General features: G+C 33.2%; 3 protein-coding genes and 1 pseudogene across 5 annotated transcripts; 3 read left to right on the forward strand and 1 right to left on the reverse strand.

Annotated features, from left to right (window-relative positions):
- Positions 1–6,618: 6,618 nt before the first annotated feature.
- Positions 6,619–11,478, forward strand: LOC141705927 (uncharacterized). Its single transcript, XM_074508790.1, has 8 exons — positions 6,619–6,736; positions 7,718–8,222; positions 8,819–8,951; positions 9,051–9,362; positions 9,455–9,574; positions 9,862–9,949; positions 10,047–10,354; positions 11,139–11,478. The coding sequence occupies exons 3-8, from the start codon at positions 8,865–8,867 to the stop codon at positions 11,274–11,276; spliced, it is 1,053 nt and encodes a 350-aa protein (XP_074364891.1). The 5' UTR covers positions 6,619–6,736; positions 7,718–8,222; positions 8,819–8,864; the 3' UTR covers positions 11,277–11,478.
- An 11,010-nt stretch (positions 11,479–22,488) lies between these two features.
- Positions 22,489–28,668, forward strand: LOC141707387 (uncharacterized). Of its 3 annotated transcripts, none has more exons than XM_074510521.1 (8): positions 22,489–22,627; positions 23,612–24,141; positions 24,745–24,877; positions 24,977–25,288; positions 25,381–25,513; positions 27,175–27,262; positions 27,360–27,666; positions 28,360–28,668. In XM_074510521.1, exons 3-5 carry the CDS (start codon positions 24,791–24,793, stop codon positions 25,504–25,506), a joined length of 525 nt encoding a protein of 174 aa, XP_074366622.1. In that variant the 5' UTR covers positions 22,489–22,627; positions 23,612–24,141; positions 24,745–24,790; the 3' UTR covers positions 25,507–25,513; positions 27,175–27,262; positions 27,360–27,666; positions 28,360–28,668. The 3 variants fall into 3 exon arrangements, with proteins under 3 accessions (XP_074366622.1, XP_074366623.1, XP_074366624.1); XM_074510522.1 differs by having other exon boundaries at positions 24,745–24,860; XM_074510523.1 differs by lacking the exons at positions 25,381–25,513; positions 27,175–27,262; positions 27,360–27,666; positions 28,360–28,668 and having other exon boundaries at positions 24,977–25,113.
- Positions 28,669–31,529: 2,861 nt separating this feature from the next.
- LOC141689305 (uncharacterized) lies at positions 31,530–33,853 on the reverse strand. The gene is made up of 3 exons (XM_074493562.1): positions 33,250–33,853; positions 32,635–33,111; positions 31,530–31,834 (listed from the first exon to the last, which is right to left on the reverse strand). Exons 1-3 carry the CDS (start codon positions 33,851–33,853, stop codon positions 31,530–31,532), a joined length of 1,386 nt encoding a protein of 461 aa, XP_074349663.1.
- Positions 33,854–62,358: 28,505 nt separating this feature from the next.
- On the forward strand, positions 62,359–64,246 carry LOC141705928 (serine hydroxymethyltransferase 1, mitochondrial-like; annotated as a pseudogene).
- Positions 64,247–72,089: the final 7,843 nt, after the last annotated feature.

Raw genomic sequence — 72,089 nt, forward strand, 5'->3', positions numbered from 1 at the left:
ATGGACACAAATTTAACAACTTAGCTTGTTGAAGGAACAATTTAAATCAACCATGTATTTACATAAAAGCAATGTAGCTTGCTGAAGGAACAATTTAAATCAACAATGTATTTACATAAAAGCAATGGATCTGCATTACGTTTCTTCCCTGATTATGTAAAGACTATATATTCAATATCATCTACAGATACTCTCCTGCCTCATTTTAATAACACATAAATTAAACCAAATAAGCTACAACTACTAAGCAGATATTGCATGATATACTAATAATAAACTCATAAACACACATTCATTCATTGACCAAAGCCAAATCACAATAGGCAAGCATAACGTAGTAAATATATAAGAAATACATTCAAACCATATAATACAAAAACAATTTAACCAACTATCAAGACCCAGTAGGTGAGATCAGAATCTCAAGACCCAACTATCATAAAGATCCAAACTCACTACAACAAATCAGGGCTTTTACGACGGTCAACTTACGACGGTTTTTTTTGCGCGCCTAACTTACGACGGTAAAATCATGTCGTCGTAATTATTTACGACGGAAACCATATTCTGTCTTAAGTTAATTATTTTATTATTAAAACTATTACCAAAGGAATAAAAAACTAAAACCAGCCGCGTAGAAGAACGACGTCGTATTTAATTTACGACGATATTTTTTATTTCCGTCGTAAGTTCAATATCTTATCATTAAATTTTATTACAAAAAGAAAAATAAAAGCTACTGTGAACGATGACGTCATTTAATTATAACTTACGACGACCTTTCCGTCGTAAATTGTCATTTAATTAAAACTTACAACGGAATTTACGTCGTAAATTATCCAACTAACCGCAATAAATGGCACCTACAAACATTTGTTAGCCGTTCAAAAGTATAATATTTTAAGCAAACTTACGACGGAAAATTGATTCCGTCGTAAAGTAATCTGTGCAGTGTCCAAAATGCTACTGTCTCTTTTGGAATTTCATTCTTTTCACTTTTTTTCCTAACAAAAACATATCTTCATATTATTCAAAATACATGATGACATAACAACAACGATTTTAACGATCTTCAATGTAAGTATTCAATTTTAATCTCCTATTTAATTGTTTATATGCATTTAAATATATAATTTATTATTATATTTAGTTGCATGTTCAACATATATATATGTGTGTGTGTATGTATGTGTGATTATATATTATTGACTTAGCATTTTTTTCATTTATAGGTGTCTTACGATTCTAGTTGGATCACTAAACGAATTATTCCCGGTGGTTATGGTTTTACGGAAGAATTTAACAAAGGGGTCAAAGATTTTTTGGCATTTGCAAAACAAAATAGTAAGGAACCGGATAATCCGGAACTTTTGATTTGATGTCCGTTAAATACATGTAACAATCAGCTCTTTCAACTCATTCCCGATGTTGAGTTTCACTTATATGCCGTCGGTTTTCTTGAGACTTATACGATATGGCATTATCATGAAAAAGAAGGTGGCTCAAGGCATAAAGAAATGAATGATCGTGAAGATGTATTTGATAAATATGAGATGTTAAGGGATGTCTTTAGAAGAGAAGAATTTGGAGGTGTCAATAGTATGCACGAGGAGCCAAACGAGCAAGCATCTAAATTCTTTTACAATTTGAGTAATGTCGGAGAACCAATATATCTGGGCAATACCAAGTACACGCAATTGAAGTTTATAACAAGATTACTACATTGGAAGAATCATAATAAATGTAGTCATAAGGCCTTTGATGAGCTACTCCTCTTACTTGGAGATGTGTTTCCGGAAGGGCATAAACTTCTTTTTAACTATTATGGAGTTAAGAAGATGGTCAAGAAGATAAGCTTGGGTTACAAAAAAATGCATGAATGTGAGAATGATTGCATGTTGTTCTATGGTGATGATAAAGATTTGGAAAATTGTATGTACTGTGAGTTAAGCCTATACAAAGATGCAACTAATGGCGGGAGTGATACCATTCCGAGGAAGATCTTAAGATATTTTAAGATCACTCCTCGTCTACAGCGTTTGTACATGTCTACTCACACAACCCACCATATGAAGTATCACAACAACAAAATTGTGGCTGAAGGGGTTCTTAGTCACCCTGCAGATGGAGAAGAATGGAAAGAATTTGATAAGAACTATACAGATTTTGCAGCGGATATTCGTAATGTAAGGCTTGGTCTTGCAACTGATGGATTCCCGCCATACAGTAATACTACTTCTTCTGTATACTCAGTTTGGCATTGTTGTACTACTTGTGTACAACCTTCCACATACTATGTCCATAAAGGATCCATACATGTTCATGACATTACTATTACCTGGGCCGAATGATCCTGGGAGGAATCTGAATATCTATATTTGGCCTTTGATTGATGAGCTGATTAGTTTATGGCAGCTTGGTGTGTAGACATATGATGCTTCTACAAAGACCAATTTTATGATGCGGGCAGCCTTGTTATGGACTATCAGTGACTTTCCCGGGTTGGGTATGGTTAGCGGATGGTCAACCCACGGAAAGATGGTTTGCCATGTTTGTATGGGTGAAGTTAAAGCTAAGTAACTACCGCACAGTAGGAAATCCAGTTTTTATGGGTTACATATGGGGTTCCTAGATAAACACCAAAAAAATCAATGAAAAGGTCGAGTTATCCGTAACATGTGTGCTGGTATCACATTCCCACCGGCAGGGAAACCACATAGCAAAGAAAGGGCAAATGGATTTGATGATTCACACAATTGGACATATATCACTAGCTTCTTTAATCTACCATATTTGGATTCATTGCGCCTACGTCATTGTATCGATGTTATGCACACGAAGAAAAATGTATTTGACAACATATTTCATATTATTTTATGTGGTGCCAAAACAAAGGATACCACAAGATCAAGAGAAGATTTGAAGGCAATGGGCATCATGCAAGAGTTATGGATGAATGGTAGACACAGGCCTAGAGCTAGATATGAACTCACCCGAGATCAGCTGAAATTGTTATGTAAATGGGTGCATCGATTAAAACTCCCAGATGGTTGCTCATCAAACTTGAAGAGATGTTGTAAGATAGCTCAATTGAAATTTCAAGGCATGAAGTCACATGATTGTCACATATTTATGCAAAAGTTGTTGTCTTTTCCATTTTGTGAACTTCTTCCAGATGACATACACAAAGTACTTTGTGATCTTTCAAATTTTTTCAAGGACTTGTGCTCAACTACACTACTTGCATCAAATATTAGGCAGTTGGAAAAAAACATAGCTGGAATAATTTGTACTTTGGAGACTAAATTCTTTCAAGCTTTGTTTGATCCAATGGAGCATCTTCCCATTCATCTACCCAAAGAGTGCAGACTTGGCGGCCCTGTCCCATCACGGTGGATGTATAATATTGAAAGACTACAACACAAAATGAAACAAAAAGTAGGGAATAAAGCACGAGTTGAAGGTTCCATTGCAGAAAAATATGTACATGAAGAGTTCACACATTTCTGTTCCATGTACTTTGAGTATGGAGTTGAGACAGTGCACAACTTGTTAGGTCGTAATGTAGTTGATGATCGCTCACGAGATCCACATAAACTCGAGGCATTTAAATATCCGGTAGAGCTCCTCGGAGCATATACTGGTTACCATTTGGATGTGGATTCCCTACACGTTGCAGCACATTATATTCTCACTAACATGCGTGAAGTAGCATTCTATATCACGTAAGCAATCAAATATTTTCATTCATAATTCAGACTTTGAAATATTATTCACTAACATATGATGATTACTTTTTTCAGTATGTTCGAAGAAGATGTTCGCAGTCGTAATACATATATATTGAGTGATACTGAGATGGATACAATGTTAAAGGCACATTTCGGGACATGGTTGCAAAATAAGGTATTTTATTAAATGCACAAATTGTATAAATTAAAAAAATATATTTATATACTTGTGTTGGATGTGACTATTCCATTTCAGGTACAAAACAACTACGAAAAATTTCAATACCTATTGCAAGGCCCAACTTCCTATGTGCTTTCTTACAAAAGATGCAAGGTCAACGGATACTCATTCAACCTAGGAAAATCAAGCTCTCGTATACTTGTGAAGGGTAGTTGTTATGGTGATACTGGAAGCGATTACTACGGGACTTTGCAAAAGGTTCTCAAACTAACATATGGTGGCGGAAATCAAGTGATTTTATTTAGATGTCATTGGTATGATCATGTTAGGGGTGTAAAAAAACACAAAAATGGAGTGCTCTTAATTGATCTTAATTCAAAACTAAAAGGAAATGATGTTTAAATTTTAGCAAGTCAAGCCACACAAGTGTACTATGCTCCTACTGTGAAGAATCCCGATAGCAATATTCACACAATCATCACATGTACACCTCAATTATTGAGTGAAAGAACATGGGATGTTGATATGGAATCCCTACAAGAAGAAGTCTCAAATACCATTACATTAGATTTTTCCTCAAGGTCGTTATTTGTTGATTTTTCACAATATAAAATGGAAGAAGAGCAAGAAGAAGAACAAGAGCGACCAAATCAAGTGGAAAGTGAAGAGGAAGAAAATGTAAGGGAAGGTGAAAAAGAAGAAGAAGAAGAAGATGGTTATGATAGTATTGATGTTGAGAGTGAAAATGAGTAAAAATATATTTTTATCATTTTAGGCTAATTTATATTCTTGTATGAATGAAAATATGTATTATGATATATTTGTGCAAGGAAATTGGATGATTTTATAATTCTAGCCATATTCTTATTTTAAATGACTATCCGGTTTAACATTATTTTGAATTCACTTTTCTCACAATTTCACTTAAAGTGAATTTTTCATTTAATTGCATTTTTTCAACTTTTTTCTTAATCTTATTTTTTTCTCCAATTTGAAGGTTTGGAAATCTTAAAAATATGTAATGTGATATGTTTGTGCAAAGAAATTTGAAAATTTTATCAATCTAGGAATATTTCTAATTTTTAATAATTTAAAATGAATTTTCGGCTCACTAACACTATTCTCAAAATAACTTTCCTTACTATTCAATTTTTTTATTTAATTTGACAGTTTGGAAACCTTACAAATGTATAATATGATGTTTTGGGGGAAAAAGATCGGACGATTTATTGATCTAGGCAAATTTTTTAATTTTAAATAAAATAATTTGAATTTTCTGTTAACTTGCATATTTCCAACTTTTTTCATAATACTAATTTTTTCAACATTTTAAAGGTTTGAAAATTTTATAAATATGTAATGTGATATGTTTATACAAAGAAACTTAATGATTTTATCATTCTAGGTGTATTTATAATTTTTTAGAATTAAGATGAATTTTCTGGTAATTCATGAAAATTTTCATATAAGATTTGCGATTGCTTTTGTTTTTCTAAGATTCTTATATTATTTTATCATAATATGGTTTTACAATTTGTGCTTTTGTATGAAATGAAGTTTTAATGATTTTGATAATGTATTGCAGCAGAGGGAAAAAGCTGCAGTCTGCAATTTCTATATTTTGGGTAATTTACGACGGAATTTAAAGTTCGTCGCTATTCTGGGTATATTACGACGGTCAAATCGTCGTAAATAATTTGGAATACTAACTTACGACGACCTTTCCGTCGTAAAAATCTTAATATTACGACGAAATTGTAATTTCGTCGTAAATTGTTCTTTGCAAATTCTTTTTTTCCCCATTTTAACCAACTCCATTATAGATATTATTTTCTTTTATCTTTATATACAAAAAATATATAACTCTTGTACATCGAAATTAATCCTACATCGAAATTTGTTACAAGTAATATTTGGTGAATTCTTGTACATCATTATTTGTTTAGTCTATGAAGCATATAAGATCTATGAGATAATTATGTGAATTCATTTATTATTATAATATCAACTAACAAATCATTTGTTAAGTACTATATGTTCGTCTATAACAATAGAACTATGTTGGTGATCAAAAATGAAAAGCCATTACATCTATTATTAAACAAATGATGACATTGCAATCAAGATTCCTTTAAGCATTCAAGATTCATGTTATTATTATATTTATTTGTAGCAACAAACATCTCATAACGAAATTTCAATTATTATATGTATTCATTTGTTAAATCGTGATATATACAGAATTCAAAAAATAAACAATATTACAACTTAATTGTACAAAGTTAACATTTTATATTAATTTTAAAATCCGATATGTTAGTGAATCCTATAAAAATGTTAAGGAATATTATATAAAATATGATAAAATTACTTTTGGTTAAAATATATTTCAATTATGTTATTTTAAATAATTTATAAAAGATAATTATGTAGGTATATCTATAGAAAAGTTAGAATAGTTTTTAAAAATCGTTTGTCCCTTCTTGTTTGGCTTACTACAGCTCTCACAAACAACCCGTGTTCGAATCCGGGGTTCTTTTTTTTCTAAATTACTATCATACGACGGAATCTGTCGTAAGGATTAGCGGTCAAAATTTGGGAAAAAATTGAATTCACCGCCTAATGTCATTAAACGACATCGTTACATCCTGAAAACCTAAAAAATACCCCTATTTCCCCTTTTTACTTTTTATTACACTCTTTCATCTCATCTCACTTGCTGCTGCGATCTAAAACCTCTAAACTCAATCTTCTAGTTTCTTTCTGTTACAACCTGATTGCAAAGAACAATGATTTCTGTTACACTCGTCTTACTCGTTACAAGGTAAAATCAATCTTCCTTTTTGTTCAGGGAAATGGTTGTTATTTTACACATGCATGTATGCGTCGTCATATTATTAACTACTTACTTACACCGGGTTATACTAAATATGCTTTAAAATCACCTTTTAATCCATATATATGTTGATGGGTATGTATATCTCTCACTGGGTATCAGTATTAATTATTGGGTATCTTATATTTATCGGGTAATTGATTATTGCACTTCTTTTAACTAGATATGCATGCCATAAACTGATTTTCTATTTTTAATTATTTCTGGTTTTTCCTTATTCTGTATAAGGTTGTGGTTTGGTGGTGATTTAAGGTTGTTCCAGTCAGCTGAATTTTATCTGAAAGAAGTTTGAGATAATGAGCATTATTAGGGTTGGGCATCGTTCGTGTTTGTAAAGGACTTAGTTTTATGTTGCCTGAAATTTACTGAGATATGAAATATTTCTTTTATATTTTCATCTAATTAAATCTTAATAAATGAGACATTATAGGTGATATGTGGATTGATCGGGTCCTTTAATTTGTGTCGTGAATCAAGTTAGGTTAAAACCATGTCTAATAAGTGATCATGTCACCCCTTGTTTGAGGGCTGGTTGGATGTTGGCAGGTCTGTAAATTGTTGATAAGAGTTAGTAATGTTCTGTTGGAGAAGTGGTTGTGGTAGAGCAAGTAGAATGAGGATAAATTTGCGAGGGCACTCAGAATAAACCGTATGTCTTACATTAACGTGTATGTTTAAACCATAATCAAGATCGAACTCGGAATCTAGGACATACTCGAATGTAAATATTTTTAGTAACTAATTACTAGAAGTCTTCACATATCATGATCCAATTGAGGCATGCTTTATACTTAATGTTAATACGGTGTAGTTTTAGATTAGATGATTATTTACCAAATCAGACATCTCTTGCTATATATGTTAGACAACAATAACCTAATGAGTTCTTTTTTTTGGACTTCCTTACAGCGTTGTAGGGATGAGGGCCGGGAGGAGGGCTTCGGGTGGCAGAGGTGGCAAGGAATCTGGTGGTGGTCGTGGAAGCGGTGGTGAGGGAAGTGGCAGGGGTTCTGGTGGTGGTCGTGGAAGCGGTGGTCAGGGAAGTGGTGGTGGTGAGGGTAGTGGCAGTGGAGGTGGTCAGAAGGAGAATGATGGAAATTGTGGTCAGGAGGATAACAATGTTCCTGGTGAACGGGAGGAAAATAATAACAGTGGTGACAGGCCACACACCGATGGTAGCGGTTGTAGGGGGCAAAGTAGCGGTACATGTGGTGGCGGAGAGGGTAGTGGTACCGGTGCTAGAGATAGATGAAGATGAAAATTCAGAGTATCTTTATTGGGATGATAAAGGGAGGCAGATTCTTCCACTTGGGGTGGATTGTGACCCTCGTAAACATAGGACACCTGGTTATTCTCCCGGTGGATTGGGTACATACCCTAGTGCTGCGAAGATTGTTCGAATTGCCGGTAACTTGTAAGTCATCAATCTTTATACATAAATTTTTATTTTTTAAAATTAAAAGGCATTAAAACATCTTGCAATGTTAGTTGTTTAAAAGGCATTTTAAAAATCTTTATATATTATACATTGAGGTATGTATATTACTATCACTGGCATTAATAGCGGTTGCAGATTATTGGTAAATTAAACCCTAGATAAATCAATAATCTCATTTTTAGAAAAGTTTCTCTTATGTCTTATTTAAGATTGCTCTATTGATGTTTTTGTATTTGTTTAGTTCTTTGATAGACCATATAAGTTTATTAGTTGAATGTTAATGTTGATGTATAATTAGGGTTAGTTACACTCTTGATCTTCTGGGCGTGTATTTTGTAAGATATGAGAAATGAGCTCACTTGTGTGCTACATTTTTTGCAAGGTTTTGTTCATCCACGGAATCTTTTACTAATATAGAACTGTAACTTTGCTTAGCTATAACGTATCTGCGATAGCTTGTTAGATATGTCCATTTTGAAGTGTATTTTGAAAGTATCAAGATTAAGATTATAAACTATATTATGTAAAATCATCTTTTAAACTTTATACTGCTCTTTATTCTTTCATTTCAGGACTTATTGTCCAAAGGCGTTGTGAAATTTATTGGCGATTATTCGCATGTTTTGGCCAGATGGTTGTATTGACTTCAAAGAAATTGATAGAAAATCTCCCGGATTCTGGAATAAATGTATAAATGAGTTCTTGGTATGTCATCCATCTTTGTTACATGTATAAAAATTAAATTATACTTAACTTATAGTCTTTCTTATTTGCCTTACAAATTTCAATATATCTCATTTGCAGCGCTACTACACATGGGACTCTAGATTTGCCACTGAAGATGAGGCAAGGGCTTCAATACTGGTGCATATGCGTGATAACATGCGTCGTACACTTGCCGATAATAGGGAAAGGGCTGATGATAAGATTGCGGAAGTCGGAGGGACTTATGCAGATCATAGGCCCCAATATATGAAGCCTGGTGTTTGGTCCAGATTAGCTGAGTATTGGGTAAGCGAAGAATTCAAGAAAAAGTCCGCTGCCGGTAAGAAGGCTCGAGCAGCTGTAAAAGTGCCTCACACTTCGGGTGCCCGTTCCTTTGACCGTCATCGCCGGGTATGTCACTGTATCATATTTCCTGACTTGCAAAATTTCATTTATCATGAAACTGAAAATTTTGATTTTATTGGTTTAAAAATTATGAACAGGATTATGTGGAGTCACACCATGGGAACCTAGATCATATTCTTGTGTATAAGGATTGCCACACTTTGAAAGACAAGGAGAGGAAGGGTGATTGGATTACCGAGGATACCAAAGATATCATTGTATGTTTTTTAATAAAAAATCTTTAAGTTAATTGAAAACAGCCCCCTTATCATCATTTACAATTTGACCATTTCCCCTAGCAATTCTGCAAATATAATAGGGACCAAAAAAAATAGTTCAGTAGCGTTCCCTTTGTGAAAACTAACTCAACCGATATCATTAGGTCTTGCATTATAATATACACAATTTAAGTAATTGTTTATAAGGAGTTTTTAGCTAGACATGAAACTAGCCTGAGTACTGATTCAATCTACCAAATATATGTGTTTCATTTTTTAACTTTCAGGAGCGCTACATTAATATATGTGAAAAGAAAGGTGTTCGAAAGAACACCATTCTTGGACATCCACGGGTTCGAGCCTCTCATGTTTATGGTATATTTCTGTGATAGTACTTGAAATCTCTAAAATACTAGAATTATTGCATATAATTTGTTCTTCGTATTAACATATATGTGTTATATTGTTATAGAGTTTGAGGGACATCCCCCACCGCCTCGAATAGGAGAAGCAAGCTCCGGAAGATCAGCCTTCGCTCGAATACAAGATGAAATGTTCATGCGCGTCGTGGATCAGACCTTGGCCCAAGCTCGAGCCAATCCGGAAGAGTATCTGTTGACTCCCGAGCAGATCCGTCTTTTAGCACAAGATGTGGTGGAAGGAGACTCATCACTACCTGAAGACCATCCTATTACGAGAGAAACAGGCCTAGCCATTGTCAGGGTCAAGGTGGAGGTGCTAAACAATATTTATAAGATGGATGGACCGGGAGCTGTCAAGGTAAAACATGTCGTTAGTATTTTCTTTTCTTTTTTCTTAAATGAGAAGATATATGTATGCTAATGTTTATACTTGCTACATTTGTACCCGTTTTTATACCCGTTTTTATACCCGTTTTTTACTTACCTTTATTCTGGATTAGCAACATTTTAGGATTAGTAAAATTTAAAGATAAAATATTTATGATTATTAAATAGGAGATTAAAGTAGATTTCTTGAATTGCAGGTGGTTTGTGATGCTTTTTTTTGTCAAATTATGACCTGAAGAAAAGTGAAAAGTTACTATATATATTCATAAATTTGTAATTTTATTTCTCGGTCATAAAGTTACTATATATATATATATGACCTGAAGTATATATATTCATAAATTATGACCTGAAGAAAAGTGAAAAGTTACTATATATATATATATGAAATTTAAGATTAGGAATCATATTAAGCAAAGGTAAATACAAGGAATCATATGAAATTATTTTACATAAAATATTATGACAATGTTAAATTAAAACATATTAAGTAGATTGTATATATACTTTGTCCACTTGCAGGGGTGATTAGGAATCAATGCTAGCTATGACATAGACTGAGATTTCAAAGTATTTAATTTATTTGGTTCAATTATACAGATAAGTCATGTAGTTCAGTTTGTACAGATAAGCCATATATTTTCTTGAACTGTTGCTTAGTTGATAAAAATTTTATACCAGAGTTTGTATCTATTACAAGTTCACCCCAAAATTATCTATTATAATTTTGTTAACTTATTTTGTGTACATTATAGGGGAAGGCCATAGCTACAGAAAATGACAGTGATGGTGGTGAGAGCGACAGTGAGAGTACTGAGTCGGAAGATGATCGTGATATGAGTGCTTCAGCTTATGATCGTGTTCCCCGTGGCGGTCCAGTTATTAGGGGTTGAATGTTAGTTACCGTTAATATATCTTATGGATGTTTGTAAGATAATCCAAACTATGTTTGTAAACTGAATTTGGGTTTTTGGATGTTTGTACATATAAGTTTGCGTATGATACTTTAGGCTTTTGCTTGTGAACGAGTAGGGATGTTTGTACATATAAGTTTGCGTATGATACTGTAGGCTTTTGCTTGTGAACGAGTAGGGATTTATGGTCACATTAATATTATTTTGGTATTTTGACTTGTAGTGTTAATTATAAATGTTGGTAGTGCTTGGTTAAATAATTGAAAGGCAGGTTTAGAATCTAATTTGGAAGCCAAAAATGGCTGGAAATCAAAAGGTCAGAATATATGCTTTTCTGGAAATAGAAACTTACGATGACTGTTCATAACATATTTCATCGTATTTTACTTCATTTAAAAACAAATACGATGTTTTTACCGTCGGAAGTTAACAACTTACGACGTAAAATTTCATCGTGATAAAAGCTCAAATTTATTACAAGTGGATCCCGCTTCATAACATACAACGACATTTCTGTCGGAAGATACTAACATACGACGCCATTATTATTTTACTCCAGAAGTGGGTCCCAGTGTTTTAACTTACGACGCAATTCAAATTTGTGACGAAATTTCGAACTTTCTACTCGACCAAAAATGACGGAAAAAACCGTCGTAATTGGCTCAATTACGACGGTTCCCGAACAAAAAAACCGTCGTAAATGCCCCGTTTTGTTGTAGTGACTTTAAAATACCCAGATGCTAATTAACAATCAGATTAAACAAAAACAACCCTTTTACCTGAATCAACCAAGAACACAATCTTTAAGCAAAAAAACACAAAGACAATGATCCAATAGCTGATCTCCAATAGATTTAAAACAAAACCAACAAAAAGGTATTCAAGAAACACTAAAAATAAGTGTATGTATCAATTATAGACACAGAAAACTGGGAATGACAAATGGTTTAATGAATGTGGGTTGTGTGTTTGTATAGATTGGAGTAACAAACAAAGCCCAGTAATGTAAAATGGTCAGTCAAGTGCAGAACATGTGTCATGTCCTAATTTGTTAAAGTAAAGAACCTGTTAAATTAAGTTTTAACCCCACAATTTATTTATAAAAAAGTAATCTGCAATGTGCGTACACAGTAGTTACAAGAGCAGTTACGTGCGTGCTATTTGGTGGTGGACGAATATGAATGAGAGTCCGATCTTCTGGGTTTGCAGGTGCTTTTGGGACATGGTTGGGCCCCCTACCCATACCACGTTTTCTCTTTGCTGTTGCTTGTGAAGCCATCTGCCTAAATATATTTAAACATAAACTAATTCAGAGACAAAGAGATAAAATAAGAAAAGTATTAGGCATTTATGAGTTTTCAGAAATCTAGTATACAACTTTTTACCTGAAGAGAAGCACATCTCAAAAGAACTATTTACCTTAATTAAAATGTCACTACTATATTCAGCTACATATATGAGCGCAAGTCAGAAACAAAACACGTCAAAGACGCATTAATATTCTGTCACAAGTAAACAACTTTTTATCTTAATACCTCAAAAAAAGCATTACAGGATCTTGCCAATAAGGTTTTTCCAGTTGCCTCTTAATTGCCTTATATATAAGAATATAAATAATAGTAAACAATGAGCTGATGGAGACTAAAATAGTTGAACAAGTTATACCATTTATTACATCCACATTTATTACATCTAGCCTCCGAAGCATCTCCTCTTGGTAAAATTCCCCATTAACTACTTCTTCACGTCTGCGTGCGGGAGTATGCATTATAGTTTGCCAATCGGAAGGCATCATATCCCCTCTTTTACCAGGACTAGGAGTATAGTATACCTGTTTTGTTTGTGTTGGTAAAACAAATGGCTCGTTGGAGTAAGCAGACTTGTGGACATCAATATCAATAATTCCATGTCTATCAACACGTATCCCTTTTTCTGAGTCGAACCACCGACACTTGAACAAGTTAATATAACCCCCGTATGTACCCTTGTATGACAGCTCTATGATTTCCTCCAACTCCCCATAAAAAGTATGACTAATCTCATTGTAACAATCACCTAAAACGCACAAGCCAGTGTTCGTAGTTCTTTTACCGCGCCCATATGCCTTGGTATAAAATTCATAACCATTTACTTTGTAACCATTACGGCTTACTTGGTCCATGTCCGGTCCCATAGCTAAGCTTTGTACATTAACTGGAAGCGTCGACCCCTCAGTCAAAGCCTATAAATATATCATATTATTAAATTAATTTAAGTAAATAATTAATAAAAAGTGTGCTTAATTAAATTGAACTTACTTTTAACTCATCATCATACAATCTAGAAAATAACATATTAAAATCTATATCACGTGTCATTAGAAACTAGTAGATTTGGTTATAAATTTAAGAGTTTATATGATGTGTACCTCACAAATTCGTCAATCTCCTCACAATTGAGAAGAATATATGTGTGTGCAGCATGGAAATCTGTCTCGGATAGGAAAATGCACTTTCCTTTTCCATAAGCACGACCTAATAGACCAAATATAGAAAGCCTACCATTTAGTTCAACATTTCCCCCATCATCATTTCTTGAGACGCGGTTGGCCTTTGTCAAGACTTCGTTTGGAAAATAGTCCGAGACAAACATAGATATCTCACTAAAACTGTAAGCTTCACATATCGAACCCTCAACACAAGCTCTATTCTTGACTGCCCTCTTAAGCATTCCCATCAACCTCTCGAAAGGGTACATCCACCTATATTGAACCGGACCCCAACACGAGTCTCGTAGGGAAGATACTTTTATTTTTTTCGTAAATAATATAATTTTTCAAAAAATTGTTTGTACTTATATATTTAATTATTATTATATTTTTATATTTGACTTTGATAACGTAAATATAATATATGTGTTATAATTTATTTTATTTCTTTGTTATCTAATTTTCTTCACATTATAAATTTATAAGAAGAATATTTTAATACTGTCACGTAATATATTTATGTAATTAATTTTGTTTTATTTATAGATTTTCTTTTCAGGAGTTTGACCAAAGATTGAAAATAATGTAATATTTATACCTAAAAATAATATAAATGTTTTTCTCTATTTTATGTTTATTAGGATAATTGTTACTTGTATTATATATAATATAATACTTTTAATATTGTTTTATATTATTTAAGAGTATATAATTATAGTAATTTTTTTTAATTAATTGCCTATTATATTTGTTATACATATTATTAAATATTATAGTAGAATAATAGAATACATGAAATAAATATAGTTTATATTATACCTATAATTTAGCACCTGCCACCACCACACCTTTGTGATTTTTGTATTCCACTTTTTCGGCTTATAAGTATTAGGATTTTTTTGCCAATCTAGTACATGTTGTATTTTGTTTAACTGGAATTTACAATATTGACTTTGGCGACCATAAGTATTAGGATTGTTTTGCCAATCTAGTACATGTTGTATTTTTTAACTAGAATTTATAATATTGAATTTGACGACCATACCATCTTTGTGTACTATCTAAACCCCCTTACACTAATTATATATAAGATATAATAATATAATAACTGCTATGACTATTTTTGTAATTTAATCAAAAGAATATAAGAGCTTCTGAATGATGGTCAAGTCGAGTTTTTAGCTGTAAACTCCCCTGCAAATGTATGATTTATGATTAAGTTGTAATAATGAAGTTCTATTTATGTCTATATAAAGTTAAAAAATTAAAAAATTGACAGTTTTAGTAATCTTAAACTAGGATGGAGTAGATTGCTTCTGCACTTCAACATTTTAGCTAGCTATCTTAATAATTCTATTTTCCAGAAAAGTTCCCCACATCACCTATGCCATACATAAAAACTTCATAAACATAACAATAATAATAATAATAACAATAATAATAATAATAATAATAATAATAATAATGTTGAGAAAGCACAAAATAGTATAAGTTTTTATAGCTTTATCTAATACAATCAAATGTTGATGATAACCCTTAAAAAAAACTAATCTTTGTTTTCTCATGAGTTGATAAAAATTGGACCCACCGGCAAATCAACTCAAAATAAAGTAAAGATCAGAACCCGAACACTCAGTGCATTAAGCTATTTTCACCTTCCATTATCGATCTACCATACTTCCTAATTTCATATTCCAATTAAAATCTTTATCCATGTTAATAAACAGAAGTGAAACTAGCAAAAATGCTCCAATTGGACACACACACCATTAAAAGATCACAGCTTTCAACATATTTATATAATAACTAAATTAACATATCTGTATCAGGAAATATATCAACAAAAAGTTAACAACTTTTTGATTCTTGATAGAAAGACATAGCTGAAAAATTAAAAAAAAACACAATTGCATATCAGTACCACTATTCATCAACTAAAAGACATAACTATGTAAATACAGATACACATACTTTCTAGAATAATCCAGATTTTTACATGAAATCTATGGTTAAGTGGAAATGTTAAGCATACCATTGCAATGCAATGTGCGGGTAGTATTAATGGTAGTCTCTTTATTACAATCAATTTTCTATATAAAACTATATTATGCTTCAAGAAACTACATCATTATATTTATGTGATAGTGATTTGGAACTATATTAAATGGACACAAATTTAGCAACTTAGCTTGTTGAAGGAACAATTTAAATCAACCATGTATTTACATAAAAGCAATGTAGCTTGCTGAAGGAACAATTTAAATCAACGATGCATTTACATAAAAGCAATGGATCTGCATTACGTTTCTTCCCTGATTATGTAAAGACTATATATTCAATATCATTTACAGATACTCTCCTGCCTGATTTTAATAACACATAAAATAAACCAAATAAGCTACAACTACTAAGCAGATATTGCATGATATACTAATAATAAATTCATAAACACACATTCATTCATTGACCAAAGCCAAGCCAAATCACAATAAACAAGCATAACGTAGTAAATATATAAGAAATACATTCAAATCATATAATACAAAAACAATTTAACCAACTATCAAGACCCAATAGGTGAGATCAGAATCTCAAGACCCAACTATCATAAAGATCCAAACTCACTACAACAAATCAGGGCATTTATGACGGTCAACTTACGACCGTTTTTTTTGCGCGCCTAACTTACGACGGTAAAATCATGTCATCGTAATTATTTACGACGGAAACCATATTCTGTCTTAAGTTAATTATTTTATTATTAAAACTATTACCAAAGGAATAAAAAACTAAAACCAGCCGCGTAGAAGAACGACGTCGTATTTAATTTACGACGATATTTTTTATTTCTGTCATAAATAAAAGCTACTGTGAACGATGACGTCATTTAATTATAACTTACGACGACCTTTCCGTCGTAAATTATCATTTAATTAAAACTTACGACGGAATTTCCGTCCTAAATTATCCAACTAACTGCAATAAATGCCACCTACAAACATTTGTTAGCCGTTCAAAAATATAATATTTTAAGCAAACTTACGATGGAAAATTGATTCCGTCGTAAAGTAATCTGTGCAGTGTCCAAAATGCTACTGTCTCTTTTGGAATTTCATTTTTTTCACTTTTTTTTCCTAACAAAAACATATCTTCATATTATTCAAAATACATGATGATATAACAACAACAATTTTCATGATCTTCAATGTAAGTATTCAATTTTAATCTCCTATTTAATTGTTTATATGCATTTAAATATATAATTTATTATTATATTTAGTTGCATGTTCAACATATATATTTATATATGTGTGTATGTATGTGTGATTATATGTTATTGACTTAGCATTGTTTTCATTTATAGGTGTCTTACGATTCTAGTTGGATCACTAAACGAATTATTCCCGGTGGTTATGGTTTTACGGAAGAATTTAATAAAGGGGTCAAAGATTTCTTGGCATTTGCAAAATAAAATAGCAAGGAATCGGATAATCCGGAACTTTTGATTAGATGTCCGTGTAATACATGTAACAATCAACTCTTTCAACTCATTCCCGATGTTGAGTTTCACTTATATGTCGTCGGTTTTCTTGAGACTTATACCATATGGTATTATCATGAAAAAGAAGGTGGCTCAAGGCATGAAGAAATGAATGATCGTGAAGATGTATTTGATAAATATGAGATGTTAAGGGATGCCTTTAGAAGAGAAGAATTTGGAGGTGTCAATAGTATGCACGGGGAGCCAAACGAGCAAGCATCTAAATTCTTATACAATGTGAATAATGTCGGAGAACCAATATATCTGGGCAATACCAAGTACACGCAATTGAAGTTTATAACAAGATTACTACATTGGAAGAATCATAATAAATGTAGTGATAAGGCCTTTGATGAGCTACTCCTCTTACTTGAAGATGTGTTTCCGGAAGGGCATAAACTTCCTTTTAATTATTATGGAGTTAAGAAGATGGTCAAGAAGCTAAGCTTGGGATACGAAAAAATACATGCATGTGAGAATGATTGCATGTTGTTCTATGGTGATGATAAAGATTTGGAAAATTGTAAGTACTGTGAGTTAAGCCGATAGAAAGATGTAACTAATGGTGGGAGCGATACCATTTCGAGGAAGATCTTAAGATATTTTAAGATCACTCCTCGTCTACAGCTTTTGTACATGTCTACTCACACAGCCCAATATATGAAGTATCACAATAACAAAATTGTGGATGAAGGGGTTCTTAGTCACCCTGCAGATGGAGAAGAATGGAAAGAATTTGATAAGAACTATCCAGATTTTACAGCGGATATTCGTAATGTAAGGCTTGGTCTTGCAGCTGATGGATTCCCGACATACAGTAATACTACTTCTACTGTATACCCAGTTTGGCATTGTTGTACTACTTGTGTACAACCTTCCATATACCATGTCCATGAAGGATCTATACATGTTCATGGCAATACTAGTACCTGAGTCGAATGATCCTGGGAGGAATCTGAATGTCTTAGGCCTTTGATTGATGAGATGATTAGTTTATGGCAGGTTGGTGTGCAGACATATGATGCTTCTACAAAGACCAATTTTATGATGCGGGCAGCCTTGCTATGGACTATCAGTGACTTTCCCGGGTTGGGTATGGTTAGCGGATGGTCAACCCATGGAAAGATGGCTTGCCATGTTTGTATGGGTGAAGTTAGAGCTAGGCAACTACCGCACAGCAGGAAGTCCAGTTTTTATGGGTTACATATGGGGTTCCTAGATAAACGCCAAAGAAATCAACGAAAAGGTTGAGTTATCTGTAACATGTGTGCTGGTATCACATTCCCACCACCAGGGAAACCACATAACAAAGAAAGGGCAGATGGATTTGGTGATTCACACAATTGGACATATATCACTAGCTTCTTTAATCTACCATATTGGGATTCATTGCGCCTACGCCATTGTATCGATGTTATGCACACGGAGAAAAATGTATTTGATAACATATTTCATACTATTTTATGTGGTGCCAAAACAAAGGATACCACAAGATCAAGAGAAGATTTGAAGGCAATGGGCATCATGCAAGAGTTATGGATGAATGGTAGACACAGGCCTAGAGCTAGATATGAACTCACCCGAGATCAGCTGAAATTGTTATGTAAATGGGTGCATCGATTAAAACTCCCAGATGGTTGCTCATCAAACTTCAAGAGATGTTGTAAGGTAGCTCAATTGAAATTTCATGGCATGAAGTCACATGATTGTCACGTATTTATGCAAAAGTTGTTGTCTTCTGCATTTCGTGAACTTCTTCCAGATGACATACACAAAGTACTTTGTGATCTTTCAAATTTTTTCAAGGACTTGTGCTCAACTACACTACTTGCATCAAATATTAGGAAGTTGGAAAAAACATAGCTGGAATCATTTGTACTTTGGAGACTACATTCTTTCCAGCTTTATTTAATCCAATGGAGCATCTTCCCATTCATCTACCCGAAGAGTGCAGACTCGGCGGCCCTGTCCCATCACGGTGGATGTATAATATTGAAAGACTACAACACAGAATGAAATAAAAAGTAGGGAACAAAGCACGAGTTGAAGGTTCCATTACAGAAAAATATGTACATGAAGAGTTGACACGTTTCTATTCCATGTACTTTGAGTCTGGAGTTGAGACAGCGCACAACTTGTTAGGTCGTAATGTAGTTGAAGATCGCTCACGAGATCCACATAAACTCGAGGCATTTACATATCCGGTAGAGCTCCTCGGAGCATATACTGGTTACCATTTGGATGTGGATTCCCTACACGTTGCAGCACATTATATTCTCACTAACATGCGTGAAGTAGCATTTTATATCACGTAAGCAATCAAATATTTTCATTCATAATTTAGACTTTGAAATATTATTCACTAACATATGATGATTACTTTTTTCAGTATGTTCGAAGAAGATGTTCGCAGTCGTAATACATATATATTGAGTGATACTGAGATGGATAAAATTTTAAAGGCACATTTCGGGACATGGTTGCAAAATAAGGTATTTTATTAAATGCACAAATTGTATAAATTAAAAAAATATATTTATATACTTGTGTTTGATGTGACTATTCCATTTCAGGTACAAAACAACTACGAAAAATTTCAATACCTATTGCAAGGCCCAGCTTCCTATGTGCTTTCTTACAAAAGATGCAAGGTCAACGAATACTCATTCAACCTAGGAAAATCAAGCTCTCGTATACTTGTCAAGGGTAGTTGTTATGGTGATATTGGAAGCAATTACTACGGGACTTTGCAAAAGGTTCTCAAACTAACATATGGTGGCGGAAATCAAGTGATTTTATTTAGATGTCATTGGTATGATCATGTTAGGGGTGTAAAAAAACACAAAAATGGAGTGCTCTTAATTGATCTTAATTCAAAACTAAAAGGAAATGATGTTTAAATTCTAGCAAGTCAAGCCACACAAGTGTACTATGCTCCTAGTGTGAAGAATCCCGATAGCAATATTCACACAATCATCACATGTAGACCTCAATTATTGAGTGAAAGAACATGGGATGTTGATATGGAATCCCTACAAGAAGAAGTCTCAAATACCATTGCATTAGATTTTTCCTCAAGGTGGTTATTTGTTGATTTTTCACAATATGAAATGGAAGAAGAGCAAGAAGAAGAACAAGAGCAACCAAATCAAGTGGAAAGTGAAGAGGAAGAAAATGCAATTGAAGGTGAAAAAGAAGAAGAAGAAGAAGAAGAAGAAGAACAAGAAGAAGATGGTTATGATAGTATTGACGTTGAGAGTGAAAATGAGTAAAAATATACTTTTATCATTTTAGGCTAATTTATATTCTTGTATGAATGAAAATATGTATTATGATATATTTGTGCAAGGAAATTGGATGATTTTATAATTCTAGCCATATTCTTATTTTAAATGACTATCCGGTTTAACGTTATTTTGAATTCACTTTCCTCACAATTTCAATTAAAATGAATTTTTCATTTAATTACATTTTTTCAACTTTTTTCTTAATCTTATTTTTTTCTCCAATTAGAAGGTTTGGAAATCTTAAAAATATGTAATGTGATATGTTTGTGCAAAGAAGTTTGTAAACTTTATCAATCTAGGAATATTTCTAATTTTTAATAATTTAAAATGAATTTTCGGCTCACTAACACTATTCTCAAAATAACTTTCCTTATTATTCAATTTTTTTATTTAATTTGACAGTTTGGAAACCTTACAAATGTATAATATGATGTGTTGGGGGAAAAAATCGGACCATTTATTGATCTAGGCAAATTTTTTAATTTTCAATAAAATAATTTGAATTTTCTGTTAACTTGCATATTTCCAACTTCTTTAATAATACTAATTTTTTCAACATTTTAAAGGTTTAAAAATTTTAACAATATGTAATGTGATATGTTTATGCAAAGAAACTTAATGATTTTATCATTCTAGGTGTATTTCTAATTTTTTACAATTAAGATGAATTTTCCGGTAATTCATGAAAATATTCATATAAGATTTGTGATTGCTTTTGTTTTTCTAAGATTCTTATATTATTTTATCATAATATGGTTTTACAGTTTGTGCTTTTGTATGAAATGAAATTTTAATGATTTTGATAATGTATTGCAGCAGAGGGAAAAAGCTGCAGTCTGCAATTTCTATATTTTGGATAATTTACGACGGAATTTAAAGTTCGTCGCTATTCTGGGTATATTACGACGGTCAAATCATCGTAAATAATTTAGAATACTAACTTACGACGACCTTTCCGTCGTAAGAATCTTAATATTACGACAAAATTGTTATTTCATCGTAAATTGTTCTTTGCAAATTCTTTTTTTCCCCATTTTGACCAACTCCATTATAGATATTATTTTCTTTTATCTTTATATACAAAAAATATATAACTCTTGTACATCGAAAGTAATCCTACATCGAAATTTATTACAAGTAATATTTGGCAAATTCTTGTACATCGTTATTTGTTTAGTCTATGAAGCATATAAGATCTATGAGATAATTATGTGAATTCATTTATTATTATAATATCAACTAACAAATCATTTGTTAAGTACTATATGTTCGTCTATAACAATAGAACCATGTTGGTGATCAAAAATGAAAATCCATTACATCTATTATTAAACAAATGACGACATTGCAATCAAGATTCTTTTAAGCATTCAAGATTCATGTTATTATTATATTTATATGTAGCAACAAAAATCTAATAACGAAATTTCAATTATTATATGTATTCATTTGTTAAATCGTGATATATACAGAATTCAAAAAATAAACAATATTACAACTTAATTGTACAAAGTTAACATTTTATATTAATTTTGAAATCCGATATGTTAGTGAATCCTATAAAAATGTTACGGAATATTATATAAAATATGATAAAATTACTTTTGGTTAAAATATATTTCAATTATGTTATTTTAAATAATTTATAAAAGATAATTATTTAGGTATATCTATAGAAAAGTTTGAATAGTTTTAAAAATCCTTTGTCTCTTCTGGTTTGGCTTACTACAGCTCTCACAAACAATCCGTGTTCGAATCCGGGGTTCTTTTTTTTCGGAATTCGTCGTAAGGATTAGCGGTCAAAATTTGGGAAAAAATTGAATTCACCGCCTAATGTCATTAAACGACATCGTTACATCCTGAAAACCTAAAAAATACCCCTCTTTCCCCTTTTTACTTTTTATTACTCTCTTTCATCTCATCTCACTTGCTGCTGCGATCTAAAACCTCTAAACTCAATCTTCTAGTTTCTTTCTGTTACAACCTGATTGCAAAGAACAATGATTTCTGTTACACTCGTCTTACTCGTTACAAGGTAAAATCAATCTTCCTTTTTGTTCAGGGTAATGGTTGTTATTTTACATATGCATGTATGCGTCGTCATATTATTAACTACTTACTTACACTGGGTTATACTAATTATGCTTCAAAATCACCTTTTAATCCATATATATGTTGATGGGTATGTATATCTCTCACTGGGTATCAGTATTAATTATTGGGTATCTTATATTCATCGGGTAATTGATTATTGCACTTCTTTTAACTAGATATGCATGCCATAAACTGATTTTCTATTTTTAATTATTTCTGGTTTTGCCTTATTCTGTATAAGGTTGTGGTTTGGTGGTGATTTAAGGTTGTTCCAGTCAGCTGAATTTTATCTGAAAGAAGTTTGAGATAATGAGCATTATTAGGGTTGGGCATTGTTCGTGTTTGTAAAGGACTTAGTTTTGTGTTGCCTGAAATTTAATGAGATATGAAATATTTCTTTTATATTTTCATCTAATTAAATCTTAATAAATGAGACATTATAAGTGATGATATGTGGATTGATCGGGTCCTTTAATTTGTGTCGTGAATCAAGTTAGGTTAAAACCATGTCTGATAAGTGATCATGTCACCCCTTGTTTGAGGGCTGGTTGGATGTTAGCAGGTCTGTAAATTGTTGATAAGAGTTAGTAATCTTCTGTTGGAGAAGTGGTTGTGGTATAGCAAGTAGAATGTGGATAAATTTGGGAGGGCACTCAGAATAAACCGTATGTCTTACATTAACGTGTATGTTTAAACCATAATCAAGATCGAACTCGGAATCTAGGACATACTCGAATGTAAATATTTTTAGTAACTAATTACTAGAAGTCTTCACATACCATGATCCAATTGAGGCATGCTTTATACTTAATGTTAATACGGTGTAGTTTTAGATTAGATGATTACTTACCAAATCAGACATCTCTTGCTATATATGTTAGATAATAATAACCTAATGAGTTATTTTTTTTGGACTTCCTTACAGCGTTGTAGGGATGAGGGCCGGGAGGAGGGCTTCGGGTGGCAGAGGTGGCAAGGGTTCTGGTGGTGGTCGTGGAAGCGGTGGTGAGGGAAGTGGCAGGGGTTCTGGTGGTGGTCGTGGAAGCGGTGGTCAGGGAAGTGGTGGTGGTGAGGGTAGTGGCAGTGGAGGTGGTCAGAAGGAGAATGATGGAAATTGTGGTCAGGAGGATAACAATGTTCCTGGTGAACGGGAGGAAAATGATAACAGTGGTGACAGGCCAAACACCGATGGTAGCGGTTGTAGGGGGCAAAGTAGCGGTGCAAGTGGTGGCGGAGAGGGTAGTGGTACCGGTGCTAGAGGAGGTACAAGGAGAAGACGTAGGCGTCGATAGATAGATGAAGATGAAAATTCAGAATGTCTTCATTGGGATGATGAAGGGAGGCAGATTCTCCCACTTGGGGTGGATTGTGACCCTCGTAAACGTAGGACATGTGGTTATTCCCCTGGTGGATTTGGTACATACCCTAGTGCTGCGAAGATTGTTCGAATTGCCGGTAACTTGCAAGTCATCAATCTTTATGCATAAATTTTTATTTTTTAAAATTAAAAGGCATTTAAACATCTTGCGGTGTTAGTTGTTTAAAAGGCATTTTAAAAATCTTTATATATTGTACATTGAGGTATGTATATTACTATCACTGGCATTAATAGCGGTTGCAGATTATTGGTAAATTAAACCCTAGATAAATCAATAATCTCATTTTTAGAAAAGTTTCTCTTATGTCTTATTTAAAATTGCTCTATTGATGTTTTTGTATTTGTTTAGTTTTTTAATAGACCATAAAAGTTTATTAGTTGAATGTTAATGTTGATGTATAATTAGGGTTAGTTACACTCTTCATCTTCTGGGCGTGTATTTTGTAAGATATGAGAAATTAGCTCACTTGTGTGCTACATTTTTTGCAAGGTTTTGTTGATCCACATAATCTTTTACTAATATAGAACTATAACTTTGCTTAGCTATAACGTATATGCGATAGCTTGTTAGATATGTGCATTTTTAAGTGTATCTTGAAAGTATCAAGATTAAGATTATAAACTATATTATGTAAAATCATCTTTTAAACTTTATACTGCTCTTTATTCTTTCATTTCAGGATTTATTGTCCAAAGGCGTTGTGATATTTATTGGCGATTATTCGCATGTTTTGGCCCGATGGTTGTATTGGCATCAAAGAATTTGATAGAAAATCTCCCGGATTCTGGAATAAATGTATAAATGAGTTCTTGGTATATCATCCATCTTTGTTACATGTATAAAAATTAAATTATGCTTAACTTATAGTCTTTCTTATTTGTCTTACAAATTTCAATATATCTCATTTGCAGCGCTACTACACATGGGACTCGAGATTTGCCACTGAAGATGAGGCAAGGGCTTCAATACTGGTGCATATGCGTGATAACATGCGTCGTACACTTGCCGATAATAGGGAAAGGGCTGATGATAAGATTACGGAAGCCGGAGGGACGTATGCAGATCATAGGCCCCCATATATGAAGCCTGGTGTTTGGTCCAGATTAGCTGAGTATTGGGTAAGCGAAGAATTCAAGAAAAAGTCCGCTGCCGGTAAGAAGGCTCGAGCAGCTGTGAAAGTGCCTCACACTTCGGGTGCCCGTTCCTTTGACCGTCATCGCCGGGTATGTCACTGTATCATATTTCCTGACTTGCAAAATTTCATTTATCATGAAACTGAAAATTTTGATTTGATTGGTTTAAAAATCATGAACAGGATTATATGGAGTCACACCATGGGAACCTAGATCATGTTCTTGTGTATAAGGATTGCCACACTTTGAAAGACAAGGAGAGGAAGGGTGATTGGATTACCGAGGATGCATCTTTTAAGTGTCATTAATTTTTGTGTAAGTTAATTGAAAACAGCCCCCTTATCATCATTTACAATTTGACCATTTCCCCTAGCAATTCTGCAAATATAATAGGGACCAAAAAAAATAGTTCAGTAACGTTCCCTTTATGAAAACTAGCTCAACTGATATCATTAGGTCTTGCATTATAATATACACAATTTAAGTAATTGTTTATAAGGAGTTTTTAGCTAGACATGAAAATAGCCTGAGTACTAATTCAATCTACCAAGTAACAATGTCGTAAAGGCACTATATCACATTAAATTGTTATGTGTATTATAACCAAAAAATAAAAAATAATTAGGAATGTAAGGATGACTAAGAATTTAGTCATCATTTTATGCGGAGGAACCCTGATTGTAGTTCCACTAGAGCCACCTTTATGTAGATGGTAATCTTTTTATGCCGAAACTGCAGTAATAGCATTAGTGGTAGTAGTAGTTGTTTTCACAATGTTTGTTTGTTGGTAAGGCAGTGGTGATTTTAGTAAAGAAGATATAGGTGAAGTAAATTTGGTTATGCAATAATGTTTGTGTAAGGTTGAGAAGCCATTGCTATTGTATTTGTGACAAAGAGCAGTGCAGTTTGTAACACAGTAATTGTGGTTTTGTGCAAGTTTAATGTTATGATTTGAAAATTGAAGGAATATTTGGAAATATATGTGTTACATTAGTATACTTATATATTGTAAGGATTTGTGGTGCAAGTTGCTAATGGTGATATAAATAAAATTTACATTTTTTATAATTATAACACATATAATGTATTCTTAATTTTGATATATGAATAATTTGGCTCAATATAATAAACCCTACTAATCAAAGATTATCTAATTAATCATTATAATATGTCTCTATTCCCTAATTTTAATTCCTATATTTTAGATTGCCAATATTGTATCATTAGCACCTTCAAGGGACGTCAACTTTGTCACCTAATTAATATTAATGTATTTTATATTATCTTTTTTCTCATATCATTTTTAGCACTTTTTATAAGAGTAGACATTTATTGATTTAAATGTAGTGAGTAGTGATGCACAAATATTATAAGAGTAATGTTGACCTAAAACTTAGACAAATCTTGATCTGGAACATTTATAATCATATGTATACCTTAGGAAAATTAGTGTTTTCAGCATATTTCGTATTATAATAATTGAGTTCATGAACTCCCCTTCTTGTAATGCAACACTGCATACTGCATAGTTAGGAACTATTAAATTACTGTCCAATGTACATTATATAATAACTACTACTACTGATATATAAACACATAATAGCTGTGTGATTTTTAGGGTCTTACTTAGTAGAACAATGTCATCCACGGAGCGTAAAATAAGCAAAACACAGTTGTATTCCTTAAAAATAAATGATAAATAGAAAACTGATAACAATCTTCAGATTATAACTAATAAAGCTAAAATAATAAATAGAAATTTGTGTGATTTTTTCGTAACTTGAATTTAATTCAGAGGACTAATTTTAGGGTCTGATGTTAGCAAGTGCAGAGAACCAATAATATATAAAAAAGTTTTCATAAATCTCTCATTTCTTAGAGTGTAAAGGGGTTTATTATATTTGAATTGGGTTATGCTTTGCTGTTACTGTGATTTAACAAACACAAATATATATGTTTCATTTTTTAACTTTCAGGAGGGCTACATTAATATATGTGAAAAGAAAGGTGTTCGGAAGAACACCATTCTTGGACATCCACGGGTTTGAGCCTCTCATGTTTATGGTATATTTCTGTGATAGTACTTGAAATCTTTAAAATACTAGAATTATTTCATATAATTTGTTCTTCGTATCAACATATATGTGTTATATTGTTATAGAGTTTGAGGGACGTCCCCCACCGCCTCGAAAGGAGAAGCAAGCTCCGGAAGATAAGCCTTGGCTCGAATACAAGATGAAATGTTCATGCGCGTCGTGGATCAGACCTTGGCCCAAGCTCGAGCCAATCCGGAAGAGTATCTGTTGACTCCCGAGCAGATCCGTCTTTTAGCACAAGATGTGGTGGAAGGAGACTCATGACTACCTGAAGACCATCCTATTACGAGAGAAACACTCCTAGCCATTGTCATGGTCGTGGTGGAGGTGCTAAACAATATTTATAAGACGGATGGACCGGGAGCTGTCAAGGTAAAACTTGTCGTTAGTATTTTCTTTTCTTTTTTCTTAAATGAGAAGATATATATATGCTAATGTTTATACTTGCTACATTTGTACCCGTTTTTTACTTACCTTTATTCGGATTAGCAACATTTTAGGATTAGTAAAATTTAAAGATAAAATATTTATGATTATTAAATAGGAGATTAAAGTCGATTTCTTGAATTGCAGGTGGTTTGTGATGCTTTTTTTTGTCAAATTATGACCTGAAGAAAAGTGTAAAGTTACTATATATATTCATAAATTTGTAATTTTATTTCTCGGTCATAAAGTTACTATATATATATATATATGAAATTTAAGATTATGAATCATATTAAGCAAAGGTAAACACAAGGAATCATATGAAATTATTTTACATAAAATATTATGACAATGTTAAATTAAAACAGATTAAGTAGATTGTAGATATACTTTGTCCACTTGCAGGGGTGATTAGGAATCAATGCTAGCTATGACATAGACTGAGATTTCAAAGTATTTAATTTACTTGGTTCAATTATACAGATAAGTCATGTAGTTCAGTTAGTACAGATAAGCCATATATTTTCTTGAATTGTTGCTTAGTTGATAAAAAATTTATACCAGGAGTTTGTATCTATTACAAGTTCACCCCAAAATTATCTATTATAATTTTGTTAACTTATTTGGTGTACATTATAGGGGAAGGCCATAGCTACATAAAATGACAGTGATGGTGGTGGGAGCGACAGTGAGAGTACGGAGTCGGAAGATGATCGTGATATGAGTGCTTCAGCTTATGATCGTGTTCCCCGTGGCGGTCCAGTTATTAGGGGTTGAATGTTAGTTACCGTTAATATATCTTATGGATATTTGTAAGATAATCCAAACTATATTTGTAAACTGAATTTGGGTTTTTGGATGTTTATACATATAAGTTTGCGTATGATACTTTAGGCTTTTTCTTGTGAACGAGTAGGGATTTATGGTCACATTAATATTATTTTGGTATTTTAACTTGTAGTGTTAATTATAAATGTTGGTAGTGCTTGGTTAAATAATTGAAAGGCAGGTTTAGAATTTAATTTGGAAGCCAAAAATGGCTGGAAATCAAAAGGTCAGAATATATGCTTTTCTGGAAATACAAACTTACGACGACTGTTCATAACATATTTCATCGTATTTTACTTCATTTAAAAACAAATACGATGTTTTTACCACGTAAAATTTCATCGTAATAAAAGCTCAAATTTATTACAGGTGGGTCCCACTTCATAACATACGACGATATTCCTGTCGGAAGATACTAACATATGACAGATTATTTCATCGTAATAAAAGCTCAAATTTATTACAGGTGGGTCCCGCTTCATAACATACGACGACATTTCTGTCGGAAGATACTAACATACGACGAAATATTATGTCGTAAGTTTTTATTATTATTTTACTCCAGAAGTGGGTCCCAGTGTTTTAACTTACGACGCAATTCAAATTTGTGGTGAAATTTCGAACTTTCTACTCGACCAAAAATGACGGAAAAAAACCGTCGTAATTGGCTCAATTACAACGGTTTCCGAACAAAAAAACTGTCATAAATGCCCCGTTTTGTTGTAGTGACTTTAAAATACCCAGATGCTAATTAACAATCAGATTAAACAAAAACAACCCTTTTACCTGAATCAACCAAAAACACAATCTTTAAGCAAAAAAACACAAAGACAATGATCCAACAGCTGATCTCCAATAGATTTAAAACAAAACCAACGAAAGGATATTCAAGAAACACTAGAAATAAGTGTATGTATCAATTATAGATACAGAAAACTGGGAATGACAAAAGGTTTGATGAATGTGGGTTGTGTGTTTGTATAGATTGGAGTAACAAACAAAGCCCAGTAATGTAAAATGGTCAGTCAAGTGCAGAACATGTGTCATGTCCTAATTTGTTAAAGTAAAGAACCTGTAAAATTAAGTTTCAACCCCACAAGTTATTTATAAAAAAGTAATCTGCAATGTGCGTACACAGTAGTTACAAGAGTAGTTACGTGCGTGTTATTTGGTGGTGGACGAATATGAATGAGAGTCCGATCTTCTGGGTTTGCATGTGCTTTTGGGACATGGTTGGGCCCCCTACCCATACCAAGCTTTCTCTTTGCTGTTGCTTGTGAAGCCATCTGCCTAAATATATTTAAACATAAACTAATTCAGAGACAAAGAGATAAAATAAGAAAAGTATTAGGCATTTATGAGTTTTCAGAAAACTAGTATACAACTTTTTACCTGAAGAGAAGCACATCTCAAAAGAACTATTTACCTTAAGTAAAATGTCACTACTATATTCAGCTACATATATGAGCACAAGTCAGAAACAAAACACGTCAAAGACGCATTAATATTCACCTACATATGCTGTCACAAGTAAACAACTTTTTATCTTAATACCTCAAAAAAAGCATTACAGGATCTTGCCAATAAGGTTTTTCCAGTTGCCTCTTAATTGCCTTATATATAAGAATATAAATAATAGTAAACAATGAGCTGATGGAGACTAAAATAGTTGAACAAGTTATACCATTTATTACATCCACATTTATTACATCTAGCCTCCGAAGCATCTCCTCTTGGTAAAATTCCCCATTAACTACTTCTTCACGTCTGCGTGCGAGAGTATGAATTACAGCTTGTAAATCTGAAGGCGTCATATCCCTTCTTTTACGAGGACTAGGAGTATAGTATACCTGTTTTATTTGAGTTGGTAAAACAAATGGCTCGTTGGAGTAAGCAGACTTGTGGACATCAATATCAACAATTCCATGTCTATCAACACGTATCCTTTTTTCTAAGTCGAACCACCGACACTTGAACAAGTTAATATAACCCCGTACGTACCCTTGTATGACAGCTCTATGATTTCCTCCAACTCCCCATTAAAAGTATGACTAATCTCATTGTAACAATCACCTAAAATGCACAAGCCAGTGTTCGTAGTTCTTTTACCGCGCCCATATGCCTTGGTATTAAATTCATAACCATTTACTTTGTAACCATTACGGCTTACTTGGTCCATATCCGGTCCCATAGCTAAGCTTTGTACATTAACTGGAAGCGTCGACCCCTCAGTCAAAGCCTATAAATATATCATATTATTAAATTAATTTAAGTAAATAATTAATAAATAGTGTGCTTAATTAAATTGAACTTACTTTTAACTCATCATCATACAATCTAGAAAATAACAAATTAAAATCTATATCACGTGTCATTAGAAACTAGTAGATTTGGTTATAAATTTAAGAGTTTATGTGATGTGTACCTCATAAATTCGTCAATCTCCTCACAATTGAGAAGAATATATGTGTGTGCAGCATGTAAATATGTCTCGGATAGGAAAATCCACTTTCCTTTTCCATAAGCACGACCTGATAGACCAAATATAGAAAGCCTACCATTTAGTTCAACATTTCCCCATCATCATTTCTTGAGACGCGGTTGGCCTTTGTCAAGACTTCGTTTGGAAAATAGTCCGAGACAAACATAGATATCTCACTAAAACTGTATGCTTCACATATCGAACCCTCAACACAAGCTCTATTCTTGACTGCCCTCTTAAGCATTCCCATCAACCTCTCGAAAGGGTACATCCACCAATATTGAACCGGACCCCCAACACGAGCCTCGTAGGGGAGATGTATTATCAAATGCTCCATAGAGTCGAAAAAACCAGGTGGAAAGATTTTTTCCAGTTTACACATGATCTCTATGATATTTTTTTCAAGTATGGACATGTCTTTCTGATTTAATGTTTTTGAACATAAGTCATTAAAGAAACGACTAAGTTCCGTCAAAGCATCCCATATTGGTTTACAAAGTTAATCCCGAAATGCTATAGGCAAGACTCTTTCCAAAAACACATGACAGTCATGACTCTTCATCCCTTTCAGTTTCCCATGCGGTGTCTTATCCGTCGCACACCTTGCAATGTTTGACGCATATCCATCCGGAAGTTTCAGGGACTTAATCCACGTGCACACATCTTCAACTTGCTTTTTGGATAAAGTGTACCTTGCATGCGGTTTGACAGTCTTACCATTAAAGGATTGTCGAAGCTCTAATGCAGGACGCTTACAAATATCTTTCAAGTCCAAACGCGCCTTATCATTACCTTTTGTCTTTCCTGTAACATTCATCACGGTGTTAAACACATTGTCAAACAAATTCTTCTCGACGTGCATTACATCTAGATTATAGGTGTGTTTGGTATTGCTGTTGCAGACAGCAACAGCAGCTTTTCGCTGAAAAGCAGTTAAAAAACTGTTTGGTAAAATTTAAAAGCTCTTTTTCTGAAAAGTGCTTTTGCCTTAAAAGCTGCTGTTAGAGAAAATAAGTCCCCCCATGCTTTTAGAAAAAGCTGTTTTTCAGCTGTTGCGGAAAGCAGATGCTGATTTCACCATCAAACCTTACCAAAATCATCATTATTTTTAATTTTTTGCATCAAAAGATATACGTATCAAAAAAAATACCAGACAGTCATCTGATTTTTACAACAGCACTTTTTCCAGCAGCACTTTTTTTAACGGCACAACAATTTTTAACAGCAATCCCAAACAGAGCCAATGACGAATCAAATTTGTAGACCAATAAGGTAATTCCCATAATATACTTGTCCGAACCAATTATGTGATTCACCAAACCCACTAATTTTCTTATCATTCTTACCAAATGGGACGATCGGAAGTCTCATCACACAAGTTCGCATCTCCGCTCCTGACAGTCGTGGTAAAGGCTTATCATTTTCCACTTTTCCTTTCCTAAAGTTTTCTCTATTTTTTTGAAATGGGTGATCTGCAGGCAAGAACCGACGATGGCAATCAAACCAACAAGGTTTTCTACCTTTTTATAGAGTGAAAGACTTCGTATGCTCCATAAAATATGGACAAGACAACTTCCCATGTGTGCTCCATCCAGATAACATACCATAGGCTGGGAAGTCGCTTATAGTCCACAAAAGCGTTGCCCTAAGGTTGAAATTTGTTTGGGTTGAAACATCCCAAGTTTGTATTCCATCTTTCCACAATACCTTCAACTCATCTATTAGAGGCCTCAAGTAAACATCTAAGTTCTTTCCAGGGCTTGTAGGACCAGGAATCATGAGAGAGAGAAACATGTATGGTTGTTTCATACACATCCAAGGAGGTGGATTATAAGGAGTGACAATAACGGGCCAACATGAGTACGGAACAGCTGAGTGGCCAAAAGGGTTAAAACCATCAGTGGACAAACCAAGCCTTACATTTCTGGGTTCCGAAGTAAATCGAGGATGTGTTTTGTTAAAATTTTTCCAAGCCTGTCCATCTGTAGGATGATTTAGTTCTCCATCCTTAGCCGAAGATTTCGCATGCCAACTCATATGTTCAGCAGGTCTCGAGGACATGTACAATCTTTTAAGCCGATCTGTAATTGGAAAATACCTTAGAATTTTGAATGGTAAGTTGATTTTTTTGAAATCACACCATCTTTGTTAGGTTTAAACCGATCATTACCATAAATCGTGCACTTTGTAATCTTTTCATTTTCCTTATAATAGCATACAACCATTGGGACAAGCATCAATCTTTTGGTATCCAAGACCCAACTTCTTCACCATCTTCTTGTAATAGTAAAAATTATCCGGTAATTTTTCATTATCGGGCAACATACTCTTAATAGCCTTCAAGAGGGACTCAAAATACTCATGGCTGATGTTGTGATCAGCCTTGATGTTAAGTAATGTTGTCACTCCAGATAATTTAGTGTGTTTGGTGCAACCATACCACAACGGCTCCCTCCCCTCTTCTAATAACTTTGTGAAGGCCTTGGCATCAGAATTCATAGGTTGCTCCCTAGCTTGGTCCCAATCAAAATCTTGCCCTGCAATATCATGAACCATTTCATCCATATGATATGTACTGCTACTGCCCGAATAATTACTTGTGAAGCTACCATCTCTTTTCTGCCCATATGCCCACCAACACTCTTCATAATTTCTCATAAACCCATTAACTAGCAAATGGTAGTTTACCATGTCTCTGTCCACGTAATTATTTGTTTTGCATTTCCAACATGGACATTGAATCTGATTCTTCTCCTTCACATATTTCGGGTGACCATACGCATAATCCAGAAATACTCCGAAACCGGCTCTAAATTCAGCCATAACACCTATCTCAGTATTTGACTTCCGTCGTGCCATCCAAGTACGGTCCGAAAAGAAGTCCATCATATCACAATACCTATATATAGAGAAAGGTGTATTTGTATTGCAAATAACATACTTAAAGAACAAGTTCCATATATGGAACACAAATTAACTAAATCTTGACCAATATAATATCTATAAATCCAAAACTCAAATCCTATTCTATATATTTAATATCATTAAAAGTATTATATTTTACCAAAATTAAAATAGTGTTTTACCTTGATATCATGATACGTATATAGTGATATATTATTTTATCACTATTAACCTATTTTAAAATTCAAAACTAAATTTTTTAGCATTTGTCACCACAGTTAGCAACGCAACATTACAAGTAATACTACCGAATTTTTTTAGCATTTGGCAAATTATATAATTAATATCATTAAAAATATTGTATTTTACTATTTTCTCCACTATCTTAAATTTAGACTACACAAACAAATTTAATCCTATGCAGATGGTCATTACTTACCTGCGTAAAAACTATTTTGACACCAACCCCATTAATTTTACAGAAAAAAACACGTGAACAACTTCGTCTAAGGTGCAGAGTGTATGTACTCTTCAATAAAATAATGTCAATGTATGCAAATTAGCAGTCACATATACAACACAGTAAAAAGTACTAAATATTAAACTATTCTCCTTTGATATTCCAACTTGTATTGTGATCAACATACATGAACTAATCAGAGAAGATTAAACACACAAGTATAACACAATTATATCATATAAATTTTGAAATTGACACAAGCATATTATAAGTATTATCAAGTATAACACAAGATACACATATATTACACACACAGAGGTTGTAATTGGTAATCAAATGGGTTGTAATCTACATAAATACATATTGATTATACAAAAATATAGATAATATATAAAGAGAGACAGAGAGATATATAGAGACAGAGAGAGGGACACTTAAATAAAAGATTACAAAACAAAAGCGAGAATAGAAAGAACGATTACCTGGAGTTAGAGTTTGGAACGGTGTTGCCTGGGTGGGTTTGTAAGTAGGAGCAGATGAGATGATGAGAGCAAGGGTTTGGAACGGGCCTTTGGAAGTGGGAACAGCAGCTATGGGCCTATTAATAGTATTTGTTATATATATTATCTAAAATTTATATTTTTATAATTTTCTTTAAATTTTTGGAACTAATAATATTTATGTATACATATATTCATAATCATAATGTAGATATATCATTATTCACAAAAATAAACTTTAATTATTAATTGAATTTATATATATATATATATATATATATTTTAATAAAAAAATAATTTTAAATTAAAATTAGGTATTATTTTATTTTTATATTAATTTTAATTTTTTGTATCTAAGAATGCATTCAGTCGTAAATGTTCTTTGGTCGCTAACAAAATTGTACCAAACTTGTATTTTCAAATTTAAATGAAATGAATTTTAATTTTTTTTTATCAAGAACTAATTCTATGATATATTTTTATTAATAATAAAAAAATATTGAAAAAATAAATTTAATTAAAATACTATTTACAATTAAAACATTAATATTTTCAGTACTTGGTATCTATGACTCCATTTGGTTGCATATACTCTTTGGTCGTTTACAAAACTACGCTAATTTTTTTATTTTTTACTAAAAAAATTTTAAAATATATTTTTAATAATAATTTTATTCAAAAAATAAAAATAAATAATATAATATAATTTATAGTTAAAAATAATATTTTTAATACTTTGGTATGTATTACTGGATTTAGTGAGAAATGATCTTTAGTTGTTAACAAAAGCGCACCATATTTGTTTTCCAAAATTTAAAAGAAATAAATTTTAATTTAAAAAAACAAAATTTTAAAATATATTTTTAATAATAATAATATGATTTAGAAAATTATATTTAAACAAATATTTTTTATATTAAAAATAATAATATTTTTAATACTTGATATCTCTGAATGCATTCGGTCACAAATGCTCTTTGGTCGCTAACAAAATTAAGCCAAACTTTTTTTAATATTTAAAGTATATTTTTAATACTTTGAAATATTTATTAAAAGAATTTAAAAAGTATTTCTAATGATAATTTCATTTAAAAATATTATATTTAAATAAAATACTACTTATTACTTAAAATTATAATTTTAATATTTGGTATCTGTGACTACATTCAGTTGCAAATGCAGTTCGGTCGCTAAAAGAAGTGCGTCAAACCTTTTTCGAAATTTAAAAGAAATAAATTTTGCCTTTTTAATTAAAATAAATCTGAAGAATTTTTTAAATATAATTTAATTAAAAAATAATATATGAATAAAAAAATATTTATAGTTAAAAAAATGGTATTTTTAATATTTTGGTATCTGTGACTGCTTTCGGTCGCCGATGCTCTTTGGTCGCTAAAAAAAATGCGCCAAAATTTCATATTTGTTTTAAACTTTTTGCGACCTACTGCGGTCGCTGAAACAACATTATTCGGTCGTTGGTTTTAGTTACGGACATCGGTAGCGGCTTTTATTGCTAATGTGGTACTTTTTTCTTCTACAGTTGGTCGCAAAATAAGATTCAGTAGCTAATCAACTGGCGCTAATTTTTTCCCGCATTTTTTCATTGGGAAAACAAATTTTTCTACCGATTAGCGACCAACGGCGGTCGCTGAAACCCGTCGCTGATCCAAAATAATAGCTACTGCTTTTGCGGTCACTGATAAACTTGGTCGCAGATAGGCATTTTTCTTGTAGTATTTGGCCTTTCATGATCCACAGTTTTGTAAGTCTCACGCGATTTGCATTCATCTTAAATGTTGAGTCTTTTTACTCGTGTTTTGTTTGTCCATTCATACGAGTGAGGGAAAGCATTGAATGTTATATAATCCAATTAAAGCCTCCTCCTGACACTTTAAGGTATTGTGATTGTTAATTATTAGTCAATTAACAACAATTCCTAGTACATCACTAAGAGCTGCAGTTTACTACTTAAACACGAGTACAGGGATCCGAGCGTCTGACAAGATGTTATTGGACAATCTGGTCTTCGACATCGATTTTCCTCATACTCTGTATTACAGTACTGTTATTACTCTGCATTCTACTGTAATGTTTCACCTTACACACCTCCCAACTAATAAACATAAATCAAAACATATTGAAAATGTAACCTAGTGAATCAACAAAACAAACAAGTGCTACTTGCTGAACAGTAATGTAATCAGCCTTAATCGAAACTAGTATTCACTTTCATTGCTTAGGACAGGGAGGAAACGCCTTATCCTCTTGGTGTCACTCCCATTAGGACTACCACTTTCACCATTCTCCTGAGTCCTAAAAATACGTTCCTTCCCATCAGCATCAAAGAAAAAATCTAATTATATTTCATGATATATATACAGAGATCATTAAAAAATACTTCACCTCTCTAAAATGACAGCATCAAGTATAACTGTGAACTCCATATGCCTGCATAGCAAGTTTGTTTCCTGCATTTGATCCACTATTGATGACATGAAAAGCAAGAACTGGCAACACCAACTTCTTGTTACCAACTAAATTTTCCATATGCTCCAATTGATAAGATAAATATAATCAGTTCTAGTTTATTTTCTGAATACTGTTTTCAATTGACAACTAAGAAAGATCCGAGAAAACAATAATTTTACAGCAGAATTAAATCTAACAAATTACAACAGAACATACACTGAATATAACAAACAAGAACACTATAAATTTAAAAAATTCTTCAAAAAACAAAAATTCTATACAGTTAGCTGCAGTCTATTGTTTAATCGTTACATACCAAAAATCCAACATATAATCATAGAACATGCTCAAATATTATGAACAAAATCCAACAATATAAGAAATAAATATGAGAAATTAAAAAATAATATAATTATAGACCTCAGCTCTGAATATAGGAAACAAATCCTTGCTTAAAGATTCAATGGCCATAACTGTGTGTAAGAAAGGTCGTGTACAGAACAAATTCAAATAAATTAGTAACTTAAAAACATCGAAGTAAATGAAAACACCATACAGTGCTCCAATTAGGGTTTCGATTTCAAAGACCCCCAATTTCAAAAATTAGGATTTCAATTTAAAAAGCCCAAATTAAAATTACATGTAGAGAAGACCTTAATTCAAGGTTATATAATAAATTTACTTACTAATTCGAGTTTCTAAAAAGCCAAAAGACCCTAATTCGAGCTAATCCTCTTACCAACAAAGCAAAGAGTAGGGGAGGTGTGATGGGAAGAGTGGAGGTGAGCAGAGAGTCAAGATGTAGAGGTTAGCCGAGAGAGAGAGTTTTGTCGAGAAGGGTGAAAGAAAGAGTTGAGAGAGAGAATTGTTTTTGTTTAGTCTGTCTAAAAGATAGATCGAAAAAAGGGTGGAAACCTAAAATTTGCAAGGGGGGAGAAATTTTGGGAATAAGAGGGGAAGAATTTGACTAAGCGGGAAAACAATATTTTTGATTAAAAATATTGTTTTTTAGATTTTTTTAATTTTCAAAATTAATAATTTTACAAAAATTAAAATACGATTTAAACTTATATAAAATGTATGTCTAAATATGTTTAATTAAATAAAATACTATATTTTATATTTTAAATAAATTATTAAAATTTTAAAGTTATTGTATTTATTTTGATAATATATCTATTTTTATAATCTCAAAAATAATTTAATATAATGAAACGCTTAAACGAAAAACCTATATTTCGATTAAAAAATATTTTTTTTAGATTTTTTTAATTTTTAAAATTTATAATTTTACAAAAATTTAAAATACAATTTAAAAATATATAAAATGTATGTCTAAATATGTTAAATTAAATAAAATATTACATTTTATATTTTAAGGAAATAAATGACTAAAATGTTAAAGTTATTGTATTTGCTTTGATAATATATCTATTTTTATAATCTCAAAAATAACTTAACATAATGCAACACTTAAACGTGGTGGTGCACGTCACAATACTAACAATTTTACCAAAACAGTATATTTCTTTTTAATGCAATACTTTTTGACTAGTGTAAGAGAAGATTAAGCAAAATCATACCTAACACAACGCTTTCCTTGCAACACTCAAAAAAAGCATAGCATTTGAACACTTATGGGGTAGTGTTTTCTGCGTAGCATATTGTCCTTGGCCACTATTTTGGAACATGCAACGCCGGTGCCACAATATTCTTTATTACACAGCCTTTGTTCATTACATCCACTATATTCTTTATTACACAGCCTTTGTTCATTACATCCTAGCCCTTGATCTTTTGGGTAAGCTCCAAGTTTTATTATAGGCTTACCATATGTTTATTCAAAAAAGCATATTATATTTTGGCAGTTTGATTTGTTTATCTCCATAATCTCGGAAGACGTATTGTACCATTTGTACTAAGTACTTTATCGTTTTCTCCAACTATTTTAGCCTTATTTTTGTCTCTTCCATTGTCAAAAATGTCTCAAATATTGATATATAACATGACTTCTCTTAATGTGACATCTCTACATATTGTTCTCGACATTGTTATGTGATACATTTATAGAAGTTAAGACATTTCTACAACATCATAATTTGTGACACTTTTTAAATCTGACAAGCAAAAATACTAATCAGGCTCTTGACATTGCGGTAGCAATCTTGAGTCTATGATACATAGTCAATATGTAACACCTAGACATGGTACTTAGAACGTTTTTCAACTCACATCTTCCTTTATTATTTTCAAGCTTTATTATTAAATATTTGAGACATGATCATCTCATGATCTTTTTTCATAACGTATTTAATTGTAACTTGAGCATTGTGTGAACAAAAAATACCTCAGCAGTATCTTCAATCAATTTGATAGAGTTCCCTACTTTATACAAGATTTAATTGCTTTTTCATCATTATACACCTTTTTTATATTTTATTCCTTATTTTGGTTTAACAAAATTGGTAGTTTTCATAACCATATTACTTAACTTTGACAAATTATTCGTATTTTTACCAATTTAATATTTTCAATATAATTGTAATAATTTTATACCTAAAAACAATTTTACCAATGTCTATATTTTTTCATCTTCAACAATACATAGTCTAACTTACCAATGTCAATATTTTTACCCATGTAAATATTTTTCAAAATAACAGTAAATGATAAAGAATAAACTTACGATAGAGAAAAAATAAGTAAGAAATACTTTAATTCCTTCTTCAATATCCAGTACATTATATCTAATTTCCTCTTTATAAGTGGAGTGTCTCAAATTATACATAGTCAGGAAGTTTTGTGAATCAATCACAAAGATATTATTGAATCATATGAGATCAAATCAAACAAAACCAGAATATCCCATTTGGTAAAACTAATCAGATCACATTAAAAAAATTTAAGATGATCAAATCATATCAAACTATAACCGAATGAAAATGTTATGGGATGTTACTTTTTATCCAGGAGGGCCATATACCCTCATCCAACTGGTCCAAACGATTTGTTTCATCCCCCCACTTGGAAAGGACTTGACCTCGAGTTACGAAGATACTTGCTAATTTCTGGAGCATAATATTGATAAATATCAGCCACAAAATATTTTGGAAATAGTCAATGTGCTAGGAAGGTTTATCACATATGTACTAACATTTATCTTTTTTTTTTTGATAAATATGACTTATAACCTAACAAATGAGTATCTGCTCTCATAAATTCTCGGGGTGAGCGATGATAGAACCCAATACCTGAGACGACAGAGGATTAACTCAACTATTAAACGGTGCTCAACATTTATCTTTCTTAGTACTTGTAAGGACCATACTTTCTATGACTTAATTTTTAATAAGTCTCTTTCGAAAATCAGTATTTCCTAAAAAACCATCACTTCATTTTGACTTTGAAATTTTGATGCGTCTATGTTTCTGATATTGAGTATTATATTTCGCATAAGATTCCTCAATCTTATTTTTTACTTTCCTTTATATGTTTTGAATATCCTCCAACTTTTATTAGCAGAATTATTAGGCTACTTTGGTGAGCAAACAAATCTACTACACGCCTTGGTATGTACATTCACAACAAAAAATGAGAGGCACTAGTTGAGATATGAATAGCACTATTACACGCGAACTCTGCATGTGCTAAGGCTATATCCCACTATTTTGGCTTGTTCCCACAAATACAATAAACCAAATTTCCTAAAGTTTTATTTACCACCTCTATTTGTCCAACGGTTTGAGGCTGAGCTGTGCTGCTAAAGTTAAGATCTGTCCAAAAATATTTTCATAAAGATAACCAAAAGTGTGCTAGGAATTTACTATCATGATCAGATGTTATTGTGTATGGCAATCCATGCAACCTAACAACGGGATCTGAAGTTCTTTATTAGGGCCAGTAGTAGAGCTGCTCTACCATCAAACTGTTTATTCCTACCAAGATGTCCTCTCAAGCCTCCTACATGATTCTCTTTAAATGAGAATCCTTCTTGAAGTAGGAAGTCAGTTTAACTTGATGGATCTTTATGTTCTCCCAAATGTCTGTGCAATCTGGCTAATCCTCGTAAATTATTGTACATGTTTGAAACCAACAACTTCAATTTTGATGGTGACAAATAAAGTGTTTCATCTACTAAGTCACATGATTTAAAACTTCATGTTTATCTTCCTTACATAGTTGTTTTTCTCAAAAGATGTAGCCTATCTAGCAAGCACTTTGTTTAAATATTTTTATGTTTGAAAGTACTTTAAAACTACTTTAAAACTTGATAATTATAATTTATAATGAATCCCCGCTGAATAAGATAGGGCTCCCAATGCCCTAGGGTTTAAATAACTGAAAATAAGTCTTGCTCATATGTCGACCATTTCTAACGAGGTTGGTTAAGCTTTTCACTATGATAAGCAATGGGCCTACCTTCTTGTAAAAGCACAACTCTATAATAAACTAAATAATATTCATGTTAAGATATGTGTAAACTCCAAAACTATATTAGGAGAAGGATCTAAAGTGATTTTTAAGGATTCTGGTGAGGATAAAAACAAGCTTTTTTTGTTCATTTTCATGATAAAATTAAGTACAATACATGGGCTTCATGATCACACCTCCAACCCAAAAGTAATTTCCCAATTAATTTCTTAATAAAGATATGTAACTCCTACAAATGCAATAAAATTAATCACTCAAATAAATCTACATTTGTAACTCCTATTTAATAAAAGTATTTCATTCTTATTATTTATTTGACAAATTAAGTCAAATACACAATATCTCTGGCTTGACGTATTCGTCAAATTTAGTCTATGACTCTCACCTTTTTTGAAATTTATAATTCCATGCTATATTTTTCATTATATGTTACAGTAACATTCCATATGCGATGACTCGTAAATTTTAGAGTCCAACCAAACTAGCATCACTGTAGCGGTGTCTCGTCAAATATTTCTTGTGACCATTTCTTTTAATCAGTCACATTTATTTGTTAAAATAATATCCACCATGTCATGAACTTAATTACATCGCAGAATTCAATAAAACAACAAATTTGACAAATAATTTCTGAATATTATAAGAAGTAAGATTGTAAATCAACTTTTCACTTTTACATTTTATAACACATTTAATTTTCTTACTTACACACACACAATTTATTCAAAATTAAATTGGCACCTTGAAGTTTACTTTTCAATATCAATATCACATTTGTTGTCTTTAGCACAAAAATTAAATACTCCAAGCACATCTACCTAATAACCAATGTGCACAACGTACTCATCAAGTACATGATCATGATCCTCTGTACAACGTTTCGTTAAGCTAAATCAAGAATTTATTTCTAATTCACTTGAAATACTTAATAAATATGTCAAGTCAATCGATTACGAAAAAACAATTGTCAAATTTCCGACCACTTGCACATATCATACATTTAGTATTTTTCTTTTCCGCATTAACCATTTTTACAACATTTAATAAGGGATTAATGCCAGACTGCATTTTGCATTTAAAATGATTAGAAATTTTTCTCCAATAATTTCATAATTCAACCTCAACGCGTTGAACATGTTCAATCCCCTAATATCGATTTTTTAAATATATCAGATTTTAGCCGCATCATTTCCTCAATAACTTTTAAAAGAAACCGCCACTTCTTAAAAAAAGACTCGGTTCTTCAATTCGTCATAAATTTATAAACAAATTCCCACTAGTCAAAATGTACACACAATTGTCTAATACATTCTCCATATAATATTTACAATTTTTACATTTATCTTTTCAAAATTCACTTCCAACTTGTGAATTTTCTATTTTTGGGAAAAATCATACAACTCTACATTTGTTTATTTTTCATGCACTCTATGATTTTTATTCTCGAGTCAGATGCTTACAATCTCGTTAATCGACAAAATCTCATATGTTCATACTAACGGATGATATTACCCTATTATATACATAATAATCTTTCATTCACTTTGATAAAATTCTCGATCTCTAAATTATCTTCAACGATATATAATGGTTCATTCTCAATATTCAGATTCGATTCATTATTTTTATCAAATTTACTTAAACACATATCTCAAAATAATCATACATATCTCAAAATAATGATCCAATTATGCATATCAATTAAATTTTAATTTGTCTACTCCATTGTGTGTGCCACAAACTTTCTTATATAAAGTTCTTCTTTCCGCCAATTTTTCGTTAAAATTTTATGTTATCTCGAAATGATTAGTTTTTCGGCTCGTTATTAATATGGACCAACTCAATTCTCGTAACATCAGTATAATTACCATTTTAAATCTATTAACAACAATTAAAATTATAATCAAAATAAATAAACAGTTTTTTAATTATTTTAAAATAATTCATTTTTAACTTGCGAGGGTAGCAATTCAGTTATACCAACATCCATCTATAACACTGATTAAAGTACCAATATTACGATAATAAAGTTTATTTTCTCTCAATTCCGAACATTTTAAAAAATTATATAAAATCGTCTATTTCAACGAAATATCTCAAATTAGACATAAAAATAATTTTCGTCTTCACTTGCTCTCTATTTCGAGCATTACAAGAATTTCATTTCAATACAATGCCGCCTATTTTAACGGTGAATTTCCGGATCGTGCCCAATCCCACAATTAAAATAAAAAGAACACATTTATCATCAATTTGTATGTGTGTGTATGTGTCTAGAGAGAGAGATAGCTAATAGAATATCAAATTAGCATAGACAATCAAAAACAAAACTTATTAGTGGTAAAAAATAAACGTATATTTTTAGAAGTTCGTTATCGGGAAAGGACTGACATTAACACCAATCTGAAGTCTCTTATTTCTTATAGTTCAGGTGTGTGGAAAAATTATTTGGTAGTGTATGATTAACAGCTAACTTAATCTATTAAACAAATAAAACTATATAACATGTGTGAGAGAAAATAATCCAAAAATCAGGATTCTTAATTTGTCTATCATGAATGTCTAATATATGTTCTTTTTCTTTTAAAAATAATCTTTCCAACGTTTATAAAATCTTCTCCCAAGGTAGATTGTAGTGCGTACAACTATCATTTGGATGCCACTCCTATGGTTATACAAAGTACAATTATAAACTATTAAGAACGAAGAATTTTTAGTATCACAACTCGCGTATCAAACTCGCGATCTAATATTCAAATTGTGTATATCATATAATGTACTACAATTACAACTTCTCTCATGATTCATTAAAATTTCTATCGATACAATTAAATGTTAGTGATTCCCTTACTTGTGTTAAGCTCTCAATGATAAATTAACAATCACAAGAAAATTAAAACACTAATAAACAACACAACAAGCAGAATAATATTACCCATCTCTCGGATAAGGGATTAGCTACTCATGATAAGATCAACATATATATATATTAAGAACGCAAACTACGAGTATAAAATTATTATACGAAGAATATAATTTTGAAGTTCCTTTGAAATCTGAATGAATCCCTTCAATCCTTCTTCGAATCTTCCTCAAACTGCTTTTTTCCCTTCTCTCAAAAACGGTTATCTATCGTACCATACATCTAAAACCCCTAATAAATCTGTTTACATAAACTTGGATAGGATTTTAAAAGTCGCACAATATAACTAGAAGAGAATTCAGAATAAGATGGGAAAGCTAAATGATTACAACTTTTATGAGGTTCAGCCCCTGAACCTCAGCCTCAGGTACTGAGGTATATGCTTTTTCACCATTGTTCACCTTAGGACCTGAGTTAAAAATATGTTTTAGTTGTTCTCTTTTTCATGAAAAAAAATTCCTTCAAATGCATGACTATTAGTTGAATATCATTTAAAAATACATCAAATTATATCTTTCACAATTTTTTTTCCTTCTCCGAATAACATGACAGGAGTCATGCAAATATTACACTAATAAAAAAGACATATGACATATTAAAATAATGTATCCAAATTAAGAATAACCACCATTAAAAATAAAGATGCATACATGTGACCATTGATAATCAATCAATGTAAAAAATAGCAACTAGAAAAAACTAAATATATTATTTCACTAAAATTTGCAGCCGAAAAAATCTATTGATGGCAAAAAAGAATGTGGAGAAAAAAACTCGAGAACAAAAGATAACCATGATGCATAAATAAGAAACTAACAGATGTTCTTAAAACAAAAACTAAAACTAACGAAAATGAGAAAATATGGAAAATTGGACATAATGGTGCAAATTAAATCAATAAATATTACAAAAAAACACATAAGATACTAAACATACCTGACTAGCACATAGAGATGTGAAACACATGCGACAACCGAAAACAAATTGAACCTCTGATGTATGCGTAAAATGAAAACAGATAGTAATAAGGTAAATTTACAGGCAAACTTATGTTGTATCTATGTATGCATATGGAGTAGAATAATTATATTAATATAGGTAGTGCGTAAGGTAAAGAAAAAGATGAGCATCGCAATGAACATAAACATGGCAATGAATATAAATATAAGATAAATTTAAAAAACAAGACGAAAACAGCTGCTGAAGTGAACGATGGGCGAGGAGAATAAAGGCATGGCTTTAATACCAATGTAATAAACTAAATAATATTTGTGTCAAGATATGTAGATATGTGATTTTAGGAGAAAGATTTAAAGTGATTTTTGGGGTTCCAATGAGGATCAAGAACGAGATTTCAGGAGCTTTTTCATGGTTGAATCAACCATAATATATGGGCTCTATGATCACACATCCTATAACACCGTAATCCCACATCGAGGAGATTGGGGACTATTATTTAGTTTATAAGTCAAAGTACTATTATTATGTGCACCAACAAATCATGATCTTTTGAGGGCCTGTGGTGGGCTTGTTGTTTACCCATGTTAGGTGCATTTAGACCAATAGACTTCGGCTTACTTTCGGACTCTGAAACAGAACTTGACCTAGTTTTTAAAAGGCTCGGGATTTGACCCGGGTTGTCACATATGGTATCAGAGATGACTCTCTAAAGCTTAATTCATCAAGTTAGCGGAGGTGGGGACATGAACGCTGGTGGTATTATAACACAATGCACAGAGATCCGGAGACGGGGGATACGAAGCCAGTCGGTATTATCCCATAATGGCTAGAGAGGAATGATTTGGACCTATGGGCTATAGTTCAGGCCTGACAAGGACGTCAGGAGTTTAAGTAGGGGAGTTTGTAACACCCCAGTCCGATAACGAGGAGATTTAGGACTTCTATTCAGTTTATAAGGCAAAGTACTAATACTATGTGCAACAACAAATCATGATCATTTGGGGGCTTGTGGTGGGATTGTTGTTTACCCAAGCTGGCTGAATTTAAGCAAGAAGACTTTGGCTTATTTTCAAACTCAGAATTGGGACTTGACCTGATTTTCAGAAAAGGCTCTGGATTTGACCCGGGTTGTCACACCTCCACCCAAAAAGAAACTTCACGATTATTTTCTCAATAAAAATGTAGTAGTTTTAAATGTAAATTATATTAATCACTCAATTAAATCTACATTTGTAACTTCCATTTAATAAATGAATTTTATTCTTTTTACTTATTTGACAGATTAAGTCAAATATACAACAAGCTCTAATACCAGTTTCGCATATATCCCACTTTAACTCAAATATTTTTTTCAAAATTTGAATATTGTCATCCTCCACATGAATACCTTCAAAGCTAATAACGTTTGTTTTCCAAGACATTCCTATACAATTACAAGATTAAGTCACATTGACATCCCTGAGATTTAGTTGTTTGATAATCAATTTTCTATTCTATATTGTAATTCTTGAGTTTGTAAAAAAGTTAGAAGATTAGACTAGAGTATTTTTCTTTGAACAAATTCAAGCTAAGGAATAAACTCTAGAAGAAGATCAAACCATGATCATGCCTCAGAGAAAAGTGTAGAAGCTTGAAGTTGAATAAAACTGTTTTATGAAAAATATTCTAAATAAATGTATCGACAAGTCACAGATCAAGTTATATCGAGAAGTCATTCAAGAAGTCCATAATGGCTTATCGAGAAGTATAAAATGGCTTATAGAGAAGTCTCGGAGATATTGACAAGTCAAACGAAGATGTAGAGAACTAAAGATATCGAAAAGTCATTTCTACATGTAGAGAACTCAGAGATATCGACAAGTCAAATGAAGATGTGAAGAATTGGAGATATCAAAAAGTCAATTTCTCATTAGAGATCTCAAAGATATTGACAAGCCATAATGTATATAGAGATCTCAGAGATATCGACAAGTCAATTCTACATGTAGAGATCTCATACATATCGACAAGTCATTTCTTATGCAAAAATCAAGAGACCTCGACAAGTCATATATACTTATAAAGAACTCAGAGATCTCGATAAGTCATTATACTTATCGAGATGTCACTTCCCTATAGAACAAATTGGAGATCTCAATATGCCTCTCAAGTAAAAAATGCAAATAAGTTAAATATCCAAGATTATCAGTCAACAAACGACCTATCAACTAGATTAAAAAGTCTACAAAGTAGCTAGGAGAATACAAGATGAAGGACCAAGATTTACTAGACAGGGGATGGACACAGACCTGCAAGATTCTGCACAAATTTTCTAAGCTAATAATGGAAATAGAAAAAGGTTTTTTTAGAAAATAGTTTAGTACATTTTAGTGCAAGTCTTATAAACCTGTATTGTTAGTGTATAAAGTATGCACTAGTCCTTAGTTTAGGAGTTACAAACAGATTCATATTTTCTTTTATTCTTTCAAGGAAGAAGCTGAGTTCTTATATTTTTAAGAACACGGAATTTGTTGCAAGACAAACTTAATTAATATAAATTAAGTGAGTTTTGAAATATTGTTCTTGTTGTTTTATTTCTGTTAAACACAATATCTCTGCAAATTAGAAATTGCTTTGTTCACCTAACATCCAAACTGTTTAAAAGGACTAAAAATCCATAAAACGCATTCACCCCCATGTGTTGTACTCAATATCTAACAAGTGGTATAAGAAAAAAATTTGAAAGTAAAAAGATAAAGATTTTTGAAATATGTGTGCATAAAAGATTAGCATTATCAAGATACCAACATTTGATAAAATTAACTATACACTTTGGAAAAAGAAAATAATGTTGTTCATAAGTATATCCATATTCTCAAGAATGGCCCTTTTACTCCCATTGAATGGGTTGAGGAATCTACTGATGAAGACATGGTCATCCCAACTCATTATGCTCCTTAAGACCCCTTAAAATACACTGAATCTGAGAAGGAAAAAGTCTCTCTGGATAGTGGCCTGCAATTAATTTTGATAGAGTCACTTGATAATGTTATGTACAATAATATTGTCAACTGTGACACAGCCAAACAGATCTGGGAAAAGATTGAGATTCCGTGTGAGGGTATAGAGGAAATAAGATCAAATTAAAGGAGAATACGAGTGTCTCAATATGAGGGTTTTAATGCAAAGTCTAAAGAAGGAATTACTGAAGTTTTTGAAAAGTTTAACAAATTGATAAATGACTTGCAAATTCATGATAAATTTTATAAATATGAGGAGGTGAACCTAAAGTTTTTTCTAGCTCTTCCTGACCATCTTGAGCAGAAAATACCAGCTATAAGAGAAGGAATAGACTTGAGCAGAATGATACTAGAAGTGTTTTATGGGATCTTGAAAACTTATGAGCTTAAAATGTAGCAAAGAAAGTCATTAAAGGCAAACCAAGGACATTTGGTTGATGGCTCTGGTGCCTTAGTTGTTAATGAATGTGAAGCAAGTGAAGATGAACAAGATGCTCAAGGACCAATTATTCATGTTGTGGAGCAAAAGAATAAAGGACCTCAGAAATAAGTTGGTTTGGAGCTAGAGGAAGATGAATTCGACACACTTAATGAGCTAGATGAGATGGACCAATATATGGCTTACTTGGCTAGAAAATTTTCTAAAATAATGGTAAAAAAGCCACGGTTTTTCAATAGCAAGGGACAATCCTCAAATAGCAACAGTTGGAAACCAAAAACTCATTATAACTTAACTAGAAAAGGTGCCTACAAAACTGGATCTATTGACAAATCAAAGATAAGGTGCTTCAACTGTGATGAGTTAGGTCACTTCGTTATTGAGTGCAGGAATCCAAAGAAAGTGAAGAAGGATAATGCCTATTTGTAATTGGAGGCAAAGTGAAGTTCTCTTAAAGAAACGGCAAGAAAATGCTTACATAGTTGAAGGCAAGAGTTGGGATGATACTGATGAAGAAGATGAGAATGAAGAGTTTAGAAACTTTGCACTTTTGGCTCTTGATCAAGGAGACTCATCCTCGTCAAAATCAGAGGTACCAACTCTAACTACCATTGATTTAAATACAAGCCAATATAAAGAAACTATTGAAAAGATGAGTGTCGAGATGTTTCATATCCATGCAAGCATGGTGGAAGCTATTGAAGAAGTGAGTAGGTTGTCCAAGATAAATGAGAAGCTTGAGATTGAGAAGCAAGATTTGGAACTGCAACTTATTGAGCTTGAAATTGTCAAACAAGAAAATGAAAATTTGAAGAACAAGCTCAACTATGCAATTGAAATAGAAGTTGTATTGTGGAAAAAGTTGGAGAAGAATAAGGTGAAACTGAATTCTTTTAGAAATGCATCTCAGTTGATTAGACAGTACCATGAGAAATATAAACCTTGTGTTAACATAGCTATTGGTTTGGACTATGATGCCCTAAACAGCAATAAGAAAAATGAAGATGACAAAGGTAAAGCAATTGAAAATTAAGATGTCACAGTTATACTGAGAAAAGTTGATGCACCTTTATTCAAGGCATGTGAAGTCAATTTCACTGAAGAAAATTTGGTCATCAAGCAAGAACTTGCAGATGAAGATATTGAAAAGAAAAATAAAGAAACCATTCCTCCTGTTGAAATTAAGAAGAAGCCCATGGTCAACCAAGTTTCTAAGACACCAATCAAAGAAATTAAGATTGAGAATACAGGAAAAAAAGATCGTGAATGGCAATATTTGAGTAAACAAGAGAAATAACTTCTCATTTATTGTAGATGCTCCTAGAAAATAAGTGTCAGAAGTGTGGCTCTACATGTCATCTAATTCACCTTTATAAAAAGGCTACTAGTGAGCCAAAAGTGGGAGCATGCAAATACAATGAAGCAAAGGCGGAAGATCAATATTCCTTTTGTGATAAATTTGATTGCATTCCTTGCAATATGAAAGTTATGACAAGTTGTCATAAATTGAGAGTAAAAGTCAAAGAAGTTAAAATTGGATCTACTGCTCAAAAAGGAAAATGCAAATCAGTCATTGAACAGTGTTCTTTCTGAATCATCAAATTTTACTTCTGCAACTTCTATTAAAATGAAGAAAGTACTGAACACTGTTTGGGTAGCTAAATACACTTAATCTTCATTGTGTGCAGGGCAAGGTGAAGAACGTCATATGCATCATAGATAGTGGTTGCTTCAGGCATATGACATGTGATAAAGACCTGTGATCACAATTTGAGGAGATGGATGGCCCATTAGTGACTTTTGAAGACAACAGCAAATGATTCATAATGGGATATGGCAAGTTAGTTTTTGGAATTGTTGTCATTGAAGATGTAGCACTGGTAGTTGGTCTTGAGGTAAATCTCTTGAGTGTTAGTCAATTCACAGATAGAGGATTCAAGGTTTCATTTGACAAAGGAGAATACCTAATTATCAGCAAAAAGACTGGTGAAGTTGCTTTGAAAGGAGCAAAAAAGGGAAGCTTTTTATTACAGATTTATACTCAGCAAATAAGGATGGAATCTGTTACTTCTAAACCACGACATCTATTGAGCAACGCAAGATGTGGAACAAGAAGCTTTCCCACCTTAATTACATAGCAATCAATATCCTAGTTAAAAAGGAGTTAGTGAGAGACATGTCAAATATGGAGTTTGCTCATGATGAAGTTTGTGAGGCTTGCTAAAAAGGCAAAGTGAAAAGGTCTAGTCACAAAAGCAAAGCTGTGAATTCCATAAGTGCACATTTGTAACTTATTCATATGAACCTTGTTGGACCAGTTAATGTTCTATCAATTTCAAGAAAAAAATATGCACTTGTGATGGTGGATGACTACTTAAGATACACATGCGTAGAGTTTATGCATTCAAATAATGAAAATCCACAAATCATTATTGAACATATTAATAAAGTTGGGAAGCAGACTGAAGATCAAAATACATATCTCATCAACAAAAATCTTAGCAAATCACCCTACTCAATCTTATCAAAAAGGAAGCTTACTGTGAAGCATCTGCATGTGTTTGGAAGCAAGTGTTATGTTCTAAAAAAACTCTGAATATGTGGGAAAATTTGAATCCAAAGTTTTTTAAGCAATTTTTCTGGGATATTTATTGGAAAGAACTGCCTACAAAGTTTATGTGCTTGAACAAAAGAAAATTATGGAAAGCACAAATGTTACTTTTGATGATGACAAGTGTCCAGGCTTGGAATGCCTTGAAAATGAAGCTGAAGCCCTTAAGTTTAAAAATCTCCAGATTGATAGTGATTCTGAAAATGAAGCTGAAATCAACATAAGCAACAGAGTGAATGAAGAGTCAACTGAGCAAGTGAATCATGTGAATGGAATCTCACCTCATATATCTGAAATTGATATAACTAATTCATGGAGGAAAGAGGAGAAAGTTCTGCAAGTCATGCCAATGGTGAAGAAAATACAAAAAAATTAAGTCAACAAAATTATACCAGAAAATGGGATAGGAGTCACACAAGAGATGCAATTATTGGTGACCCAAATGCTGGTGTGAGGACTAGAAGTGCAACTGCTAATAAATGTCTACATGCATGCTTTATGTCAACTCTACTTGATCCTGACGGGATATCTTTTACGCAAGAAGAGCTAAATCAATTTGAAAGAAACAAAGTTTAGAAGTTGGTTCCTGCACCAAAGAACAGAAGTATAATTGAAACAAAGTGGGTGTACAAGAACAAAATGGATGAAAATAGAATTATAAAAAGAAACAAAGCAAGGTTGGTTATAAAAGGCTACTCACAAGAAGAAGGAATTGATTATGACAAAACTTTTGTTCCAGTTGCAAGACTTGAAGCAATAAGGATCTTTCTTGCATTTGTTGCACACTCAAATATTAAAGTGTATCAAATGGATGTAATAAATGCATTCCTCGATGGTGAGTTGGAAGAAAAGGTTTATGTGCAACAACCACCTAGCATTGAAGATCCAGAATTTCCAGATTTTGTTTACCAAATTCTAAAGGCTCTCTATGGACTAAAGCAAGCACCTAGAGCTTGGTAAGACACATTGTCAGAATTTCTGCTAAAACATGGATTCACAAGAGGAACAATTTACAAGACTCTATTCTACAAGAAGCATGGTGGTCATATGATCTTAGTTCAAATCTATGTGGATGATATCATATTTGGTTTTACTAATGAAAAATTATGTCAAAGATTCTCAAGACTTGTGCAGAGCGAATATGAAATGAGCATGATGGGAGAATTAAGTTACTTTCTTGGACTTCAAGTTAGTCAAAGAAGTGATGGAATCTTCATCGTCCAAACCAAGTATGTCTACAACTATAAAGTTGGATGAAGATAAAAAGGAAAAAGTGTATACATTTCAGGTTATAGAGGAATGATTGGATCTTTGTTATATTTGACTGCTAGTAAACCATACATTATATTTGCAACAAGCATGTGTGCAAGATTTCAAGCCAATCCAAAGGAATCACATTTGATGGTTGTGAAGAGAATTTTCAGATACTAAAGGGAACACCCAACTTGGGATTATAGTATCCTAAGGGAACTAGATTTGAAGATGTTGGATACACTGGTGCCGATTTTGCTGGATGCAGTGTTGATAGAAAGAGCACTAGTGGAAGCTGTCAATTTCTTGGACAAAGACTTGTATCTTGGTATAGTAAGAAATAATGATCGATGTCAACTTCTATAGCTGCGGCTAAATACATAGCTGTTGGAAGTTGTTGTCGTCAAGTCTCATGGATTAGAAATCAACTAATGGACTTTGGCATATTGTTACATAAAATTCCAATTATGTGTGACAATATTGGTGCTATATCTATTGTTTCTAATCCAGTTAATCATTCTAGAACAAAGCACATTGATGTAAGGTACCATTTTATTAGAGAATGTGTTGCAAATGGTACTATTGTGATCATTTTTATTCCAACGGAAAAACAATTAGCTGATATTTTCACTAAACCTTTGGATAAAGCAACTTTCACTAGCCTTGTTGGTGAAATTGGAATGTTAAATTCTTCATCCTAAAGGCAAGAACTCGGCTAATGTATTACAACAGATTAATTTCTAGTGAATCAAAATTTATTTGATATAATTGGAAATTAATTGGAATATGAGTTATAAATATTTCAGAAATCTCTGTATATTTATTTTTCAAAATTCAAAATTTAGCTTATAATTTTTTAAATTCTAAGAAAACTATCTAAATGTTAATTCATATTTTTAATATGTGAAGTGAATATAAGACAGAATTAAAAAGTACAAAAGTATATAGAGAACTGAGTTCTCGATAAGTCTAATTGACTTCTCGACAAGTCATTTTTACACTTCTCGATAGAGTTCTCGATAAGTCTTTTTCAGACTTCTCGAAGGACTTCTCGACAAGCTTAATTATGACTTCTCGATAAGTATTGTAGAGACCTCGACATATGTTAATTCATAGAGTTCTCTATAAGTATCCATTCTTAGACTTCTCGGTAACTTAGAACTGGAATAATTTAATTCAATATATTATTATAGTAAAATAATTTTGATATAAAATTATTCTAATTTCATTTAGATTTATTCAAATAAAAAATTTGGAATATTCAGTCCATTCAGGAGAAACTGGGTATTTATTTGACATCTCGATAAGTCTCTTTCTAGTTCCCGATAAGAGTTAGGATAGTGACATATCGATATGTATATATTCTCTCACGTGACTTCTCGAAAAGCAAAGCCCAAACGTTTATTTCTATTTCTCGATAATTCGTTTTCCTTTTTCTGTAAATACCCAGACATCTCGACATAACCCCTCTTTACGCTTTCGAGATCTCAAGTGACCTAGCTTTTACAAATTTTAACCATTCTCTCTTATTTCGAACTCTTTCTCTTTCAAATCTCTTACCTACTAAAATCAAACACTTATAATGGAATCAAACACTGTTAGAGCTGTTATCCCTAAGGATGAAACCAAATACCTAGGTTTCACAGATGCTAACCAAGCTTCTGACAGTTTCAAGAGCTTTGTCAAGCTTTTATTTGAGGAATACTTTGCATGTGCTCTAACTACAAATCCTATTATGGACATGGATGTTCTCATTGATTTTTGGAATTCATCTATTGTTAGGACAGTTGTGCATGAGAATCAAGTTGCATCCTTGGTGGTAAATTGCATCCAAGGCCAACAAGTTGAATTTAATGAGGATGATATCAACTAGGCTCTCGGAATCCCTACTGATAGCATGGTGGAGGTTCCTACTCAATGGGTTCTAACTGAATTCATGGACTTCATCGATTAAAGTAAAATGATCAACCTTGCTGGGTTCATCAATTTGAGGAGGTAATGGTCATTCCTGTTTGATTCCATAATGAGAGCTTTCACCTACATGAAGACAGGGTTTGACAACATCTCAAGTGTGGTTCAGAAGCTGGGGTTGTCCATGGCTCACAATAGACACATCAATGTGGGGCTCTTGATTTTAGAGGAACTCAACACAAGGCTCACAATTCCTTTGGCCATAATAGGTAAGGAATTTTTTTTGCTTAGGTTTATAATGTCTACTTTAAATCATAAAGTTCAAGACATTGATATAACAAACATAGGCAATTATAAATAGGTGTCCAAAATACTCTTTGGCTCACTTATTACAAAGAATAAAGTACCTGTAAGTCTTAGAATCACTCCATTTATTTTGGAGAGATTCAGGACGTACCGTTACCCTATGCCTGACATGAGGTCTAATGTAACATCTCGCACAATTATGGCCATGTGCTTATGGAAGAACAAATATAGGAACACCAATAGGGACCTTCCCAAACTCAGACCCTTCCTTCTATACCATTAAAAGCTAGGAAACCAACCATTTCATCCTCTCAACAGGGTGGACTGAGTAAAAAGAAGAGAAAGCAGTCACCCTTAATTGTTTTAAATGAGAGTGGTGAAGACCAAACACAACCAGAGTCTACCCTGGTCAAAAAGCCAAAGAAGGTAAAGGAAACTAAGTTGACCACTCAATTAGCTACCTTTGTATCCTCATAAGAGGATGCAGTTGTAAAAGAGGGATCTTAATAGACTCTAGAGGCATCCTCTCAATAGTGTGTCTCTAGTGAATAAAGAACTCTCCCTAGTGCATCATGTAAAAAGTATGCACCCTAACTTGAGCAATCTCAATATGGTGAAAGAAGAAGTTTGATTGACACACACACTGAGAGCACATCTATTGAAGCTCCCTAATATATTCAAGAGGAGCTGCCAACAATCAATTCTCAAATCACTAATCTTATCTCTCAAATTTCTTATACCCAAAATGAAACACTTGAATCCACTTCTCAAGTATTGTCAACATCAAGTGACACAGTTCAGGAGACTATGCTCACCACCCAAGAACCATATTTAGCTGGTGAGAGGCTACAAGCTGGGGTAGACCTTGATGACACCATAAAAAACACAGGGGTTTTATCTATTTTTACTGAAGACCCTGCGGTAGTACCAAATTCACCTTCATGTGCAAATCGATCTTCACGGATTGAAAGGTTTGAGGGTAGTACTCCTGAGGGGGGATCTATCTAAATCCTCTCCAATTAAATTAGAGGTTCTTCTTGTATGAACAACTCCCCTCAAAACCCTGGCTGAAATTGCTTTATCAATTGAAGCTAGGAGTCCAATTGTCAATGATCCAACCATTGGGGAGACAAGTCTAGCACATTCAAGTTCCAGTTCTTTACAAGAAGAACAAGGGTTTAAGGCCATGGTATATGACAGTAGCCTGGTCAAATCTCCTCCAATTCAAATGGAGGTTCCCACTATTGGTGAACAACACACTGTCATAACCACAATTTCTACTGTGAGTTCAACTGTGATTCCAATCACATGGTTACCTACAACCTCATAACCCTCCACCTCAAACCAAATAGATATTCCATCTACCTCTAATCCCACTCAACAACCTTCTCACCTCATCTCACAATGGCTACCGGATGCTCAAACTCAACCAATTACGATGAATGATCTCCTTGAGGACCAAGAACTACTCATAATTGACATGTTCAATCATGATTATCAGGCTATCTTGCTGTCATATAAATAAAATATTAAAGAATAGCATCACAAGATTGTTAGTGAAGCTGAGCAGGATGGGAATGTGGATGCTTGGCTGGATAGGGATTTCAGTTTGAGTATGAATGAGGTCTTGGCCAGATTTAGAGAAGAATATGTTACTATCCTAGGAATCAATGCTAAGACTCTCAGTCCACCGGAAGTATATGATATTGTTACAGAAGTCTATAAGGCACAGCTCAAAGCTTTTCACCTCATCAGAAAAGCACTACAACAGACACTGGAAAGTCATCAAGACAGGATAAGGAGATTGGTGAAAGATAAACTAGATCAACTTGTGCCATCTCAGGTAGAGATCAAAAATAAATCCAACAAATTTGCTGATCAAATGGTCAGGTTTGATGTGACCGATATGGAGCAAAGCATCAAATATTTAAAGCAATCATTTTTGGCTCTTTATGAGGTTGTCCAAAATCAAATCACAAGTAACAATGACATAAGAGTCAAATTGGACCAACTCCACTGAGCCAGATATGAACCCTCGCCATTATTGATGGAGGAAATCAAGGAATCTATTCAAGCCACTTTTGGTGCTCCTCTCTCATCAAGCTCACAACAACCACCTTCCACCTCAACAAATCTCCAAATTCAGTCTCCACAACAACAAGTCTCCACTCTTCAAGCCTCTAATGTTTCAGTTATAGCACAGGTCACAGCTCTCACTACTCTAGTGCAGAGTCAACAAAATGACATTAGGACCCCGGTAGATTCCCACAAACATTTTGTTATTCCCTAACAATCTAACAACAAAATTACAGAAGGGGGTTAAATGGAATTCTAGTTTTTTTTGGAAAATTAAAAATCTCTTTACGAATATATATATAACAATGTTTGAATAAGCTAGGTGTAGTTAAGAAGTATTCAAATATTCAAAACACAAAGTAAATAAACAAAGTTGTTCAAAAACTTTCTGGAGGATTGATATCTCCACCAGAGATATACATAAATGTAGAAGATCTTTATGTTGTAAAAGCACCCAGCTGCTTATAAGAGTTCTTAAAACCTGAACTTGAGAGTGCTAAATGATACAGCTTACAATTGCTCTCTTGTTCTTGCTTGTATTGACTATGTCAATCGATCATTAACTTTTTGCTACACTTAGTTTATATATCACCAAGTTAAATGTGTAATAATAAAAAACATAAATCTATTATCTAGGTCTAATCACATGTTCCTTCATTTCTCTATCATATGCAATCCAGATAGATACAACATCTTTGAACGTCGCAGTTTTGCATGGAAATGGAAATGTTTCTTGATCTTCATAAACCTGATTACAGGCTGCCACATTCCTCTTATATACAATAAACCCATGTGACTGTCTAGTCGCTTTCAAATGTTATTTGAATCTGTTATCCGTTGATGCTCAGCTTGGATTATCCGTTGAGTCTCTTATGGATCATCCGTTGAAAGTGCCTTGAGTCATCCGTTGAGTGATTTGCAGTTTATCTGTTGATAGTGTTTTCTTAGCAGTTGATACTCTTTCACTTATGCAGAATTACAAGGCATCATCTATTTACAATTAGACAACCTATTTTGCATATCTTTTTAGTAGTCAACATGACTTGGAATGTCTAATAATTTTTAAACCTCTAAGATATGACAGTATACAGGAATGTGCTACAGACTTATTTAAACATAAGGTACTCCATCACTTGATAGTTACAAAAATCATTTAACTTATCTACTTAGAGTATTTTTTCAAGTTATCATCAAGCACAAAACATATTCCTAACAATCTCTCCCAATTTATGTCTAATAGAATTATAGGCATAAATTCAGGTTAACTTGATGATAACAAAATACCCTAATAAAAATTAATACTGTAAGCAGTAGATAAATTGTAAAATGCTCCAATTAAAGTTTAAACAAAGGAAGTTGAGTGTAGTTACATGTCATTTCAAGATGCTCCTCTAGTCTGAGCTGATTATTTCTTTCTCCTTGAATCCCTAGTCCTCTTTCTCAGCCTTTTGTCATTCTCCTTAATTTGGTGATGGAGTTGTCTAAAGAATTCAACTTCATTTCCATCATTGAGATCCAGCATCTCCTGCATTTTATTGATTGTATCATTGCTTGATATTTGTAGCTGGTCTTCAAGTCTGAAAAATCTTCTGACACCTTTTTCATCTCCGAACTCCATCATCCAATAAGTTCTCAATCACACTGTATCAACATTATATGGAATAGTTAAAACTCTAGGCAGTGCATTTGGATTTCTTCAGCTTTGTCTTATTTGGATGATCTTACTAAGTACTTCAGATTTGGCAGCTTTGGTGAAGCCAAAATATTTTTTTTTTTATTAAAGAGAACACATTCACAAGAACATCGTGGCTTTCATTGAGAATTCTGTGTAAAGGGCCAAGTGATCTCCTTGCCTCCCTTGTATTTAAACACCAATCTTTCCGGCAACTTGTTGTTAACATCAATTCCCCTTACTTCATCTAGCTCATCCAAGAAAAGATTTATATCTGAGAATTCTTTGATGTCACAGATGAATAGTTGATCATCCTTATTGAGTTTGGCCTTAGGCTTAGAAACCACTTTGAGTTCAGGTGGATTTGACTTGACTCCTACACTTCTCTTCCTTGGATTTCTCTTTTTGGTGGGTAGTGGTAGATTGAGTTCAAGTAAATGTAAATTGTCCCAGTCTATGGGTTCATCCTTGGGTAAATTAGACTCATCATGAAAGTTGATTCCTCGATGAACCTTAAATTCAACAGGTTCCTCAGTAGAAACGGTTGGTTGATTTATAGTTGTAGATTGAACTTGATCAGTTTCTTTTTCAGTAGGACTGCACTACAAGAAACAGGGCAAAAGACATCACCCTTTTAACAACGATTCAAAAAGCCACAGATGTTAAAATTATTTTTAACATCGGTCTTGTTTTAAACGATATTAAAGCGGTTTTAGACATCAGTTTGGAATATAACCGTTGTCTAATCTTTATTCAAAAATAAATAAAAAATGGGTACATCAGTTTACTGACTAACCGTTGTCTTATGTCTATTTATTAAAAAAAATTAAAAAGAACGGCTTATTACATAGATACTAATTCGCCTTATTTTGGTACAATATTCAGTTCACCCTGCACGAAATTTCTAATTTTCCCTCTTTGTCCCGATTCTTCCCCCCTTTCACCCTCGACTACCCTCCACTCTCTCTCTCACTCTCCACCCTCTCTCTCATGAAACCACTCTCTCTCACTACTCCGTCACCATCCCTCTCCCTCATCGTCTCTCCCAACCTTTTCAATACAACCCTCATTCTAAGAATTTATAAACCCTAATTTCAATTAAGTAAAAATGAAGTGAAATTAGTTCAACACATCTTCAATTTCTTGGTTTGATTTCTATAATCAGTTGAACCAATCTTTAATTACCAAGATTGGGTTAATATTTCTTTATATTTTTTATAAATTTTATTATTTCTCTAAACAGATCTGAGAGTTTATTGAGTTTCAGAGTAGGTTTATTCTATTAAGGTATTAACTTTCTGTCTTCTCTCTAAAATTAAGAAACTTTGTAAAGAAAATTCAATTTGCCTTCGTGGTTGTCTAAAATTTGCCATTTTTTAAGTTTTCTTTTTGTCTTCATCTTGATCTGCTTGTCTCGGAGAGTGATGTGCATCTTATGTGTTACAGTCTTGAAGGTTTGAGATAGTTAACTGCCTTGTCAAGACAATCAATGGGTGAATCTATTTTTAATGCATCGCATGTCCTAAATAAGGTACACTTTCTTATCCTATGGTGTGTTAAAATTTTTCAATTATTAGTTCTGTTCATAAGTGGTAAATATGAATTTTTCTAGATTGTTTAAGGTTTTTAATAATTATGAATAGGAGTTGGATATTCGTGATGTGTTGTTATTAATTGTAATATTATTTCTTGCTTGGATTATTGGTTTCATTTGGGATTTTTCTATTTAAACAAGATATCTAAATTTTATATGTTTGTATAAGTTTCTTGTTCATATTTAAGAAGATTGCTTCTCGGAAGCCAGTTGTATAGTTAACTACATTTGGATTTCCCAGTTGGGACAACTAGTGACTTCCTTAAGACTTGCGTGGATCTTCGGTTGCAGATGAAGTTGTTAAACCAAGTTTTAAAATATTGTGTTTGTCCGGTTCTTTTTATTGTGAGGAGTTATATATTATATCAGATCCTAAACTTACTATTAGAAGGATATGGATATTCCTATTTTCTCTGACACTACTAGAAATAGTGCCTACGACATCACCCCTTTAACATCGGTTAGAAATGTCACTGATGTTAAAAACAGTTTTAACATCGGTCACTTCAAAACCGATGTTAAATGGGTTGTAAGACATCACTATCTTAACTAGCCGATGTCTATAATCGTTTAAAAAATAATAATAAAAAACCCGCTTCTTCCTTTCCCCCGTTAATACACCAAAAAATTCCCCCCTTAACAAAATTTTTATTCCCCCCATTACAATAAAAATTTACTTTTCCTTCTTAGTACCTTTTATCAACTCTCTCTCTACTTCAACTCTACTCTCTTTCTCCCTCTGTTATCTCAAATTTCATCTCCACTCTCTCTCTTTTTAAGTTCTCATCCCTCACTCAAGTCAGTCTCTGAATCTTTTATCAATCCGAATTTTCTAAACCCATCTCAAACCATAAAAAACCCTAATGTGTAGAAACCCCTAATTAAGCTTATAATATTTAAAATCGAGCTTGTGATTGCACCGATTCTTGGTAAACAACCTTCAAAAGTGTTGGATCTGTTCGATTACTGTGTGAAAAATATGTATGCTTCTAATTTATTTTCAATTTTTATGTTTTGATTTTTTTAACGGGTTCGGTTCACAGGTTTGGAGATTTGTTTAGAAGTGGAATATATATATATATCTGTGTGTGTGTGTGTTTAAGGGTCGTATTAATTTGTGGGTGATGAGGACTGATCCTGCAGATGAAAATTCTTGGTCTAAAGCATTCACCGCAGAGGAGAAACGCGGTACACTTGGATATGAAAGCTTTGTTAGACCTGTTTATTATAATAGGATGGCTTAAAACTTTTGTTGTATGACCTTGAGAAGAAAATGGATAAGAATGTCGAGATTTGGGGGATTCCAAATGAGTTTGATTCACATGGGTACACTCAGAGTCTCGTACAGCTCAATGAGGACAATCAGCTGCAAAAGCAATCAGAAAACATGCCATATAAAAAACTAAGGTATATAATGTTCTGTTATTTGTATGCTCTATTGTTGTATTTTTGAGTTCTGCACAAGTTTATTTGTTCACTATTATGGTTAAGTCTTTTTTCCCCAGCTCATTTTTGGTTCCATTTTCCCTAATTTTGTATATATGTGATATTCTTTCTTACTTTAACTTGATTTGAGCATAGATTTATAATGTAATAGAAGGATGATGGTTAATGATGGAAAGGAGTAAATTCATATTGCGACAACTGGAGGTGTGTACATTGGTAAAGATTCCCACAATTTTAAATAGCTATGTGATATGTATATTTCTTTAGGATTGTGTATGTGGTACTGTGAAAGATCTTTCAAAATTATATTATAATTTGGAGCTTGTTTATAGTAATATTTATTTTAGTTTCCTTGCTAAATTTATGATATGGGCGCAATGTCGTCTTGGAACAAAGTTATGGGTCTCCTAAAGTGACCAAAGATGGTGTCACTGTTGCAAAAAGTATCGAGTTCAAGGATAGAGTGAAGAATTTTGGTGCTAGCCTTGTAAAGCAGGTTGCAAATGCTACAAATGATGTTGTTGGGGATGGTATGATTTCAGATAAATTGACTAGGTTTTTTGAAAGCAGATACTGCTCCTTGAGAGAGAATTGTATTTGATTGAAATCATGACTATTATTAGGTCTTGAGTAAGTATAGCTAATGGTACAATGCTCTTTTTTACATGTCTACAGGTACCACCTGTGCAACAATCCTCACTCGTGCAATATACTCAGAAGGGTGCAAATCCGTGGCAGCAGGAATGAATGCAGAGGAAAGTATATTTGTACAGAGGAATAAAATAAGTAATATAACAACTCAAATAAATGTAGTCTCATTAGCTAGGAAAGTATATTTGCATAGAGGAAAAAGACACTTTTAATATTACGTACCAAACTAACATCTCTAATATTTTTTAAGGTGATGTATGATTTTGAAGAAAAAATCAATATGGTTGTTTTCCCTGGACTTCAAGGTGGCTCACACAACCACACGATCACTGGCTTAGCAGTTGCATTGAAACAGGTTAGAGCTAACAAGTTGAAGCTTTTCCAGAATATCACTTTAAAAGGACACACTCTGAATGTGGATTCTTGTATCCGTATTGTCTTTTAAGAAACATATTGGTTTTAGAAAATATGAAGGAACATATTGTATTTGATAGGAAATATTAGTAATAGCTGTTGTACCATAGTATTACGCACTCAAAGAACTGAGTTTTACTTTTGCACACAAGATTTTGCAAGTGAATGATTGTTTCTAGCATTTGGGAGGTCATAATACCATCAGTATTTTCCATAACACGCTTTTGTAGAATCATTTCAATCAGGGGAAATACTCTTTTTTATTTATTTAAATTGGGTAACTTATGTGAGCATGATTGATATATATTAAGTTCTTATCCCTCACTCGTAAACGAATGCAGGCGACAACTGGAGCATACAAAGCCTACCAAGAGCAAGTCCTCGGAAATTGCTCCAAGTTTGCACAGGTTTGACTAATGAAATCTCTGTGTTACTGCCTTATCTATGATTTTATAACAAGAATTTTTTTCGATGTTACTGGTTCAGTTAGCATCTATGAAAATGTATTCATGTATAGTAAATGGTAATGAATATTCTCTTATGCAGACTTTGGTGAAGAGAGGCTATGAACTTGTTTCTGGTGGAACTGAAAATCACTTAGTTTTAGTTAATCTGAAACCCAAGGTAAATGAAAGATTACTTTTTTCTTCCACTAGTCTAGAGAAATAAATGCTTCATGATCTATATATTCTGATAACTTATTATCCTTTCCTGCCAGCTTCTCTAATCTCACAGATTTGTTATGTCACTAATCTTTTTTTAAAATTATGAAAAGAGTTCCTAGGTTTCAAGTCAGAAAATCCACAGCTCCTTATATATGATGTGAACTTATACTGAAATAATCATGGAAAAGGATACAAATTTTATGTAAATTTATTCTTTCTATAGGGTATTGACTGGTTCAGGGTTGAAAAGGTGTTGGAAGCTATTTATATTGCTGCCAACAAAAACACCGTTCTTGGAGATGTGTCTTCCATGGTTCCCGGTGGCATCTGAATGGGTAGATGATATTTTCTCTAGCAAGTCCAAATTGTGAATAGCTTCATTAACTAATTGCCTAAACATACTCATTCATTGTAGGGACTCCTGCTCTTAGTTCAAGAGAATTTGTTGAAGAAGACTTTGCTAAAGTTGCTGAGTACTTCGACAGCGATGTAAAGTTGACACTGAAGATAAAATCTTAAGCTAAAGGTTCTTAACTTATCTAGATCTTTTTTTCCTAGTGTTCTAATCTATGCATTGTGCATATATGTACCTTTTTTACTCCTTTTTGGTCGGAGAACCATTTGGATTTTAGTTGTTTGTGATTCTTACGTACTTGATTTCTTAATTTATACGATATAATTTGATTTGAAAATTTGGGGTGATTTCGGCGCTATCTGCCAAGATATTTCAAGGTCTCTTCTTTCTCTTTTAACTGCAGAGGAAGAGGCAACTAAGTTAGCGAAGAATTCCGTGAAACAGTTCTTCTACTTTGGCCAAATAGGGGCAGGAGGTTGATCTCTAATAAAGCGGATCCTTAGTATGTTTGACTTAATGTTTTGTGTAGTAGTATGGAAGTGAAACCAATAACCTAGTTAACGTTTTTTAGTCTCGAAGTTATTGTGCTTTCTTATGGTGGTTGTAAATCGAATAACCAGTGTTAATGTTGTTCTATGGAAATACACAATGATCTAACTGGTATTATAGTTTTCTAAAACAAAGTTTGTGTTAATGTTGTTCTACATGTCATGTTGTTCTACATGTCATGTTGTTCACTTTCAGTTAATGTTTTTGTTAACAGTAATTATATTACTAGCATTATTAATGACAATATCATTTTTTTGATAATTTTTATTTTAAATGCTTCTTTTATATGATTTATACCACTTTCAGCTCATGAATTTAAGGAATGAAAATGATGTCTAAAATGTTAAAACACATCGACTTGTGCAAGTGACATCGATGTCAAACGTAAAAGTTTATATTAAAATAATTGAAATAAACCGATGTCTTTCACTATAATGCACAACGGTTCCATTGAAAAATGATGTTAAATAAGAACTTTGACATCGGTATATCAAGAAAAACCGATGTGATATATAACATATAACATCGTATCTTGGAAGAGAACTGATGTCTAAGGTCCTCTTTAACATCGCTTCCACAGACCGACCGATGTACTATAAAATTCAAGATATCATTTATTTTAAGAATATGATGTCTGTCAATTAAAAGTTCTTCCCTATTATATATTTATAGTACTTTTTAACCTCCTAAATATCATTTTTCACAATCTAGTTGTAACATGTTACTAAAAAAAGGGCTATTTATACATCAGTTTGCTCAGAAAACCGATGTCTATGTTAATATCTAACATCGGCTAAAAATCGATGTTAAAGACCCCTACCTTTCTCTACACATGCGAAGACATCGATTTGAAAATAAAAAGACATCGGTTTATAACCGATGTCTAAGGGCATTTTTCTAGTAATGTGAGCAAAACATTTAGTTCCGAACAAAAAGATGCATTATACTGCATTAAATCCTTTTAATGTTTTCAACAAAGGGGAAATAAATTGATACAAACAATCATGTATGATGATAAATGTCGGCAATTTAAATTATAAAAGCATTGATACATTTAATTTTTTTTTAAATGTACACTCAAGTGTAACAAAACATATGATAAAAGTTTATTCAAGATCCATGTGTAAACAACTGAAATGTGGTACCAACTGGAAATGTCACTGCCCGAAGTCACAATCTCTTTCACTGTTTCTGCTCGTACTCTGTTAAGTCCCCTAGAAAACCTACTCCCATGACTACACCGACCATTGTAAGAGTTGCAGAAATAGGTAGGCCAAGATTTGATACGAACAAAACCAAAGAAGCAGCTGCAAATTCAGCAGCAAATCCTCTAGTTGGAGTTAGTTCTATTATCTTTTTTCCCAATTATTGCTATAACTCTATATCCCCACATCGTAAGCCCTGCTATAATTCCAAATACTCCCCATGCAATAACATCTAATGGAATGATAATTTCACCTCCACTTGCACCTGTTAAAATCTAACTGATAGACCCTTTTAAACTAACAATTAAAGATATACCATCAATGTATGAAATGGGAAAAGAGAGTAAACTGCAAGTGAAAAGAAAACTTTTATTTCTTGCACCTTCTTAATAAAACAACGTACAAATACTTAAGTAAGCCAACTACAGAGAAATAGCTACAAACCAGCAACCAACTCCTACAAATTCTCCAGCACTCCTATTTATTCTAAACACTACCTAAAACACAGCAACATACACCTGACTAATTCAACCTAGATCAAACGTGTCTGACTCAACAAAATAAAATAAAACATCAAATAAATAACTAAAACAAATGACAATAGTTTAGATTAAATCCAACATGCTCCCCCGTAATCTAAACTCCAATCTGCAGGTTCCTGAGTCCCAGCAAGGTACGCATTCATTCAAATTTATTGTTGACATCAACTTGGTTAAAACATCTGCCCTCTACTTCTCTGTGCTGACATGTTTAAGAACAATTTCACCATGATCAACACATTCACATATAAAATGATAGCGTATATCGATGTGCTTGCTCCTCCCATGGAATACCGGATTCTTCGCTAAGTCAATTGTAGATTTGTTATCAACATATATTATCACAGGTCCCAGTTTAATGTCCATTATCTGATCGAGCAAGTTTCACAGCCAGATTCCCTGACAAGCCGCCGTAATAGCTGCCGTAAACTCCGCTTCACAGGATGATAATGCAACACATCTTTGTTTCTGCGATATCTACGTAATTAGACTCTCATTTAAGTAAAAAGCCATGCCCTCAGTGCTTTTTCTATCCTCATAATTTCCACCAAAATCACTATTTGAAAAACCTGACAACAAGTACTCTCCAGTGCCTTTCGAAAAAATCAAGCCATAATCAACGGTACCTTGAATATACCTCAAAATGCGTTTAACAGCATTTAGATGCAATGTTGTCGGTCGCCACATAAATCTGCTGACAATTCCTACAGAATATGCAATGTCTGGTCTCGTGTGTACCAAATAACGTAACCCTCCTACCAAGATTTTGAACATTGTGGAATCAACAGCCTTACCATTTTCATCTTTATGTAGTTGAACCTTCATTTCCATGGGATATTTGACCGGGTTACAGCCAGCCATCCCAGCTTTCTCGGGAAGCTTCTTTGCATACGACCTCTGCTTCAATTCAATATAATCATTATGCTGCTCAACTTCGATACCGAGATAATGAGACAGTTTTCCAAGATCACTCATCTCAAATTGCTTTGCCATCTGCAACTTAAACTTGATTATATTTGCAATACTCGTCCCTGTAACCAATAAATCGTCTACATAAACCCCGACTACAAGAGCTTCATTTCCTTCCCTCCTTGTATACACCGCATGTTCGTAAGGACACTTGACGAATCCCAGATCTTCTAGACACCTACTCAGTTTTGCATAACCCATACTTGAGCGAAAACTTCCTCATAGTCGATTCCATACTTTTGTACATATCCCTTCGCAACTAATTGTGCCTTATACTTGACTATCCTTCCTTCTACATTTCGTTTCAACTTGTAAACCCATTTTAAACCAATAGCTCTCTGCCCAGCCGGTAACTCGACCAACTTCCAAGTCTTGTTCCGCTCAATAGCCTCTATTTCACTCTACATAGCATGTTTCCACTCTTTCTCAACTGCTGCTTCACAATAGGTACTCGGTTCATCAATGGTAAGCAATATCAAATCATCCTCTAACTCGATTTCTTGTGTTTCATTGTATATATCACTAAGCAAATGGAACTTTTATGGTTCATCACTGCTACTAGAAGAAGTTGTTTGAGAACTGCTGGCAGAAGATAGTGTTTGAGGACTAGCCAACACTAAACTCTGGCTAGATTGTGAGCTTTCATTTTCGCTTTCTGAATCTGTTTCCCCGGTATCATCTTCTCCTGTTATCAGCATGGTATGTTCTGCAGATTGCCCATGTTCTTCCATCGAAAACCCACCAGTGACTGTGAAAACTTCACTTGACAATGGTGATATATTTCATGTTTCCTGTTCTTTCCAATCCCAAAATTTTGACTCCTCATAGGCCACATCTCTGCTTACTTGTATTCTTCCACTTTCGGGATCATAAAAATGATTTTCCTTCATGTTCGGTTCCCTTCCCAGATAAATCACAAGTTTGCTTCTGTTATCGAGTTTCTTTGTATGTGCACTAGGCACTTTCATGTGCGTTATACACCCAAAGACTCTCAAATGACCAATGTCTGGTTTCTTGTCTTTCCAACATTCATACGGAGTCTTCCCTGATAGAGCATGAGTAGGCAAACGATTCAAAAGATACATCGAGTGGCGTATTGCTTCTCCCCAACACTCAGCTGGAAGTTGCTTCTCCTTCAAGAGGCTACGCGCTATTGCCACAACGGTTCTGTTTCTCCGCTCGACTACTCCATTTTGTTTTGGAGAATACGGAGCCGTGAGATGCCTTACAATACCCGTTTCTTCACAATATGCAGTAAATTCCTTGGAAAAAAACTCACCCCCTCTATCAGTCCTAAACACCTTCAACTTCTCGCCACATTCCCTTTCAACTAGGACTTTAAACTTTTTAAACGCCCTCAAAGCCTCATCCTTGCCGTTTAACATATAAGCCCACATATTTCTACTGAAATCATCCACGAGTAACAGAAAGTATTTATTACCTACTTTGCTCACAGGAGAAATAGGGCCGCACAGGTCACCATGAACTAGCTCTAATTTTACTTTTACTTGGTAACTTGCTTGTCTCGGAAAAACCTTCCTCGTTTGTTTTGACATCAAACAACCAGTGCAGATCTCCTTGGGTTGTACGATTTGTGGAAGTCCATAGACCATCTTCTCTGTTGACAATAACCCCATAGCCTGATAATTCACGTGTCCCAACCGTGAGTGCCATAACAATGATTCTTCTTCAACCCTTGATAATAAACATGTTTGGCCACAAGTCTCCAAAATAATTTTATATAACCTGTTTTCTAATCTCTTTACCTTCATCAATAATCTTCCATGTCCATCGTGTACCGACAAAAATGTTCCATGCAAAATTACTTTGTTCCCAGCCTCTGACAATTGTCCAAGACTCACAATATTGTTACAGAGCGTGGGTATATAATACACGTCATTGAAAACTACCTCCTCACTATTCTTGCACTTGAAAGCCACTGACCCCTTTCCCTTTATATCAACTTTAAAACCATCACCAAAGCGTACATGCCCAGCCACATTCTCATCGATTTCTCTGAATTTTGAGAGTTGTCCAGTCATATGGTTGCTAGCTCCATTATCCAGATACCAAACATTCGACTCAATCGATGTTGTTTTGGTTTTATTCAGTTTTGGCCTCATTTCTTCCTCATTCAACAGCAGGGTGGTTTTCTTTTATTTTTCACATTCAACTAGTAAAAGTGCAGGTTCATCGTCTATGACCTGACTCAAGTTTGCCTCTTTTTTTTGTTCCTTCTCTTTCTTAGACTTGCGACATTCCACTGCGTAGTGTTCATAGATTCCACAGCTGAAACATCTGACTTTACTTCTATCGCGTGGTCCGCGTACATTTTCTTTACTTCCCTGATAGCTGCTACCACCTCGATTCTTCTGAGCCATAGCATCCACCCATCCATAGTTCGACTTCTTCAACCATTCTTCTTTTGTCAACAACAATTGTTGTCCTTGGCCACGATCTCTCCTCAACCATTCCTCTTCTGTCAAAAGGAGTTTCCCACCTTGAATTTCAGACTGCATCAAGATTTCCAAATTGTTCGATCGTTGAAGCTATCTGCAAGAACCTCGATGGTATGGCATGGAGTAACTTCTTAACCACATAGGCTTCCTCGACTATTTCTCCCAAAGCACGAATATTGGCCACCAATACATTCAGTCTCATGCAAAAATCGTCTATCACTTATGTTTCTTTCATACTCAAATTCTTGAATTCTGATTTAAGTGTCTGTATTTTTGCCTTTTTGACTCGTTCAGCCCCAAGGCACATGGTCTTTATTGCTTCCCATGCGTCTTTAGCTGTCTTCTTCTCTGCCACTGACAATAACACGTCTTCGGGGATGGACTGATAAATTGCAGCCAGGGCCCCACTTCGTCGGTTTTCACCTCGATCTTTCCCTTCGGATCTGTGGATTCAACCGCCTCCCAGACTCCGTGCGCTTCCATAAACACATGCATCTTCAACGCCCAAGCTGTGTAGTTACTCTTTGTCAACATCAGATAACTTAGCCCCACTGGGCCATCTTTACCTTTCGCTGTCTCCATGTTCTCCTTTCTTGGCATACACTTTGGCATTCACCGGGTATTGCTCTGATACCACGTGTTAAAATATAACTGATACACCCTTTTAAACTCACAATTAAAGATATACCAGCAATGTATGAAACTGGGAAAAGAGAGTAAACTGCAAGTGAAAAGTAAACTTTTATTTTTGCACCTTAACTGAATAAAACAACGTACAAATACTTAAGTAAGCCAACTACAGAGAAATAGCTACAAACCAGCAACGAACTCCTACAAATTCTCCAGCACTCCTGTTTATTTTAAACACTACCTAAAACAGAGGAACATACACCTGACTAATTCAACCTAGATCAAACGTGTCTGACTCAACAAAATAAAATAAAACATCAAATAAATAACTAAAACAAATGACTATAGTTTAGATTAAATCCAACAGCACCGCCCTGTAGTATACATAATTCACCAGCCAATGGGCCTATTGCATTAGATACATCATTTCCACCATGAGCAAATGACATGAACCAGGCTGATAGGACTTGCATGTATCCAAAAACTTTATAAACTATTTCTAGCTGAGTGCATGTAGGACCTGCCATTTCAGCCAGCAAGCCAATGTTCTTGTGGTGGATAGTGTCCTCCTTTGGATCTGGTTTTGTTGAACTAGTTTCCACAAGGAGGTGACCGATCTATTTCCCGATAATTCTGTCAAACAGGAAAGCTCCAACAATGCCACGTGATAGAGCTTGGATTATAGCTATAGAGAGTATCTTGCTTTGAGGGAAGGCTACAATAGAAATTTCAATAACAGCAATAAAGACTAGCTTAGAGGGAAGGCTACAATAGAAATTCCAGTTAACTATACAACTGCCTTCCGAGCTGCAACTGGGTGTGAATTAATAATATTTCCTTTCTTCCATGTGCAACTACACATACCGTGTAGGAATTAGTATAGCCTTCGATTAATATACATATGGTTTGTAAGATGTAATTATTAATGTTATGTGAAATAATTTTTTCTCTTTTCTGGAATTGGATTAATGTAAATTTTAAATTTGTTTTTATTTAGTTGTGGCAAGTAACACTAATTATTTCGGGACTACACTACTTGAATTGATAATTGTAGTTGCTTCTCTGTATAGTATATAAATGTCTAGTTGTTTTGGATAAACTGACTAAACCTGAGCATCGATAAATTAAAGATAGATTAAGGGTAAAGAAGGTTATATTCAAAAGTCATTATGATTGAGGTTTGTTTGATTGGTAATAGACTAATATATAAATTTGTGGATTTATGCCAGTTCATGATTTTTGACAGGACAGTTACAAGTAAATGAACAAAAGAGTTTATCAAAAAGCCACTTAGATCATGTTCTGAAATAAATGTAAAAAGAGCCTGTATGACTATTATTAGGAGGGTGCCAGGGTGAAACTAGAAGCAGTTTAGGAACTATAAATTTTCATTAAATAACGAAGATGTTTAAAAGGACTTTATGTAACAATTTCCATTAAAAAAGTGGAAGGTTACTACTCATTGGGCTGGTTAAATTGCCATCTGATTGTATTTTATGTCAGGGATCACATGTTCTTCCATCTAATTTTGAGGATGCGGCAACTGTAGTGCTGAGGGTGCTGAACAATTTAGCTCTGATTGATGTTAAATTCATTCAGATGATTCTAGTAAGTGTTATTTACCTTTAAAACCTCTATTATTTCACTTTTCTACTCTAAGTTGACCTTTTC

Source organism: Apium graveolens, chromosome 2 (genome assembly GCF_009905375.1).
Source record: "Apium graveolens cultivar Ventura chromosome 2, ASM990537v1, whole genome shotgun sequence".
Lineage (NCBI taxonomy): Eukaryota > Viridiplantae > Streptophyta > Magnoliopsida > Apiales > Apiaceae > Apium > Apium graveolens.

Bases quoted from the DNA above. Each gene is read 5' to 3' on its own strand.
- LOC141705927 (XM_074508790.1), top strand. From the start codon at position 8,865: ATGTTTTGGCCAGATGGTTGTATTGACTTCAAAGAAATTGATAGAAAA. The intron at 8,952-9,050 runs GTATGTCATCCA...TCTCATTTGCAG, and splicing joins AATGTATAAATGAGTTCTTG to CGCTACTACACATGGGACTC. The intron at 9,575-9,861 runs GTATGTTTTTTA...TTTAACTTTCAG, and splicing joins AGGATACCAAAGATATCATT to GAGCGCTACATTAATATATG.
- LOC141707387 (XM_074510521.1), top strand. From the start codon at position 24,791: ATGTTTTGGCCCGATGGTTGTATTGGCATCAAAGAATTTGATAGAAAA. The intron at 24,878-24,976 runs GTATATCATCCA...TCTCATTTGCAG, and splicing joins AATGTATAAATGAGTTCTTG to CGCTACTACACATGGGACTC. The intron at 25,289-25,380 runs GTATGTCACTGT...AATCATGAACAG, and splicing joins CCTTTGACCGTCATCGCCGG to GATTATATGGAGTCACACCA.
- LOC141689305 (XM_074493562.1), bottom strand. From the start codon at position 33,853: ATGGCTGAATTTAGAGCCGGTTTCGGAGTATTTCTGGATTATGCGTAT. The intron at 33,112-33,249 runs GTATGCTATTAT...TTCCAATTACAG, and splicing joins TGATGCTTGTCCCAATGGTT to ATCGGCTTAAAAGATTGTAC. The intron at 31,835-32,634 runs GTATGTTATCTG...TGAATGTTACAG, and splicing joins AAGCGACTTCCCAGCCTATG to GAAAGACAAAAGGTAATGAT.